The sequence below is a fragment of the Hakea prostrata genome, chromosome 1, assembly GCF_041222555.1.
Source record: "Hakea prostrata isolate BN-2017 chromosome 1, UWA_Hpros_2, whole genome shotgun sequence".
Taxonomy (NCBI): domain Eukaryota; kingdom Viridiplantae; phylum Streptophyta; class Magnoliopsida; order Proteales; family Proteaceae; genus Hakea; species Hakea prostrata.
The window spans coordinates 59702054-59774142 of record NC_142600.1 but is presented as its reverse complement, the minus strand read 5'-3'; the positions used below and the strand labels follow the sequence as shown (position 1 = coordinate 59774142).

At 37.0% G+C, this 72089-nt stretch overlaps 1 protein-coding gene, 4 non-coding genes and 1 pseudogene across 5 annotated transcripts; 1 reads left to right on the top strand and 5 right to left on the bottom strand.

Moving 5' to 3' along the window:
- The first annotated feature begins 1614 nt into the window (after window positions 1-1614).
- On the top strand, window positions 1615-2035 carry LOC149029235 (multiprotein-bridging factor 1c pseudogene; annotated as a pseudogene).
- Window positions 2036-2307: 272 nt separating this feature from the next.
- LOC149029234 (beta-glucosidase 18-like) lies at window positions 2308-7837 on the bottom strand. Its single transcript, XM_089150230.1, has 12 exons — window positions 7664-7837; window positions 5930-5996; window positions 5382-5440; window positions 4825-4900; window positions 4656-4730; window positions 4469-4556; window positions 4089-4338; window positions 3869-3984; window positions 3512-3761; window positions 3186-3288; window positions 2994-3102; window positions 2308-2897 (listed from the first exon to the last, which is right to left on the bottom strand). The coding sequence occupies exons 1-12, from the start codon at window positions 7784-7786 to the stop codon at window positions 2687-2689; spliced, it is 1527 nt and encodes a 508-aa protein (XP_089006356.1). The 5' UTR covers window positions 7787-7837; the 3' UTR covers window positions 2308-2686.
- Window positions 7838-40259: 32422 nt separating this feature from the next.
- On the bottom strand, window positions 40260-40359 carry LOC149029233 (small nucleolar RNA snoR31/Z110/Z27). The gene has a single exon (XR_016171357.1). It is a non-coding gene; the product is annotated as a small nucleolar RNA snoR31/Z110/Z27 (small nucleolar RNA).
- A 69-nt stretch (window positions 40360-40428) lies between these two features.
- LOC149029232 (small nucleolar RNA snoR31) lies at window positions 40429-40522 on the bottom strand. The gene has a single exon (XR_016171369.1). It is a non-coding gene; the product is annotated as a small nucleolar RNA snoR31 (small nucleolar RNA).
- A 70-nt stretch (window positions 40523-40592) lies between these two features.
- LOC149029231 (small nucleolar RNA R30/Z108) lies at window positions 40593-40692 on the bottom strand. The gene has a single exon (XR_016171365.1). It is a non-coding gene; the product is annotated as a small nucleolar RNA R30/Z108 (small nucleolar RNA).
- A 152-nt stretch (window positions 40693-40844) lies between these two features.
- Window positions 40845-40948, bottom strand: LOC149029230 (small nucleolar RNA Z107/R87). Its single transcript, XR_016171370.1, has one exon. It is a non-coding gene; the product is annotated as a small nucleolar RNA Z107/R87 (small nucleolar RNA).
- Window positions 40949-72089: the final 31141 nt, after the last annotated feature.

Here is a 72089-nt window from a genome sequence, read left to right as displayed (position 1 = left end):
ATTAAGGCTCTCTCTCTTTTTCTTTCTGGAAACGGTCTACATATACAATAAACCCTTTTATTTTGGCATGGCCTTTGTGAAGGTTTGCATGAAGCTGAATCTTTTTTTTTTTTTTCTTCCAATCTTTGATAATATTGTTGTTATTCTTCCTATAATTAGCCAGTTGGCTGTATGATGATAATGTTCCTGAATTTCATTACGTGAAGGGAAAGTAGGTTGCATACACTCGATGGTGTTCTATCTGTTCCTAGCTTTCTCGTCCTTAATTTCTACATTTTTGTGATTTTATTGATTTGAAATTAACTTTATTAATTGAATTGTGATTTTATTGATTTTATTGTGTTTAACTCATATAATACTGAGTTCTTTTGGTGTGGTAATTTTTTATTTTTTAGTTTTGGTGACAGATCATGAATTTAGGTTTCTTCTTGACTTCATAAATAATTGGCGAAGGACTACTTAATCGGACTTCACAAATCACAAATAGAAGAACTATTCTACTATTCCTTTTTTCAATCTTGTTTTTTGTGCCTTCATCGTTTCTATTGAATAAAGACACAATTATATTGTCTACTATCACCTAAATGTCATTTTGTCGATTATTTTAGCCCACCAATCAGAGACCATTTCTTTTACATTTCAAAATTTTATTTATGAGATCAATTTTGAAAAGAGTTTAATATTATCTTTATAAAAAATTATCACTTCAACTAATGATTTAAGCTCTACAAAGAATCAATTAAATGTCTAAAATAACAATAACAAGAACCATCAAAAGAAATTAAATGAGTTTTTAACATGTATAAAACTTGACAATGGTTGCAACCTCCTTTGTAGAGATAGAAAGTCCTAAAATGTCATCAGTTCAAACTTCTGCCCCTACCACATCTTTCCCTCCCCTCGAGAGAACCTATGGGCCCCCAGTCACTATAATTGGTTGATAATGACCCAAAAATAAAAGAATAAAAGTTGATAAGGACATAAATAAGAAAACAACTAAATTAAAAATTGCAGGAAATGAATATTTGTGTATAAAACCTTGATGCTAAAGGTATTCTAAATCAAAAGAAATTGGCATTCACTGCATAACATAGTTGATTGATGTGACCTGTAAATGGATTTCCACCATTTGATGTGATGCTGGGACACTTGTCACACATCTACAAGGAAATGGATGGTTCATTTCCTTGTAAGAAATGGACCTGATATTGGGGGAAAAAAGAACATAAAACTAATAAAAACAATATTTGAATTCCTATTTATGTGCAAAATTCAGATATATTTGCTTTAATAATAATCTTCTTTATCTCTTTTTGTTTTCAAGTTTTTGAATACTATTATCTGTACTTATTTTCCATGTACTTACTCTCCCTCTCAAAAGTTTCATTGATTATTCCCTCACCCCAAAACTTGATTGTTTATTTCAATTGTCTTCTTTCTTAATATAAAATTTTTCTTTCTATTTTTTGACTCGATATCTTTTCTCTCTCACATGGCCACGTGCATTTGCACGTGTCTTACTTTACTAGTATGTATATATACATTTTATACCTCAAAAGGATCTTCTTTCTTTTGGGTAGTTGATTTTTCTGCGTTTCTGATTCGCCATCAACAATGCCAAGCAGATTCCCAGGAACTATGTCACAGGACTGGGAACTAGTTGTTCTACACAAATCCAAGCCGAAGGCCCAGGCGCTGTGAGATCCAAAAGCCGTAAACCAGGCTCTCAGTGTGGGTGCTGAGTTTCAAACAATAAAGAAGTCCGACGGAGGTTCAAATAAGAAACCACCGGCAACAACTGTGAACGCAAGAAAACTCGACAAAGAAACGGAACCGGCGGCGTTAAACAGAGTTTGGGCCGAAATAAGGCAGGCAATACAGAAGGCACGTTTGGCTAAGAAGATGAGTCAAGCAGATCAACGAGAAGCTGCAACTGATTCAGGAGTACGAGAACGGGAAAGTTAATGTTCCTAATCAGGTTGTGTTAGCGAAGATGGAAAGAGTCCTGGAAGTCAAGCTCAGAGGGAACCGGTGATACCCAGCAAACTTTCGCACCTTGAGTAAGACTATATTGGTAGAGCATTATGGTCATTTACTCTCTGACATGATGACCATCGAACTATGAGCAAACATAATCTTTGCACTAATGAAGACCACACCCGATTTTAGTCCAAAAATAAGAGACTCAAATGTAAAATTTTCTTTCTTTCTTTTAGGAAAAAAAAGAGATCAATTTTATTAAAAGAGAGAAAAAGAGTTTACAAGGAACATAAGACACTCAAACCCACAATGATAGTTGCACCCATTACACCCAACGCTCACCAATTCCTTATCAAAAAGTAAACTTAGAGGAGAATTTCTTTCCCAACTAAGGTCCCTCTTTAAGAAATTTGATCTCACATGCATAAACATATTAATCACTGCAAAAGACTGCAGCAAAAAAACAGAAGAAAAAAACAGCACCAAGCTTAGAAAAGCTAAACCTTGGCCACTGCAAAACATCCCAACCCATTTCTTTTACTTTTTCTTAAATAAATAATGTACACTTTACATACGCAGAATTTGCTCCCCAACACTAATCTTAACTTTTTTTAAGAACACATTCATAACTTGGGAATTGGGATATAATTAAGCAATTATACATCAAACAATTAATGAAATATTTCTCCGTAGCTAGCTAGGATGATTAAGTAGAGTTCAATGGAACCTTCGCGTAGTTGAGGACATCGCTTCCATTCAGAAATTGTTTGTACCACGAAGCTGATAATTTGGGTGTTCTCTCTAGCGTTGACCAATCGACATAATAAAGTCCGAATCGCAAAGTATATCCAAACAGCCATTCAAAATTATCAATAAGAGACCATATGAAATAACCCCTCACATCAGCTCCACCATCCCTATAAAAAAAACACAAACAAAAATAAAAATAAATTTATGTAGGATAAAACAAATTATATTTTCAATCACTATTAATTAATATTATTAATACACACCTCATGGCTTTAGCGAGAAAGCTTAAATAGGCAGTCTGATATTGTATTCTATCCGTATCATTGAGCAACTCTTTAACAGAAGTACCTGGATGACTTGCTTGTCCAAACCCTGCAAACAAACCAAAGCATTCATGAAAAAACACTTATTTATAAAAATAAATATATTTGTATAATTGTATGTCTTGTATTTACCATTTTCAGTGATAAACATGGGAGTGTTATTGTATCTTTCTTTGAGATATAAGACAATCTTCTCAATACCATATGGAGCCATATAGAATCCTGGTAGTGCCATCTGAAAAATAAAAAAAGAAGCTCAAGCTATGACTATAAAAAAAATTCATGTGTGTATATTTTTCATTTTCTGACATATGAAAATTTAAGTATATTCATGAAATGGTGTTTCTAAAGAAAAATAATGGGTGATTTTGGTTCAAAATTCCTTGAACCTAGAGAACAAGAAGTGATGTATATAATATCTCTACTAAAAGGTACAGGATAGAGTCAATATTTCTTACTGGCTCTCCGATAAAGCCTCCATCTCTTTCTCCAGTGAAGTACACGAAAGAATCCCATATAGGATTACCCATATCACATGGAGAGAACAAGCAATCTTTTACATACGTTGTTGTGTAATGATTGATACCAATAAAATCTAGCCCGTTCTTCAACTTTTCCTTATCGTGTTTCGAAAATCTGGGTAACCTATCACCCAAAATCATTCGCATTTCAGGAGGGTAATCACCATAAATTATAGGATCCAAGAACCTGCAAAAATATTAAATAAAAAGAAAAAGATTAATCCTTAAAAAATAAAAACTATTTTTAATTAACAGTAATAACAGTAAGGGTATTAAGACAATTTATATAATTACCAAGCATTGTCAAAAGCAAGAGCCCTTCGAACAGCCAAATAATCTGCTGGAATGTTTCTGAATGGTTCATACCAAGCTGAATTTAATACAATCCCTATCATACCACCTTGCTTGGCCTTGTTGAGATATAAAACTAAACTGGTAAGTTTGTGATTAAAAGAATTAAAGTATCAAATAATATCATAAACATACAAAATAGATAAACCAACTAACTTTTTACCTGAAATTTCTTTCTATAGATATCCACAGCTGCAGCATGCGATAAGATTAAATTGTGTGCAGCAATATATGGTTCAATTGCTGAATCCCCAAAGCTGCAAAGGGAAGAGTGAGAGCAATGGTTTGGTGGAAAGTCTCCACTAAGATAACCTAATGTGACTGTCATGTTTGGCTCATTGAATGTGCTCCAGTATTTCACTCTATCACCATAAGCTTCGAAACATATTTCTGCAAAGTGTGCAAAATCTTGCCTGTACAAGCACAAGTGAAATATATTTTAAAATTATAATTAATGTATAAATTTGTTACTTGATCCAATATTTGCTACTTTGTATTTTAGTATGTCAAATAAAATAAAATAAAAAATGACTCTAGACTTACTGTATTTGTGAATTCAACCATGATCCGTATCGGTCCTCGAGTATTTGAGGAATGTCATAATGGTTCAATGTAACAAATGGTTGTATCCCTAAATCATTAATAGTAAAAGAGAAGCAAAATTAATAAAAAGTTCTCAAAAGATTGGATCTTTGTGTATTTTCATTGCACCATAAGTGTTGAATCTTACCTCTGAGCAAGAGGGCATCTATGAGGTTGGTGTAGAATTCGACTCCCATTGGATTAACTCCTCCAGATCTACCCCCTGATGTTGAGTCCTTATTATTAGTATCACATTTTAATGTAAATTTCTTGAGTTAAAGGTCAGAAAAAGTTATAAATTAGTTGCAGTTACTCACTTGGAAGGATTCTAGACCATGAGATTGAAAATCTGTAGGAATTAACTCCTAGAGAATGCATTAACTCCACATCTTCCTGTTTCATGATTAAGAGCCATTCAAGTTTGTCTTTGGTAAGAAAACCATTCAAGCTTCACCAAAGGCAATAAAGAACACCATACACCTTGTGTGAGTGATTCCATGGAAAAGAAGAGACTAAGAAAGAAAAAAATAAAGAAGAAAAAGAAAAATATAAAACCAACAAAGTTACTCAAAGAAGATTGTAACTCCAAATGAACTCTTGCAGTAGTAAATTGAACATTAAAATTCCATTGCATTTTATGAATTTATTGAAATGCCCTTTTAAGTGTTAAATGAAATTTAAAAAGAAAATAAAAATATATATATATACTAATTAAGAGGATTTTATTATTTTATTATTTTTTTATTTTTTTGGGGATAAAAGAAAGAAATTTACCATTCATTAAACATCCTGAAAGCACTTGCAGCTGTTAGATAGTGTTCTATTACAGTCATCCGTTAGATTAGATGCTATATAAACTAAGAGGATTACTTACCATGTAACGGTAATAGTGATCGGCTGCAACATCTCCATTGCCTCCACCGATAATTTTCCCTTACAAAAGTAAAATAATAAAATAAATGAACCTCCAATCAGCCAAAGTTAAAATATTCATCTTATAAGAAACATTAAGGGAAAGAGAACACCATTCAATATCCTTCTTACATGTCATTTATGTCTATACACATTAATAGCCTTATTTGTTTGAAAAATGATTATCTTAACATCATATAAAGGCAAATTTTCAAATAATCAAGGTAGTCTACATCTACATGTTTAGAAACTAAACAAGAATCACCGATTAAATCCTGTCCAAACCCATCCAAATTTCACCCACTCTCACATAAAAAAATAAAAAAAAAACTGAAGAGATGGTCTTGACCTTACCCAAAAGGTCGAGTCAGGATCAAGATTTTATTAGCTTCGTACATTTTCATCACGTATTTAAGAAGAAGACCCACCTTTAATTATTAAGAAGGTAGACCGAAGATAGACTTTCTTCCTAAATGTAGAATAAAAAACCTACTTTTAAAATAAAACTACCTGGTATATGAGTGAATACATCCCAATTGCTAAGGCCCTTATTGCCTGCCTTGTAGGCACCTTCAATCTGAAAAATAAGCATTTATTAGAAATGAATCAATAGTAAAAAGGATCCGAATGGAAGAATATTCAACAAATTTTCATAGGTTATCCTTATAGGGATATTGAGTTGGCAAAAGACAAATGCGTCAGTGTCCAGTCAAGAATTTGAATCCTCTAAAGACAAAGAACACACACTTTATATTTAAATTATATTTAATAAATGTTTCTAAAAGATATAGTCATGGTGTGTGTGAATTGACCTAGAAAAGCAAATCTTTTTGTATTATAAAACTAATGGTTATCATTTAATCAAATCACTTAATATTCATGCCTTTCGAATATAAAACTAATGGTTATCATTTAATAAAAGTAATTAATATTCATGCCTCTAAATTCTTCAAATTTGTATAAGATTGGGAATGGTCATACATACGCGACCTATTATTTTTGTCATAGCGAATCATATATACATACATATATACTAGCAAACTTCCATATGCAAATGCGCGTGTCACCATATATGAATTTTGAAAAGTAATTTAATTTTTATGAGAGAGAGATGCACGTGTCATCATATTTCAATTTAGAAAAGTAATTTAAATTGAAATTGAACATAAAATATTGAATGCAATATTGAAAAGAGAATGAAGCAAGGCTATATTTAGCTAATTTTCCTCAATTGTGGCTAATTCAATACTCTTTTATGTGACATGATAATTTTGTCCAATGAAAGATAAATAATGAAGTACTCTCCCAACTTTTCACACGAATTGCTCTCCAAAGCTCTTTTCACGAGTTTTATTATGTTACATCCTATTGGACTTTTTCTATTATGTTACCGACTCATGTTTTAAATTGAAAATTTTGGGGGATAGGTTAGTTTGTATTGTAGATGCACACGTAATTTACTCTTTCTATTACGTTCATGGTTCTATAACTACATTATCGAATGCCTTTGAAGACATGGTTGTTTAGCTAACTTAAGCTTTTATTGTACTTCATAAAAGTAAGAAATTTCATTAAAAATATATTGTATCCATTAGAAAATTACATAAAAGATAAGTACTTTATTTTGTTTTAGTCTTCATTTTTTATTTTGTCTACGCTAAATTTTGTTTGCAATTACTAGACAAAGTTATAGAGTTAACCAGCAATTTTCATCCTACCTATGGGAACAAATTTTCACTTGTTTATGCTTCTTCAAAAGATAAATATATATGATGTTTACAAAAGATATCATAGTCTGAAGAAATTCTCCATATCGTCAAAATTGATGTGAAAGGAAATTGCCAACGAAAAATATAAGATGTAGAGATCTTTTTCTTATACATGTTGAAGATTATGCTTCTTGACGCATTGATTAAGTTTTCAAGATCAAATTAAAGACAAGGTTATGTACATCTGAACATTCTTGTACTTTGCTAAACTACGAAACCTCATACAAATGACTCATGTATAAGGCGAAGAAAAAGATTGTTTGGTTCAAACCAAACCAAGTTATCTCAAACCCAGAGATAAAGAGTTTAGAGAGCACATAGAGAAGGTCTCTGGGGTTCGTTTAGGTGGGCTTAATTAATTTAATTTACTCTAGTATGAGAACTTACGACTCAGAAGTGGAAATTTTCTTCTACTCTTATATATATATAGAGAGTTTTTATTTTATTTTTAACGAAAGCTCTTATATACATTTACCTGATACGAAGATGTAGCAGTTCCAAAAAGAAAAGTTGCAGGAAACTGGCTCCTGTCCACCAAACAACTGATCAGAGGAATTAGTTGAAGATACCAAATGGATACCAACGCTTCTCTCTTCATCTTCTAATCACCGTCGTCTTAACTTCCTGTGTTTTTCTTTTTTCTAGTAAACCCTTCTAGCTTTCTGTTATTTTTGCTTGGGTGCGAGGGTATCTTATATAGAAAAAGATTCATGTCCCGGAAATCAGTATCATCTCCATGCACTCACCCCAAATAAAATACTTACTGACTCGTACGTGTCGATATACCATGCATGGCTGAAACTGTGGCAATTCAAATATATTAAATGATAGAGGATTTCACCTGAATCAGCTCTGACCCCTTTGTCATTAGTACCTGAAGTTGATGGCAATATTTGTAGAAACTCTGTGCTATGAGTGTTTTCTCTGGTCCTCTCGTTCTGGGTTTGAATCTTACGTGATGGTGATATTACTAACATCATTCAAGGTTGTAGATGATTTAAGTCCTTTTCTTTCATTGTTTAAGGAAATGATTTCATTGGGTGGTTTTGCTAGAAACAAAGCAAAAGTATGTATACAGGATAAAATTTTACGTGATTCGCCTGAAAGTTACGTTTATGGTCAAATGGAAATGGTGTTTTCATTATAAAGTAAAAAATGGAGTTACAACTTAGTTTATTTTTTCCTTTTTACTTATGTCAACCATTCTAAGAGATTATGAATAGTTACAAGGAAAAATGACTTTATATCCAAGACAACACAGACCTCTAAATAGTATAGAGCCCACAACTAGTCATCTTGAAGAACTCAAAATCTTGAACAAGATCCATCCCAACCTAGCAATTCCCAATGTCAACAAATGTCAATGTCGTTCGAATTAGTTCACTTTATCAATAAATTTATCTCTTACTTAGAAAAGATAAGAATGGTTGGTGCCAATAGATGCATGACATGAGTAGTCTATGGTGGGATCCTTTCATTCATCAGTGTGTTTTTTGTTTTTTTTTTGTGGTAAATTCATATTGGTTGTGAGGTCCACTAATTACATCACTAATATAATTAATAGTTTGATAATAATGTGGATACATCAGGAGGGTGTGCTTCATTCTATTTTTTGAGTACGATAAGAAAGTATGTATCTCCCATGGAGTTGGGATCATTAATTTACTCATTCACATCTCTTTACTATATATTAGAAGCAAGTCCATCTTTAAATTCTGACAAGATGAATCATAGGTGGAATCTTAGTGAATTCTTCTCCTAACACGTGGTGAAGAGGTGTGAGAAGAGCATAGACCTCTTTTGTCCATTGTGAGATTAATTTTTTATTTCTCATGTCTTGTAACTTAATTTAAAATTAGAATTCCATAAAAATACAAGAAAATCAATTCTAACGTATAATAAAAATAAAGATATCCAATCCAAATGCGAGGAGTGTACACAATGAAGACAACATGGGAGGCTGTTGGTACAAAGGAAGACAGAATGTGATTTGGTGCTCAAAATCACACCAACGCTTTTGCTTTGTTGCATGGTTAGCTGGACTTAGGAGGTTGCAAACCAAGGATAAATTATTAGCCACAAGTGGATTTTGTTGTAAACTGCATTGATTCACACGGCCACCTACTTTTTTCATGTCCATTTACATGGCTGATTAGGAAGAATATTTTACAAATGAATGGGTACAAACGAGTCCAATTACAAACTTGGACAAAGAAGTTCAAGTGGGTACCCATGTACTTCACTGGGAGAACAATAATGAACCTAGTTCGATGCTTGAGCTTTGCAGAGCAACATATCGGGTTTGGGAAGAACGAAACTATAGAAAACAAGACCCAATCCAAGGAACCGGTAATTAAACAAATCACCCAAATGAACAAAATAAACCAAGGATCTTGTGCAAATAAGTTGAAGACAATCACAAAGCAAATAAACAAAAAACCACCACAAGAATGAAAGAGAAATGCAAATAACACACAAGAATTTTACGTGGTTCAACAACAACAATAAGCCTTGTCCCAACTAAATGGGGTCGGCTACATGGATTCTTGCCCTCCAATCAGTTCTGTTTGAGGCCATGCTAGATACAAGGCCTAAGCTATACATATCATTTCTCACTACTTCTCCTAAGGTTATCTTAGGTCTACCCCTAGCTCTTCTAGTTCCTTCAATATGGATTATATCACTTCTCCGAACAGGAGCATTTATAGGTCTCTGTTGAACGTGGTCGTGCCACCTCAAACGACTTTCTCTAAGCTTATCACTTATGGGAGCAACTCCTAGACCAACTCTAATATAATCGTTTCTTATCTTATCCATCCTAGTTTTGCCACTCATCCATCTTAGCATCTTCATTTCTGCTACACTGAGTTTATCTATATGATTCTTTTTAACAGCCCAACACTCTGCACCGTACATCATAGCTGGTCGAACAACGGTCCTATAAAATTTTCCTTTAAGTTTTAATGGAATACGCCGATCACATAAGACCCCGGACGCACCTCTCCACTTCATCCACCCTATTTTAATTCTTTGAGAAACCTCATCTTCTAAATCACCTCTTTTACTTATGATTGAACCTAGGTACCTAAAATAATCACTCTGAGGAATCTCTTTATCGTCAAGTATCACCACCTCATCATCTGCATGTGGTTCACTAATCCGAAATAATCGAGATTAGCTACATCCACGGGGAGGGATTTCACTATTTTAATCTTCAAAATAGTACAAGATTTAAGAATAATACAATGTTACCTCAACCAGTCACACCACCTCTCAAACCTCCTTGAAAATACCTTTCCACCTCAAGCTCTTGAAGAAAACACTTCAATCCAAGCTCAAGCTTCAATAGAAATGCAATGGAGAAGAATACAATAGAGAAGAAACCCTTTTATTGCAAAACCACAAGAAGAAGAATACTCAAAAGCTAAATCCCATTTTTGCTCAAAACCCACTTTAGAACTTCCTAGAAACTCTCTTTTTCTCACCCCATTTACCTCTCCCAATGCCCTCCTAATGATACCAAACACCTAACCCATGTTTAACACTAAGTGGGACCCACCAAATTCAAATTTGAACTCAGACAAAATAAAGTGATTTTCATCACTAAACCCAATAATCTCCACCTTGATGGAAATCATTGACTTGTCAAATCATGTTTCTTGAAACCAAGAGAAGATAGACACCAATTCAACTTCTTTCCTTAGACAACCTCGGTAAGCATATCCGCCACATTCTCATTGGTTCCAACTTTTAACAATTGGATTCTTCTGTCTTCAATAACTTCTCGAATATAATGATATTGTACCAATATATGCTTTGTCCTCTTGTGATGTACTAGATTATTGGCCAAGTAAATTGCCCTCATATTATCACAAAATAAATGCATACATTTTGACTCAATGCCAATCTCACCTATCAAACCTTGAAGCCACATTGCTTCCTTACAAGCTTTGGTTGCCGCCATGTATTTCGCTTCGGTAGTTGATAATGCCACCGTTGTTTGAAGCTTAGACATCCAACTTATTGGACCATTGGCATACTTGAAAACATATCCCATTGTAGATCGTCCCTTATCACGATCATCACAATAACTAGCATCCACATAGCCTTGAATTTTCTCTCCACCTTTGCTAAATGTGATAGAGTAATCACTTGTGCCTCTCAAATATCGAAGCATCCATTTTGCCGCCTCTCAATACTTCTTTCCGAGATTTGCTATAAACCTACTCAACACGCCAACCGCATTAGCAATATCCGGCCTATAGTGCATGCCATTAGAAACATTAAGCTCCCAACTAGACTTGCATGAGGGCATCTTGACATCTTGTTCTTTTCATCTTCCGTATTTGGGCTATCATTGGAAGATAATTTGAAATGTAATCCTAATGGAGTTGAAACCGTCTTTTCTTACACTTGCCAAACTTCTCAAGAATTTTCTTCACAAAAGACTTTTGTGAAAGTGATAAAGTCTCATTCATCCCATCTCTTTAAATCTCAACTCCAAGAATTTGTTTGGCTTGACTAAGATCCTTCATTTCAAACCTCTTGCTCAAACAACCTTTAAGCTCTTCAATTTTAGTTTTATCCTTGGATACCAAGAGTATGTCATCCACATATAAAACTAAAATCACATATGAACTATTATCAAAAAACTTAATGTATAAACAATGATCATATTCACTTCTTTTGTAACCAAGATTTAAAATGAAGGAGTCAAAAGTTTTGTACCATTGTCTTGAAGCTTGTTTAAGTCCATATATGGACTTCCTTAACTTGCACACAAGCTTCCCTTTGCCTTTCTCAACAAATCCTTCTAGTTGCCTCATGTACACCTCTTCAAGAAGATCACCATGTAAAAAAGATGTTTTCACATCCATTTGTTCAAGCTTAAAGTCATGTATAGCAACAAGTCCCAGCACCAACCTAATAGTCACTAACTTCACAACCGGGGAAAAAACTTCAAAGAAATCTATACCTTCCTTTTGTGCAAAGCCTTGGGCAACAAGCCTTGCCCTATATCTTTCCACCTTACCATCCACCCCTCTCTTGAGTTTATACACCCATTTACAACCAATGACTTTTATTCCCTTTGGCAATTTCACCAAATCCCATCTCTTGTTCTTTTGAAGTGCTTGAAACTCTTCATTCATTGTATCATTCCAATGCTTTGCATCATCCGCATTGATGGCATCAAGAATGTACTTGGTTCTTCATTTAATGCCACCAAAGCTCTAAGAGTATTTGGATCAATACAAATCTTGTACCTTTCCGACAAATGAGTTTATCTTGTAGGCCTTCCTCCCAAAAGTACCACAATTTCTTCTTCAACACCAACCGGTGTTTCTTCTTGAATTTCTCCTTGTACATTTTGATTATCAAGATCCATAACATCTTCATCATCATGAACATCCTCATTTGAAAAACTTGTAGGTTGTATGTGAAGTTCATGGGTATCCTCAACAATTGATTTTTCTTCATCACATTTCTTTTCCACCTCCTTAATTAACATAGAGGATTCATCAAAATGCACATCACGACTTATAATGATCTTATGGGTACTTGGATCCCATAACCAATACCCCTTCACATTCTTACCATATCCTACAAAAATACACTTCTTGGATTTTGGATCAAGTTTGCTTCTTCGACAACTTGGAATCAAAGCATATGCATCACATCCAAAAATTTTCAAATCCGAATAATCACAAGGAGTTTCATGCCATACCTCATTTGGAGTCTTTCCACCCAAAGTCATTGAAGGAGACCTATTCATAAGATAGCATGCCATCAATACCGCTTCGGCCCACAATTCTTTCTCCAAGTTTGCATTGTTAAGTATAGCCCAAACCCTCTCCATCAATGTTCTATTCATGCGCTCCGCCACTCCATTTTGTTGTGGAGTATGTACAACTATATGATGCCATACAATTCCTACTTCCTTGCAAAAACTACCAAATTCATTCTTTGCATATTTCATTCCATTATCCGTCATTAGAACTTTGATGCCCTTACCGGTTGTTTTCTCCACCTCAACCTTGAAGTTCTTGAATGCCATTAACACGTCACTCTTTGACTTGAGAATTGTCACTCATACTTTTCTTGAAAAATCATCAATGAAAGTAACAAAGTATTGAGCACCACCATAAGACACATCCGGTGATGGACCCCAAACATTAGATTGAGTATAATCAACAATCCCCTTACTTGTGTGTATACCGGCTTTAAAAACCCTTCTATGATGCTTCTCATAGACACAATGCTCACAAAATTCATTTTCTAAAAAATTCAGATTTGGGATAAATTTTTTTTATTAATTATTAAAAACATTTATCCTAGCGTTTTATAAATGCTAGCATAAGTGACATATGATGGTGTTTATAAAAACCGCCGGCAAATAAAATGAATTCTTATGTCTACGGCAGCGTTTCAAAAATGCCACAAAAACACTATTAACAGTGGCGTTTTAAAAATGCCACAATAAAGCTTCTGTCTACAACGGTGTTTTGCAAAACACTAATAATGGCATTTCTAAAAACCGCCAGGAATATAATGGCACTTTCCAGGGCGTTTAACAAATGCAATCTTATGTCTACAGCGGCATTTTGTTTTTAAAACGTCGCAAAGTACTAATAACGGCATTTCCAAAAAACACTAGGAATACAATGGCACTTTCTACGGCCTTTAACAAATGCCACAAATATGATAAATGGCGGCATTTTGTATAAATGCTGGCAAATAGAACACTATAGCAGCGCTTCCTAAACGCCGGTAAATGTGTTGTCGTAAGTCACCATCATCGGCGTTTGCATTTAGTGCTGCTATAACAATATGGCAGTACTTTTGTCGACGCTTTTTGCGGCATTTTTGAAGTGCTAGGAAATGTTTACAACGGCATTTTTAGACTTATGGTGGCATTTCCAAAACACCACCGTAGGCCCGTTTTCTTGGTTGAAGTCTCAAAAGAAGAATTTGCAACAGTTGAAAATTTTAGTTCAAGATATGGCCATAGTTAAACTATTACAAATAGGACAATTTATTGTGTGTTGTGTAATCATATTTATAGTTGCTAGGCATGGTTAGTGATTTGTGCTCTAGAAATGGATGTATTTTGTTAATTTAACAACTATTTTCTTGTCATATATACTAAATTATTTTGTTTTTTCTTAATTATGTAGTATTATTTTCCTCATACATAATCAAATTAGGGTATGGATTTTGGTGGTAGCATTGCATCATAACTACACACACACATTTGTGTGTACTTTGTCACTCAATTATATTTGTACCAGATAGACCTTGGAAATGCGTCATAGTCATGAGACAAAGACATAACCTCATGGCCAATAGATATCTCTCTCTCACTCTATTGGAGTTGTTCTTAGAAATCTATAGCAGTGGTAGAGGTGGAGACAACGGACTGAAGAAAGAACATTGGATGGAGATTAGTAGAAGGAGACATGAAATGTATGGCAAACATTATGATTGTGAACAGTGCCACAATCATTTTCGTATCTAAAAAACTAGGCTCCGTGCACTTTCGGACTTACAGAAGCAAAGTGGTCTAGGATGGAATGGTAGTGAAATGAGATTCGATGCTGGCCCTCACTTCTAGAGTGAAATCAAGGTAACAGTTTATATTCATAAACTATCATTTTTCAATTCACAATACTTTATGCTAGCTTCTAAGTTGTAATTTTTAATTTAAAATTTTAGAAAAAAGAGCAAAAGTATTGGAAGGAGCATTTCGTGCGTCGCATTCACCTAGACGTTGTTGCAGCATTAGGCAACGAGATTGCAATTGGTCATGAGGTTGCAATTGCTGCAGATTTTATGAATGACTCATCATTCAATGTGCTTGAACCCAATGATCAGAACACCCCATTGAATGGGATTGGGATTGACAATTTGGATTTTGACCTTGATGCCAATGCAACTGAAATATCATACAACCAAACTACACAAGAGGGAGGTACAGTCGATCCCGAGGTAGACCACGGGATGATGATGGCTCTGGTCAGCCTAAGAAGAAGAAGAAAGGAGCTGAAAAAGTTGTGAGTCTGTTGAAAGAGATCTCAAGTGCTTTGAGAGACTTGGTCACACATGTGAGAAAGAAAAGAGAGGAAAAAAAGGATAAGGAAGAAATTATCTGTGAAACAATTAATGCAATAACAGAGCTTGACTTGGAGACCCTCCTGCTTGCAAAAGATGTCTTTGCAAAAAATAGCCAACTAGGGAATGCACTATTTGTTGGTGCTAATTCTGCTGATCGCCTTGAACCGTTACCTTCGCACCGAACTCCTCAGATCTGGATCGATCTGGTTCGCTCTTCGATCAATCAACCTTTCACTCCTGAAAAAGATAGAACACCAGTAAGAAACGGCGCCGATCAAGATGATCGGCGTCTTGTCTCCGACGATCAAGTTAGTATTGTGAAGACGATGCTTCCGAGCTCACTGGAGCTTCTAAAGTGTTCTAATGGAGTCCAATCAGAGTGAATTAGAGTTTGGTTGATTTCAGAGACTTACCTTTTTCGAGTCTTCCTTTCTCTTTTATATAAACTTTCCCGCTTATAACACTTTTTCAATCATGACCGTCGGATCATCGCTCCTCTTTGGACATCGCTAATCATCCCTTCTTTATTCTCTCAATCGAACCCATAAATTCTTTTATCTCATAAATCAAATCCGGCTAAGTCTGGTTAGACCGGTATAAACCGGAAATGGATATTTTAGTCACAACATAAGCCCCCAAGCCTACTGATCAGGTCGAACTTATATGAGACTCTGATCAGTAGGTTTAATCCTGCATGTCGAAATCATCCAGTATACCCTATTCAGCCATTACACCTTTTCCCTAGGTACTTTTTGATTTCCTCAGAACTTTGATGCCAAGTCATCATATCATCATTAACTTGAAAGTTGATTTATGGCTCTCTCCCTTATAAAATTATATCCTCTGTAATAGTTGAATATAATAGTTGAACGGCCTTGCGTGATTATTACATTGTTGTACCCAGCCCCCAAATCATCCTGAAACCGGCTAAAATCACTTCCTTGTCAGACTTTTCGTCAATTTTTTAAATATCGCTTTTCATCTTCCTTAATGTTACCACCGCTTGATCATAAATTTCGTCTCTTTCCCATGTACGATAATCACCACAACCAGAGGTTAGGGTAAGCCCTAATTTCACCCGAATCCGAACATAAATTACTGGCGAAAAAGGACTAGACAAAAACATACCACGGGCGAGGGCAGTCACAAATGCAAGGTCTCCTCTTCTGGCGAAATCGGTTGATGCTCTTCTTCAACCTCCAATACAAAGCAGGCAGACAAACTTGAGAGAGTCCAGCAACCCAGATACTTAAGCGAGACGAGACAGAGCCAAAGTGCCGTTGATGGAGGGGCAGAGAGACGAGAGAGAGCAGAGAGAGACGACAGAGTCGAGAGATGGACAGAGACACGAGAGAGACGAGAGAGAGATGAGAGGGCTTATCTAGGGCTACCAAAGTGCCGTTGAGAGATGACCGTTGAGAGACGACAACCAGAGTGCAGAGAGACGAGAGTGATGAGGAGCTTTGAGGAGCTTTTAGGGTTATCATGAAATTACATCGATAACCCTAATCAGCGTCACAGGCTTCACTTGTGCCCCGCAAAATGGTAGAAAATCACTTCTCTGCCAGAGAAGCTCCAATTTAGAGCTTCTCTGACACAAGGAAAAAGTGTGCCCATTGCCTGGTTCGGCACACATTTGTTGAACCCCCTTACTCTTCATACATCATCCTCATACTTTTCGACTGCAATTTCCCATATTCACCGATTGATCCCACGCGTCGGTTATGAAAAGTAATGACCATTGATTTTGGACCATTGTATGTTTCCCCCCATTTTTCAAGAAATTTTCCTTCGCCTCTTTTCACTCTTTATATATATCTGTCAACTGTCACCTGCTTTCCTCCATACTTTGTTCTCCTCCTTCAAGAATATCAAACATACCTATCCGCCATTTTTCCTATCACTTCTCTCCAGATTTTGTCCTTTGAGTTTTCTTCTTCTTTCTCTCTTGTTTTCTCTTATGGATACTGCATCTAACCCTTATATACCCAATACCTCCATACAACCCACTATTCCTCTCAGTACTGAACCACCAAAAGATATGTCTGGTGCTTCTTCTTCTCATCAAAGTTCTTCAGATTGGAAACCCACTCCGTATGCTCACGATGAAGCCATCGTTGTTTATACTCCTGTAGATATGTCCATAGAGAAAAATGGACCCAAAATACGCAGGCCCTGAGTGGTATCCCACCAAAATAAAGAAATCTCACCTAGCCTCCTATTTGGAAAATTAACATTTCCCTTCTGATGCCAGAATATGGGTCCCCAAATCCTATGACTGTCCCTATTCAGTTGATCCAGGAGTCATCACCATTTACCTTGATCATCTCAATTCAGGTTTTAGAATCCCTTTGATTCCCATAGTTCAATCTTTATTGGACTATTATCATGTTTGTCCCTCTCAACTCACTCCAAACAGTTGGAGACTGGTTTACTGTTTTTTGCTTTTATCCTCAAAATGAATCGCGTTCCCTTTGTTGAACTTTTCAGAAATTACTACACCCTGAAAGTATCCCACGAACGCGGATACCTTCACTTTGCCAGAAGAACCTGCATTGCAAATGAACTAGGTAAAGATTCCCAAATTTTCATCGATTCCTCCATTCCCCATGATAACAAGCAATGGCGAGAAAAGTATTTTTTCTGCACCTTTTCGAATCCAAACTTTCGGTCCCGATGGTGTTTACATTCCCTGAACTCCTTATCCCCTTTGAAAGTGCGTCCAGAACTCAATGAGTACGACCGAGAAACTTGGAGTTTGATTTCTACTGGAACTCCAATCGATGCGGCCAAGTTAAAAACGGATGCAGGCCTTATCAGTCATGGTCTCTGTTGGAAAATGCCATGTCAACATTTGCCACATCAGTCTCCAATCGGTTTTGATGATGACAAACACTCTACTAATGTTTCCATGTAGATATGTTTTTGTCCAGCTCATCACTGTAGAGAATCTCGATGTAAATAACCAGATCAAAGAAATTACCGGAGAGTCAAGCTTAAGATCAAACCATCTTAGACAAAGAACCAAAGTCAAGAGGAGTATCAAGACCGCTGATCAAGATCAAGTCAAAGACTAAGTCAAAGATCAAGACTTAGGCTAAATCAGGGCTTAGAACACCTTTGCATACACACACATGTAAATGCATCCATAATATGTAATTCATGTTACTAGAGTGACCTAGGACATGTTAGTAAGGTGTACAACGCTTAGGGTTGACAAAAAGATCCAAAAATCCAAGCCATTCCCAGCCCAAAACTGTTTAGCAAAATAGAGCTTAAACGGTCGTCCGTGTATTTTGATAACTCTGTTTCTTAGAAACAACAGAAGGCCAGACGAAATTTCTGTCTGGCAGACAGATGCCCGTCTGAGCCAGTCCAGGCCAGACGGATGACCTTCTGGGCAAACGGACGTCCGTCTGGCCCAAATTTGACTATAACGGCTAGTTTAAAGAGAAAATCCTCTACAGCTGTTTGCAACGGATACTTTTCAGACGGATGACCATCTGGGCAGATGGACGTCCGTCTGGAACAAAATCTCGCTAAGATTTTATATCCGTTGGGGAAATGGGGAGGGCAGTGAATTGAGGTCTATAAAAGCCCAACCACCCCCATTTGAGAATCATCCTTCTCCCCCCCATCAAGCGCATATTCACTCACAAGTGAAAAAGCAAATACTTGGTGTTTTTATCATTATTGCTGTCCTCCCAACTCCGGTTAACTTTGAGGGATATTCCAAAGTTGAAGTTTTTACTGAAGCAAAGCCTGTAGTTATTGAAAGCTACTGAAGTATATTGATGCGTGTTATTCTTGATTCATTCATTGCATCACTTGCACTCTAAGGGTAAAGTGTTACTTTTCTTTGATAGGTAATATCTAATACTTTTCGTATTTTGAATTGGTTATTTAATTCTAGTCTAGGTTGATTAGAATTTATTGTATTGGATACTCTTGTCCGTGAACGAAGATTGTAAAGGGTACTCTTGCCCCATAACGAAGATTGTAAGGGTTTGATTCTCTACCCATTGTATTGAAAGAGATTCGTTAGTGGAAACACTCTCTTGAGGCTAAGAGAGAGGAGTGGACGTAGACTCATAGAGTCGAACCACTATAAATTATATGTTTGTGATTGCTGTTTTCATTAGATTTCATTTTGAACTGTCAATTCATTTTGAAATTGCAACCAAACCGAGAAATTGTTATAAACCACTAGGTACAACCTAATCACCCCCCTCTAGGTTGCACCAACAGTCTCTTTCCATGTAAAGGTGATAACAATGATATACCCTTCTTTCCTTTACCATTACTTTTCCTTTAAATCTTTTTCTTCATTTTTTGCATCTACAGAAACAGTTGCTCGTCCAATCCCTAGCGTTGCTGATCTTCGAAGAATTGTCTTAGAAGAAAAGAAATCTGACCCCAAAGTTATCAAATCTTCCAAGAAAAGGAAACACACTGCCCTTCGCCCTTCAAAGAGAAAGCCCTCCTGAGAAGGAAACTTCCCTGGTCAAGAAAAAGTTGACCAGGTGCTAGAAGATTCCGCCAGAGAAAATATTGACGTTCAAATTGTGAAGACTGTTTTCAGCAAAACACCTGGTCCCAAGATGAGGACCTCCAGAACTTCCAACACCCTGAGATGTAGACTTAGGTCTACAGGTCCAGTTTCTGATCATGGTTTATCTGGCTCAAAGAAAAAGAAAAGAAAAGAATCCCATTCTGCTCCTACAGAAGTCCCCACTGAGGAAGACAATCCTCATGAAGAAATTCCTGCTGTTACCGAAGCTAATGTTGAAGAAAATAGAGAAAGCTCACTGCCACACATACCAGCTGATTTATCCCACGATACTTCTATCTTCCCAGAAAAGATGGTTGAGGATGAAGATCGAGGTAAGGACTTCTTTGACTATTCTCCTGATCATCTGAAGAGAATTGCTGAAGATATATTAATTCATGCTGCAGGTAATATTATTGAGGAAATTGCTGACCAATTGTGTGATATGAATGTTCATATGTCTGCCTCTCCCTTGGAAGTTGTTGCCAAGGATAATGTGAATGAACCCTCTGCTTCTGTCTTACCCTTATCAATCCCCATGTTAGATGTTGTTGTTTCAGTCATTAATGTTCCCCCTTTTGTTGAAGAAAATGATCAAGATGTTCCTCCCTTAGAAGAAAATAATCAGAATATTCCTCTCCCTGAAGAAATTCATGAAGTTGCCCCACCAGAAAATAATTTTGTCCCTCCTGAAGCTCCTATGGTAGTTGATCTCCAGATTGGTCATGGAGATCAAGAAAATATTGTTATGCATACTGGTTCAAATGATGCTGCCGTAAATGTAGATCCTGAGAATGTAATTGAGGTTGCTGATCTTCAGCCAGTCCCTGACCAACCTGATGATACCATGAGTGTTGCTGACTCTAGAAACCCTTTCAATCCTGAGTGGCTTTTAAAAGAAAATCATACAGCCAGCCGCAATTGGGAGGTTGCCAGAGAGTGGGGAACCAAAGGCCGGATCCCCCGTGACAAGAGAAAAACAACTCGAATGTCCGACTTTGAGCTTTACTCTCACGGATGGGGGTAAGAAACAAACCCCTATTCTTATTCTTTTATTAAAATTGATTTACTATTGATTTAGATATTTATTCTATTTAGTTTATATTGATTAATCTACAGATGTTTTGGAGCTGCTTTAAATGCATTTTCTAAAGTGTTGGAGAGGGAAAAAACTTTATCCCAGGAAAATGATAATCTGATCAAGAGGAATTTTGAGTTGGTCAATGAGGTACAAGAACTTCGAAGAAATTTGGACTCTTCAGAGAGAAAATTAACAACTGCTGAGTTCAGAGAAATTGATTTGATCGATGATCTTGATAGTTTGCACACTGATTATGAACTTTGCTCTGACCATTGTGCTAATTTGCAGGAAGAGATTTCCATGTTGAGAGATGCCATTTTGAATTATAAAGATGAGCTCCTTCAGCTCGAGATGTTAAAAAATAATGCCCTTGACAGGGCTAGGATTGCCACTGATTAGAGAGAAAATTTCAGAGAAAGATTAACCAGAGCTTTTGCCTGGTCAAGAGATGTTGAAAAGGAAAAGGATGAACTTTTGGAAAAGTTCAAAAAGATTGAAGAATTGAATACCAACTTGGAGTTGGCCCAGGAATATCATGTGAAAGCTTTCAATTCAATTTTACAGGAAAAGTCTGCTTTAGAGGATAAAAATGATGGTTTGGGATTGAGACTCTGCGAGGTGACAGCAGAGAAAGATAATCTTGAGGTTTCCCTAGGCTTGATTTCAAAGGAAAAGGAAAGCCTTCATGCTCTTTTGGATGAGACTCTAAAATTTAAAGCCTTAATGCATGAAGATTTAGAATTAAAGAGAAGACAATTTGAAGCAGAAAAGAAAAGAATACACAATGAAAATCAAATTGTCCTAAGTTCAGTCACCTCCTCTATGAAGGAAGTTGGAGATAATCCAGCTTTCCTCGGATTTTGCAGAAGCATGGTGAAAGACTGCTCTGATCAAATCTTCTCAGAAATCCTCAAGATTCACCCTAATATAGATTTCAAATTGTTACCTCCAGAATTTCTCCCATCCAGAACATTTTTCGATCTCAGGAGTTTGAAATACCCTGACTCTGATAGTCCATCAGAAGATGATTCTGATAATGATGAAAGTGAGTCTTCCAGCTCTGACCAGAATCATTCTACTAATGATGTAGGTGATAATGATGATGATGACTCAACTTTTCAAGGTGGTGAAGGACTTACTGTTGATAAACCTGCTGATAAAGCTACAGATGTTGATCCGTCTGATAATGTTGCAGATGTTGATCCGTCTGCAAAATCACAAATTTAGGAAAACCTTCCCTTTGTTTATGAATTTACCTTTTTCCTTCCTCTTGTTAACCTCTTCAGTATATGAGGTCTTTGATCTTGTCTATCTTTTATGTGAATGAAATTTTCTTTTTTCTTTTGCTCCTTCTGGCTTTGACAGAATAGTATCTTTTATAATATTGGCTATCATCTTCTGACCATTGCATATCTTAATAACTGGTTAGATATTCTCAGATAATGGTCTGCAGAAAATCTTTAAGCTTTCAATGAATAATCCTCCACATAATCTGCTTCATGAATTACTTAATTGATTAGCTTCTTCGTTCTTGATCAAAAGGCTGCCTTAGAGAAATGGCTAAAAGAGCCTAACTTCAGAAAGTCGGCATCATCCTCGGAAGGAATGATCCGTGATTAGCTTAGCATGACCTGGCTACCTGAGCCTGACTTACATAAAGTCGGGACCACCCTCGGAAGGAATGATCCGTGATCAGCTTCGGAAAGCATGACCAGGCCTCAGAAGGTTGGCTACTTGAGCCTGACTTACGAAAAGTCGGGACCACCCTCGGAAGGAATGATCTGTGATCAGCTTCGGAAAGCATGACCAGGCCTCGGAAGGATGGCTACTTGAGCCTGACTTACGAAAAGTCGGGACCATTCTCGAAAGGAATGATCCGGATCAGCTAGCATAATCAGGCCTCGGATGGCCGGCTACTTGAGCCTGACTTTGGAAAGTCGGGATCACCCTCGGAAGGAATGACCCTGGATCAGCGTTGAAAGGCATGATCAGACCTCGAAAGGCTGGCCACTTGAGCCTGACTTTGGAAAGTCGGGATCACCCTCGGAAGGAATGACCCTGGATCAGTGTTGAAAGGCATGATCAGACCTCGAAAGGCTGGCCACTTGAGCCTGACTTCGGAAAGTCGGGATCACCCTCGGAAGGAATGACCCTGGATCAGCGTTGAAAGGCATGATCAGATAACTAGTTCGCAAAAATATCTTTTGGATAAAATGAAGAAGAAACTTTTGATGACAACGATTAATAAGATGATTTCTTCAAGAATACCAGAAAATCCTGCCTCCTTTCTATTGATAATATTTCTTGAGGTGAATTGCATTCCACGATCATTTCAAACAACTCCCATGAGCATCTTTCAGCCAATATGTGTTTCCTCTCACAGTTTTTGTCACCACATATGGCCCCTCCCAGTTTGCAGAAAGCTTTCCACAGTTTCTTGGATTTGATGCTGACTTTTTTCTCAAAACCAAATCTCCCACTCTAAAAGATTTAGGTCTGACTCAAGCTTTGTAATACGCCGCTGTTCTCCTCTGATATTCTATGTTGCAGTATAAAGCTTTTTCTCTGACTTCATCTAAGAATTCAAGATTTGCCCTCAGCCCTTCTTCATTAGTTACTGGATCAAATCTTTTTGATCTGTTTGATCCCACCATAACCTCCATTGGAGCCAATGCCTCAGACCCATACGCTAGTCTGAAAGGTGTTTCTCCTGTTGGTGTCCTGACTGTAGTCCTATACGTCCACAATACATGAGGTAGTTCATCAATCCACAAGCTATTTGCTTCATCCAGTCTCATTTTTATTCCCTGCAGAGGTGTTCTGTTGGTTACCTCGATTTGACCATTGCATTGAGGATACGCCACAGATGAGTGCTTGCATTCAATATGATAATATGCACAAAACTCTTTGAATCTTTCATTGTCAAATTGTGGTCCATGATCAGTCAGTAAAATCTTTGGCAAACCATATCTGAATATGACATGATTTTTAAAGAACTTCTCAATTTGATTTGTGGTAGTCGTGGCTAAGGCTTCTGCTTCTACCCACTTCGTGAAATAATCAATTGCAGCTACCACGAACTTTTTCCCTCCGATTGTGACAGGAAACGGACCTAATAAATCCATACCCCACATAGCAAATGGAAGGGGATTAAGTATCAATGTCAATTGTTCTGCTAGCTGGCTTTGAATTGGTGCATGAATCTGACATTGATGACATCTCCTAACATACTCAATTGCTTCAGATTGCATACGGGGCCAATAAAATCCTTGTCTTAGAACCTTATAAGCCAAAGCCTTCCCACCTAAATGACTTCCACAGATTCCTTCATGGACCTCTGACAAAGCATATCATGCATCAGATGGTCCCAAACATTTCAAAAGTGGCCCAAAAACTGTTCTTTTATATAACAGTTCATTCTTTAGGATAAACCTAGCAGCTCTTCTTTTTACAGTCTTGGCCTTTTCTCTATCCTCAGGAAGAACGCCATCTTTAAGATATTGTATAATAGGATCCATCCAAGATACTTCTGCATCGATTTCCATTATCTCCGGCTCTGAATATGCTGGGATATCCAGCTCCTCAAAATATACAACCTGTGGTATAGAAGTAGATTTTGCAGATGCTAATTTTCGCCAGAGAATCTGCCTCACTGTTTTGATTTCGGGATATTTCATAATCGAGAATTGTGAAAACCATTCTTTACACTCCCATACCTTCTTAAGATAACTGACCATCCGATCATCCTTCGCATCATATGCTCCTGTAACTTGGCTGACCACCAGCTCGGAATCACTTTTTACTTCAATATTCTGTACACAGAGAGATTTGGCCAATCGCGAACCTGCAATAAGAGCTTCATATTCCGCTTCATTGTTTGAAGCATGAAAATTAAATCGAAGTTCATTCTGAATTACAAATCCGAACGGACTTTGTAAAATCACCCCTACTCCTAATCCCTGAGAATGACTTGACCCATCAACATGCAAAGTCCAACCAGAAGACATCTCACTAGAATCTTTTTCCTCCTCCGATAGCAAAATACTTTCAGCAATAAAATCAGCCAACACCTATGATTTTATCGCAGTTCTTGGTTTATAATCTATATCATGTTCTGTTAACTCTATTACGCATGATACCATTCTCCCAGCTAGATCAGGCTTATGCAATATTTTTTTTAAAGGCCAGTTAGTAAGAACAATAATTGGATGAGCCTGAAAATAAGGTCTAAGCTTCCTAGCTGCCATTATCAAAGCTAAAGCCTGTTTTTCAAATTCCGGATATCTAGATTCTGCATCTAACAATGTATGACTTACAAAGTAGATAGGATTTTGGACAGTACCTTCTTCCCAAATTAATACTGCGCTTACTGCCGCCTTTGAAGAAGATAAATATATCTGCAAGATCTCTCCTGGCTTTGGTCGAGATAGAATTGGTGGACTGGTCAACCTCCTCTTTAATTCTTCAAATGAATTTTGACAATCCTCTGTCCATTTGAATTTGTTGAGTGCATTTAGATTTTTCAACGCCTTGAAGAATGGTGCACATTTATCTCCTGATCTCGATATGAACCTGCTTAATGCCGCCACTCTTCCTGTTAGACTTTGGATCTCCTTCATACTGTTGGGTGCCACCATATTCAAAATAGCCCTGATTTTTCTGAATTCGCCTCAATACCCCTCTGCGTAACCATATAACCAAGAAATTTACCAGATGAAACCCCGAACGCACACTTTTTAGGATTGAGTCCCATTCCATTCCTCTTCAGCACATCAAAGCACTCCCCTAAATCAGTAAGATGATCAGATCTGAATTGACTTTTTACAAGAAGATCATCTCCATAAACCTCCATATTTCTTCCAATCTGATCAGCAAATAGCTTATTCATTGCCCTTTGATATGTTGCACCAGCATTTTTTAACCCAAAAGGCATAACCTTATAACAATAGCTTTCCCGATTCTTCATGAATGTCGTGTGGGGTTGATCTTCCTTTTTCATAAGAATTTGATTATAACCAGAATAAGCATCCATAAAACTCAACATCTGTTGACCTGATGTGACATCAATTAACTGATCAATTCGCAGCAGAGGATAGCAATCCTTAGGACATGCCTTGTTCAAATCAGTATAGTCTACACACATTCGCCACTTGCCATTATGTTTCTTCACCATTACCACGTTCGCCAGCCATTTAGGACATTCAATTTGCTCGATAAACTGAGATTCCCTAAGCTTTTGCACTTCAATCTTAATCGCATCATGCTTTTCTGATGAGAAATTCCTCCGCATTTGTTTTACTGGTTTGATAGAAGAATCTATCTACAGACAATGTTCTGCCACCTCTTTGCTTAAACCTGGCATATCTTGTGCTGACCAAGCAAAAACATCTGCATTTTGCTGAAGAAATTCTTTTAACCGGTCCTTGTCCTGATTGCTCTGATCAGCCCCAATCATGGTTCCTTTATCTGGATTTTCAAGGCCAAAACAAATTTTCTCTAGCTTTTCCACTGGTTCACCTCTTTGAATTTTTTTTCTTCATCCCTGTTGTCCATGACCTCCACAGTGAGAGCAAGAGCTTTACCTTGTGCCTTTGAATCCTTTAAAAAAGTTGTATAGCTTTGCCTTGAAGTTCTCTGATCAGACTTGCACTCTCCAATGCCTCCTTCAGTTGGGAATTTGACCTTTAAATGTCTTGTCGAAACTACAGCTCCAATAGCATTCAACGTTGGTCTTCCCAAAATTATATTGTATGCCGACAAACTCTTTATCAACAAGAATTTAGTAACCGTAGTTATTGTTTGTGGATGTGTTCCCAGTGTTATTGTTAACTCCACAGTTCCTTCTACCGAGGTAGATTCTCCAGAAAATCCAAATAGTCTTGTGCCGCAAGGCTTTATCTTGACTGTATCTAACTTCAATCGCTGAAAAGCTTCATAAGACATTATGTCTACAGAAGACCCGGTATCGATTAGAACTCTGTGAATATCCCTATTTGCCACCTCAATGACTACCACAATTGCATCATCATGTGGTTCTTGAATTCCTTCCATCTCCTCCTCTGTGAAGACTATCTCCTTCATCATTTTGATTCTTCTAGGAATAATATGAGATTCGACAGCACTTACATACCTGGCATGTGCCTTAGACTTTGAAATTGAATTCAAATCTAAACTTCCCAAGATGGTCATGACAGGAGACTGCTTCTGTTGAACTTGCTGGTTTTCCTGGTGCTTAGCATTTTTGTCTGGAGAATTATATTGAAAATATCCCTTCGGTTGATCTTCCCTTGCTAGGGACTGGTTATTCCATCTTCTTGGCTGATCAGCAAACTTCTCCGGTTACCTCCATTTCTCCTTTGAACAAAGTGATCTAGTCTTCCCTGACTAATTAATCGTTCAATCTCATTTTTTAAAATTCTACAATCATCAGTATCATGACCATGATCCTTGTGATATCTGCAAAATCTATTTGGATTCCTCTCATCTGCCTTTGCTATCATTGGTAATGGCCATTTCATAATTCCTTGATGTTGAATTCGCATCAGAATTTCTTACCTTCTAGTATTGAGAGCAGTATAATTTTCCTGGAATGGCCTCGGAATATCCCTTCTGAATTGACGATCAGGACCATTTCTTGGAAAATTTATGTTATTTCATCGATCCCTCTGATAAGATCTCATGACTCCATCCTCCTTCCTTTTGCTTCCACCGCCATCAGTTTCTTTTCTCGCCTGAAGGATGTCTTTCATATTAGCATATTGATTACAACGAGTCGTCAGCTCTGCAATATTTTCCGGCTTGTTCATGATCAGGAATTCCAATAAATGATCATCTGTCAGATCTCTGAACATAGCATCATATGCTACTGCTTCATTCAAATTTTTAATCTGAATTGATTCTTGATTGAATCTCTTCATATAACTTCGAACTGATTCTCCTGATTTTTGACCAATTGTAGCCAAATTATCAACAGTTTTGCTACTCTTCATACTATTTTGGAACCTTGACAAGAATATTTTCGTCAAATCTTTGAAATCTTTAATAGAATCTAGTAGTAAACTGAAGAACCAAGTTGTTGCAGAACCTTTCAATGAAGATGGAAAGGATCGACATTTTAAGACGTCAGAATTACCTGCCAACATCATAACAGAGTTGAACCGAGCCAGATGCTCCATCGGATCTGTGCTTCCATCATACATCGTGAATACCGGAAGTTTAAAATTGCGCGGCAATGGTGCTAACATAATCTCCTTAGCGAATGGATTTTGATTCATCACTTCCTCCACTTTTTCTCCAGAGTCTTTGTTCGCCAGTCGCTAAATTTGATCATCTAGGATACAAAATCTTTTACTGATTTCCGATCCGTGAACTTTAGATCTGCTACCTTCTGACCTTACTGTTTCTCTCTTATCTCTCCGATCTTCGACGCTTCTACTTTTTTTGCTTTGAATGTGACTCAATTGATCGTCTTTGGATGATCCTTGGTCTTCAGAGGAATATAGTTCGGATCTGCACTCTCTCCTGATCCTTCCTTCAGAATTGATCTTCTTTGGCCCTCTCTTGACCTTTGAATCTGACTCGGGACAGAAATTGCCTCGGCTCGGGAAAAAGTTCGAGATCTTCTAGCTGGTGAGGCCGGGACTCTTGGATAAGCATGCCTTTACCATTATTTATTTGATTTATTTCCCCATACATATTTAATTAAAGAGAGCTAATTGAGTATTTTTGTGTATTTTTCAGGAATAAGGTGATTTTGGATATTAGAGATAATATGAAGTAAAGTTGGCAAATATATTAGATATTGGTGGATTTTAAATCATGGCATTCAATCTTGCTGTTCAAGAAATCATGAAAAGTGAGATCTTAGCCAAATTGGAAATAGGTGGAGGTCTAAGGAACAAAATTGGTAATAAATCTAAAAATCGGGTAAACAGACCTACCTTCAGTATTTTGGGCATATCTCTCTCGTATGATCTTGGATTTCGATGATTCAAGATGCTATGGAACTATATTGAAAATATCTACAACTTTATAGTTTTTAGTTTTTCCAAAATCCGAACGAATAAAGGTCGAATCTACGGGTAAAGAGAAGGGATTCATTGTGTGCGGGAGACATAAATGAGAAGCCAGCCACAGAGAAGAGGAGAAGACGGCGAATGCAGCTCTCATCTCTCTCATTGCTGAAGAAGAAGACCACATCTCTCTCACTCTCTCCCTATGTTTCATCTTTATTTTTCTTATGAACTTTGTGATAATGAGTAGCTAGTTCCTTTTCTTTGGGATGTAGATGAACCATGCTTATTTCATTAAGTTGATTGTTCTATCTCTTCTAGTTGGTTGTGTTTGAGTTTGGCCAAAGATGTTCTATAGCTCAGCGAACTAAGCGTGCCAAACTTCCGCGAAGGACGATAGTCTTGCGAAGATAGGGCATACCTAGGAAGACCATCCCTAATTTACTTTGAAGTGTAGAGTTATATCGGTTAGGGAAAAGCATTGGGGATTCGAAATCCCAAAGATCTTCACATATTCATAGTTAACGTTTTACATTAGTTAGTAGATTTAGTTTAAATTTAGTTTTATTGAATTCAATCTTAGTGACTTAGCCTTTTAGTTCCCCATAGTTCGACCACGTACTTTCTGCTTGCTAGATTAGTATAGGATTTTATTTTTGATTGGTTAGCGACACGATCAAATTTTGGTTATTTGTGATGGGAGAATGAAAAGATTAGGCGGGGTGGTGGGAATCCGGATCATCACCTCTGTGCTCCCCGACGGGTTTTCCACCACAAAAAAGGTGGGGCCCACCACTGCAAATGTAAAAAAAAAAAAATAAAAAATAAAAAAAAAAATAAAAAACCCTCCCATCACCACCCTAGCCCCCCTATTTTTTGTGATTTTGCAGATCTGGACTCGGGTGGTGGATCCGAAAATAAAGTATTTGGCGACAGTTTCCAGTAAACCGTCGCCGAAAATGATATTCGGCGACACCTTCCAGTAAAGAGTCGCCGAAAATGTTATATCAAGCAACGGAGTGTTTACAGGCGTCGGCATTACAAGCATTTTCGGCGACGATTCCTAACAAAACCGTCGCGGAAAATAGGATTTCCTTACAATCGAGTTAGGCGTCGCCCTATCATTGTTTTCGGTGACGGTTTACAGAGAACCGTCGCCGAAAAGATGATTCAACTACGTTTTTAGATAAGGGTCGCCGTATCCTTACATTTGGCGACAGTTTCAGTGAATCGTCGGGGAAAAGTATTATTTGCCAACAGTTTACTATATACCGTCGGGGGAAATCTATATTTGGCGACGCTTTGAAAAAAAAAGCGTCGCCAAAAACGGGTTTTTTTTGTAGTGATATGACAGGAGTGATGGGATGGATCAAGTTCTGGTTGATTCCATGGTTAGGTTATCATTTTTGGGTATTACTTCTTGACCTCTTCAGTATCACGATTCTTCAAATGGTTTTAATTTTTTCAACATTTAAGTTAACCATCTGATGAAAGGAGTATGCCACCCAGCATATTTTTTAACCATCTTCTCCGGCTCATTCTTCCTAGCTGCTAGGGCCTATGAGTTATGGAGGGACCATATGGAGACCTATCGAATGGATGGAAGTAATGAAGTAATTGTATTGGTTTTGACTGGTCCTTGGAATATGTGTGATGTAGGTGAAGCCACCACTTAACAGATCCATTTCAAATGGGACGACAGGACTTTATCCTATAGTGTACTGAAGTCAAAATAATGTTAATTTACTTCTTTATTTGTAGATGAGTTCCATTACAATGGTTCATCATACAGCTCCTCACATACCTTTCAAATCTCCATAAGAGTGGAATGCTGCTCAATCCCAGCTTAACGGGATTGTTCATTGCAACTATCTTCTTTGGTAATTGATAAGGGAGAAATAAACTAGCTCGAACCAGTTTGGATAAACCCAGGTCGGACCAAGTCTGTTAAACCCAGGTCGAACCAGGTCGGTTAAACCCAGGTCGAACCAGGTCGGATACACCCAGTTCGAACAGACCAAGTCAAGGTCGATTATACAAGCGTAAAGGCAGGATAACAAAGTGAATCCTAGTAAATTGATAACCGAAGACAAAGTATTCGACTGGGACTCAATAACTCATATTTGAGTAAGACTCAATCACTAAAGTTCGTATTGCAGTCCAAGTAATGTTTTAGTTCGAGACGAATTCATACGTGAAAAACCTATAAAAAGGTAAGGGAGCACAAAAGAAAGGTACGTTGAATAGAACTATCACTATTCGTATCATTATTGTTCATTACTTTCTTGTCTTCCTTAGTCGGATTCCTAACTAGATCGTCGGAGGTGAAAACTTGACCTCCACGGTCGAGCTCATTCTTGTAGGTTCAACCGGCTAAAGGGACGAACAGGATTGTGCAGCAACAATTGGCGCCGTCTGTGGGAAACGCATCAAAAAGTCATGGTGATACAAACAAGATCAATGCTGGGGGAAGGCAAGGAGAACGGAGAGGAGGTCGACAAACAAAATCCTCCTCCAAAAACCACGGAAAACCCTCAACAGAAGGATCAGCTCGAGCAACCTGATGAGCAATTGGTCACCAAAAATCAGATCGATGAACTACAAAAATCGACTGAAAATCAAATTAATGGACTCCAAAAGCAGATCTCGTCTTTGGACGAATTGGTTAGGGTGACGATGCGTCATCTAACTACACCAGGAGCAAATAATCAGGAGAGCCCAGTCATTCGGGGGGAACCCAGAAAAGACCGACCACTAATGCCCGACCAAACTCCTCGACCATCAAAAGATGTGAACAAAGGCAAAGACAAAGTGGGAGATAAAATCCGAGCACCCGGAGAAGGAACGTCAAAAGACCCTATTCCGGAGTTCGAGCAGGAAGATCAACATAGCAGCACTAATCATGTGGATAAAGTTCGACCCGAAGAAGGAGAACAAAGAGCTCAAGCTGATAGTATGAAGAACGTCAACAAGCAAATTGACGAATTAAAGGAAGAGCTAAAGAAAATGAAAGATTTAGGATTCCGAAAAAAGCCTCGAGGAAACTCCAATTGAACCCCCTTGCTCGGAATCATGAGCATCGGCCAGTTCCCAGATTGAACTCCCTTGCTTATCAGCTCGGTCAGTTCCCAGATTGAACTCCCTTGCTCATCAGCTCGGCCAGTTCCCAAAATTGAACTCCCTTGCTGTTAAGCTCGGCCACTTCCCAGATTGAACTCCCTTGCTTATCAGCTCGGCCAGTTCCCATATTGAACTCCCTTGCTTATCAGCTCGGCCAATTCCCAAAATTGAACTCCCTTGCTCATCAGCTCGGCCAATTCCCAAAATTGAACTCCCTTGCTCATCAGCTCGGCCAGTTCCCAAAATTGAACTCCCTTGCTGTTAAGCTCGGCCAGTTCCCAAATTGAACTCCCTTGTTGTTAAGCTCGGCCAGTTCCCAAAATTGAAATCCCTTGCTTATCAGCTCGCAGGTTCTCAGATTGAACTCCCTTGCTTATCAGCTTGGCAAGTTCCCAGATTGAACTCCCTTGCTTATCAGCTCGGCCAGTTCCCAGATTGAACTCCCTTGCTTATCAGCTCGGCTAGTTCCCAGATTGAACTCCCTTGCTTATAAGCTCGGCCAGTTCCTAGATTGAACTCCCTTGCTCATAAGCTCGTCTGTTCCCAAAATTGAACCACCGTTGCTCAAACTATGAGCATGGGCTATTCCCAAAATTGAATATGTTAGTCGGAAGTTCAAGCATGTTCGGCCATCAAATCTCTAAAATCCGAACAGCACGGAGCTCGGACTTCAGAGACTGGGGGGCTTATGATAAGGGAGAAATAAACTAGCTCGAACCAGTTTGGATAAACCCAGGTCGGACCAAGTCGGTTAAACCCAGGTAGAACCAGGTCGGTTAAACCCAGGTCGAACCAGGTCGGTTAAACTCAGGTCGAACCAGGTCGGTTAAACCCAGGTCGGATACACCCAGTTCGAACAGACCAAGTCAAGGTCGGTTATACAAGTGTAAAGGCAGGATAACAAAGTGAATCCTAGTAAATTGATAACCGAAGACAAAGTATTCGACTGGGACTCAATAACTCATATTTGTGTAAGACTCAATCACTAAAGTTCGTATTGCAGTCCAAGTAATGTTTTAGTTCGAGACGAACTCATACGTGAAAAACCTATAAAAATGTAAGGGAGCACAAAAGAAAGGTACGCTGAATAGAACTATCACTATTCGTATCATTATTGTTCATTACTTTCTTGTCTTCCTTAGTCGGATTCCTAACTAGATCGTCGGAGGTGAAAACTCGACCTCCACGGTCGAGCTCATTCTTGCAGGTTCAACCGGCTAAAGGGACGAACAGGATTGTGCAGCAACAGTAATAAATCTGCGTTTTAAACTACTTCCTTCTGCAATCTATCTTTTGTTATTATTCTTATTTATTTTCACTGGATTTTGAAATAGGAGTCAAAATTCAATGTAGTAATCACGGCAAACAAACTGATGATGGGAGTGAGTTCCATTAAAGTACGGATTAGAGGAGATCAAGCATCTGATGCACATTAATGGTGGTTGTAACAGCTTCTATGTTCATGAAAACGAGACAAAAGCAGCCGGCTCCACCGTGTACTACTATTGAAAGTTAAAATTGACAGTGACTGTAATGTAAAATTAGGAGGAGAAAAAAGATCTGGATTGAATTCAAATGCCCAGGAGATATCCTTGAATTACTGTAACAGCTTCTATGTTGAATTCATTACCATTCAATTCAAGTCAAATCTAACCTTGCTACTGTTTCTCCTTTATTTTCCATAATATCTTCTTTTGTTATTTAATCTCTCTCTCAAATATATATATATATATATATATATATATATATATATATATATATATATATATATATATATATATATATACGTAAATTTGATATTCAGGCAATGCATGTGTCTCCAGCCAACGCCCATAATGGACAAATTAGTTCCTTACAAAAGCTCCATAGCAGTTAAGGACCCTCTAATTCCAAACGTATAACACATCTTCACAGTTCAACCTTTTTCCTATTGATTAATACCTATAACCAATTATTATTAAAATAATAAATAATAAATAAATAAATAACCCTTTGCAGTTGCTCTTCTTTATCTCACCCCAATCAAAAATAAAATAAAATAATGAAGACATAATACAAACTCACATGAGTTAAACACTACAAAATGATCGAGCGTTTGATCATTTTACCTGGACTTTGATCCCATTTAATTTAACTTCCTTCACTTCTTCTCTGCACACTTGATGCAATGCCCACAACAAAGCATGGATTGGATTTATAGCCAATGACAGGTTGGCTATAAATGGAAAGAGATCCAAGTGGTAGACATTAGCAAGGTGCATGAAAAGGATCCTAATTAAACTGAGTATTCGTCAGACCTCTTATCTTCAATTATAGGACCACGTGACATTGGACCTAGTATGTCAAGTTGTTGTTGTTGGTGGTTTGTTTAATTTGGTACTCTCATAGATGCAATATATAAATAGTCAATAGGAGCTGCCATATATCATGTATGTGTGAGCTAGAAGCTAATTTAGAGTTCTGGTCTTGCCAAGTTTAATATTACGTAGTTACACTTATATTAAATTAATTATTACCCTTAACAATTAAGGGGGGAAATAATCCTAATTAAAGAAAAAATCGTCTTCTCCTCTTAACCAACCCAAGAAAGGGGGAGCAAGAAAGTTCTTCCTCTTCATCTCAATAACCCTCAACCCAGTAATTGTGTATATAATATATAATAAATGGTTTTTCAAAATGATTCAAGTTGAATCCACTTACAAAATCAGGGTAACCAAACAGTTTTTCAAGTGATTCAGGATGAATTCACTTTCAGAATCACAGTAACCAAATGGTTTTTCAGACAAATTCACTTGTCAGAATTAGGAGAACCAAACAAATTTTTTTTTTAAAACGAATATGATCCTACAAAACCTAATTCCACAGAATCATGATTTTGTAGAAACATCATCCTGAAGTTTATTCCTGGGAATTGCGGAACCAAATACAGCCTAAGGAAACAGCAATCATACTTGAGTTGAGTGAGATTCTATGCTTCTCATGCATCATGGATTTATTTTATTCCCTTGGTCATGCATTTGTATCATATTGTGATGCTAGAAACATTGGTTACGACATGCATGGCATGGCATGGCATATTTCTATAATCGATTATTTTGCATTGAATGCTTACATTGCTTGATGAGATTGGTAGTGGTGGTGGTGGCACCAACGTGTACAGCACATTAATGTATGTGTGGCCTATGATTTTGATTTGGCCATTGAGATATGTATTGTTCCAAGGGCACTGTAGTTATGTGATTATGTTATGAAAGTACTGAGAGCATTATGATATGTGTGATGTGATGACTCCATTGTCCAAGAGTCCTGAGTGATGCTTATGCATAATATTAACTCTATTTCCATCTTGCTCTAATTACGTTATTGCATCCATAGCCTCCAGTATAAATGTGAGTATACTCCAAATCATGCATGTCATCTTAGAATACATGGCTAGGGCATTCCTGATGTTGGACCCTTGCCAATTGGGGGATAGGTCTTGGTCAGTCAGCATGGGCCCTGTAATGAATTTTGTGATAATTTTATTCGTGACATGATGTGACTGGCGATGTAGTTGTCCTAGGGGAAATGTGAATACCCCAAGGTAGATCGATGCAACTTAACCCTCGTGAGACCTAAGCATTCTCTTTGCTATGGAAGCACATTAATTTTCTCCTCGCTAGCTTTGTCAGAGTTCACTGTTTATTATTATGTTTTAGATTTCATGCTTCTGATGAGAGATGGAGATTCTTGGTGAAGGATCTCATTGTTACACTCAATGTAGAAGGACCAATCTAAAAAAGAAAATTTGAAAAAATAATCTTTTTGTAGTTTCAGTGAACTTTTCTTTTAGTTTTCTCTCTTTCTTCCTTGAATCTTTTCTGGTTTATATCATTGAGCTTCTCTTGTTTGGTCTGATTTCTGGGTTTTGTTGAGGAACAACAATAGAGATACTTCTAGACTGGAAATTCAACGGGTTCTCTTCTAGCAACCTTTGTCTTAATCCGAACTCCAATTCGTAACTCACTTCTCCATAACCTACCAAGCTGTAAATCACCTCTTTTCCAAGGCGTTCTCATCACTTAGAACCTTAATGCTCTATAATCATAGAGGAATACAGCAATTCCTATGCCAACGAGTTTTACAATTCCATACAGCTCTATCTCAGTTCCAACTACTTCGCTGCTGCTCAAGTTTGCAAGATCTCCAAGCGAACTCAAAGAACCTGACTTTCACCATGGATGCAAACAAAAAGTTGGAAGAGGCCTTTGAAGGGATGCAAACGGTAACTGAAGATTAGGTTTCATCCATCGATTTTCTTTTCCAAATCTCCAACTAGGGTTTGGAAGGATTCAGAATTAGGTAGAGCCAAAGGATCTCTTTAAATTTAAAGTAAAACTCATCACAAATGTACCACACAATTTTTCTTCCGACTATTAGAATTATCTTTGCACGCATGGCAAAATTATAATAGCTTGATTGAAGAAAAAAAATTCTCATCTTTATTAGATAACTATTCGTGGAAAACTTCGAGACTCTTGCACCACATTTTGTTGATAAGATCACTGATGCCTCACCTCACAATACTAGTGTGACTCATGGTGGCTCTCTCCATCACAATCTAAAACTAGGTAAGACGTGGCTTCGTTATATTCCCAATCCGATTTAGGTAGATGTGAGAAAAAATGGTTGAGAAATTTAACTCCCTTACACAAGATATTCCTTTGTAGACTGTTTCATAATGATCAACAAGTGTCCTCTACAATGACACGATGGAACCGATAAGCAATAAGCAATGTTGCTTTTGCAACAATCATAGGAATCCGTTAAACCTTTTTTTATTATTGTAATTATAATAAATTCCAATGAATTTTTTTAGTCTATAACATTTACAAATAACTCTCATCACTAATTGGACATTCACTAGAAAATATCTTCCAAAACCAGGATCCAAGCATCTACTGTTTGTTTGTTGAAATAAAGGTGAGGTGAAAAAAAAACAAAGGTGAAATTTTTTTAAAAAATAAACAAATTTTTTTTATTTTTTTTAAATGTATATATTGTTTCATTGTTTGAGAAATTAAGAATCAAGGAAACTTGCCTGATGACGTGACAGTCTGATTAGCATGCATTTACCATTTTTTATTTGATTTAATTCTGCATACTTATTTAATTAAAGAAAGCTAATTGAGTATTTTTGTGTATTTTTCAAGAATAAGGTGATTTTGGATATTAGAGATAATATGGAATAAAGTTGGCAAATATATTAGATATTGGTGGATTTTAAATCATGGCATTCAATCTTGCTGTCCAAGAAATCATGAAAAATGAGATCTTAGTCAAATTGGAAATATGTGGAGGTCGGGTAAACAGACCTACCTTCAATATTTTGGGCATATCTCTCTCGTATGAACTTGGATTTCGATGATTCAAGATGCTATTGAACAATATTGAAAATATCTACAACTTTCGAGTTTTCTCAAAATTCGAAAGAAGGTCAAATCGACGGGTAAATTGGAAAATGAGATCTTAGTCAAATTGGAAATATGTGGAGGTCGGGTAAACAGACCTACCTTCAATATTTTGGGCATATCTCTCTCGTATGAACTTGGATTTCGATGATTCAAGATGCTATTGAACAATATTGAAAATATCTACAACTTTCGAGTTTTTCAAAATTCGAAAGAAGGTCAAATCGACGGGTAAAGAGAAGGGATTCATGGTGTGCAGGGGACATAAAAGAGAAGCCAACCACAGAGAAAAGAGGAAAGTTGGCTCTCCTCTCTCATTGCTGAAGAAGAAAACCACATCTCTCTCTCTCCTTATGTTTCATCTTTATTTTCCTTATAAACTTTGTGATAATGAATAGCTAGTTCCTTTTCTTTGGAATATAGATGAATCATGTTTATTTCATTAATTTGATTGTTTTATCTCTTCTAGTTGATTGTGTTTGAATTTGGCCAAAGATGTTCTATAGCTCAGCGAACTAAGCGTGCCAAGCTTCCGCGAAGGACGATAGTCTTGCAAAAATAGGGCATATCTAGGAAGTTCATCCCTAATTTACTTTGAAGTATAGAATTATATCAGTTAGGAAAAAACATTGGGGATTCAAAATCCCAAAGATCTTTACATATTCATAATTTAGATTTTTGCATTGATTAATAGATTTATTTCAAATTTAATTTTGTTGAATTTAATCTTAGTAACTTAACCTTTTAGTTCCCCATAATTTGACCCATAGTTTGACCCAATATTTACTTTTAGTTCCCCATAGTTTGATCACAGTCTAACTTTCCTATTCCAAGACTTTTTAAAACCCTACAAATTTAATGCAATTTTATAGTAAAATTTGGAAAGAAAAAAAAATGGTACCCACCACTATCACTTTTCCACGAAATCCTCTCCTTTCTTTCTCCCTTACCCCACTATACATAGAACCCACATTTTTTTTCTTCCACCCCACCTTTGCAAACAAATGTGAACCCCATATGTAGTGTAATGAGGGGGGAAAAAATGAAAGAATTTTGTAAGAAATGATAGGGGTGGATCTCATTCTTTACTTTTCCAAATTTTACAACAAAATTCGACAAAATTTGTGGAAGTTTAAAAAACCTTGAGGTGAGAAAGTGAAAGTTAAACTGCCACCTCACTTGACAAATTTCCTTCAAAAAACATATCTCTCACTTTGGCACCCCAAACAATATACACTTTTTAAAAAATTAAAAAAAAACGTTTGATTTTTTCAAAAATTTTCCCACCCCACCTTTGTTCCAAGATCACACAACCTTAGTTGAAGAAGAAAAAATTTGATTCATAATTGCTGATTAAAAAACAAAAATCCATCTAACCAACCCCATTTAATTGAAACAAGACAATGATTTTGTAAATAACTAATACAAAAGGCATCTCCAAAACAATAAAAAAAATCAGCTATTTTTTGCCAAATGGATTAAATGTCAGCAAAAATTATGTTGCCAATGGGTTCCTCAAATCACCATTTCATCTTCTACTCCTGTGACAGCTTCCATGGCACTAAAGCTATAAGCAGAAAAAGAAAACCAAATGCCCAACCAAGAAAAAGTGAATTCTTTCAAAACCCTATGATGGATTTTTTATCTTCCAATTCATTGACTGAAAAAATATCTGACCACAGACTGATTATTGGAATTTTCTTCAACAAGCTTCTTCCTCTCTACATTATTGGGGAGTGGCAGAGAATAAAGAAAAAAGAGAAAGAACAGGGAAAATAGAAGAAACAAACATTTTTTTATTACTAACTCAATAATTTCGAGTTGTTGTAATTAAGAAGATGAGCACAGAGAAACAAGTAAGAGACAAAGATTTCGGAAAGCGAACCAAAAAACACAAATGAAGGTGAAACCCTGCCCACCAAATATAAAAAAAATGGGTAACAGATCTGAACCATCTAAAGCTCGGTTGACCAAAAGTTCCAAAAAAATGCCCCATATACTGGCAAAATGTCACTGCTATAGTGGTGCTATACCACAGCCAACAAAACCCCTAACCGGCCAATATTTGGAATCTTGATCCCAGCACCCCTGCTCTTTTACTACATTTTTAATAAGTGACAACTAATTTAACGGTGAGACTCCCAATGAAACCCACATTATGCTCCTCAACACAAAATATACAATAAATAAGAGAGGTGATCCACACTCCCACAGTTGAGCGGGTAACTACAATACCTAAACCAAATCAAACCATGAGCTCTTCACTTCGATCCTATTCTTCGATCCTATTCTCCTTAAATTTCAAGATTCTTGACTGCTCTATAGTACGAACACCCTCCCGCAAGGAGAAGGTATTGTAAAATTGTTTACTCTATAGAATTAGCATGAAGGTTATAATCTTTAAAAAAAAATGGCTTTTAATGAAATCGTGCATTAGGTTCTATTTAATTAATTAGACACAAAAAGATCCAAACTCAAAGAATGGAATAGAACGAATCAGTTTACCGAAAAAGATTATGAAAGAAAAAAAGAAAAAACGAAAAGAACGAATCACAAGTGTTCATGAGGAATTGGGAATGATAACATGAGTATGTGGAACTTAGGAAGTCTGGGTTCTGGAACGAAACAATGAAACTACAGATCACGAGGATTTTTGTTGAAACGAATTCTGGGTCACATTTTCACAACTCGATGGAAACGCAAGTATCCTTGGTACTTTGCCCATGAAAATCTCGAGGCAGGATGGATTCATCATCAGAATAGAAATGTCTTTCTCATCCACAACTCATTGAAGAGCCGTGTAGGAAGGTGTCCTAAGATTAATTTCTGATTTCATCACTTGATGAACACAACCTCTCTCCTCTTCTTATCAAATTTAAAACTTACCGAGAAAAGAACAAAAAACACACGCAAAAGATAGATTCAGAAGCAAATACTTACATTCACTTGGAAACAGATTCCTCAGATCAAGTGTTGGATTATAATATTAAAATTGCTTCATCCTCATCCATCAGACCAACGAAACCAAACACAAAGATTAAAAAATTCAAATTAGATATGCAAGGGGGAAATCAAGTTGGTTACTCAGTAGTGGCGATTAAGAATTAGGTTCGATTCTGCCAGCATTTGACCTCAACTTGATTTCAGAAGAGGGAGCTTGTTATCCTCATTGCAACCTTCGATTTCCCCCTACTAAAATCTCAAATCAACCCTAAAATGAACACCACAAGAAAAGAAAAAAAGGAAAAACAGATCTCACCTGTCAAGATGAAGAAAGTTGCTTAGAACGAAAGAAAAGCACAAAACAGAGAAAATGAAGAATCAAGAGAAAGGATCGCTCAGTTCAGCGGGATACTCGACACGCAAACACCTCAAAAGAGAGGAAACCTGCAATCCGGTCTGTTGAGCTTGAATTTCGTGAGTCATCACCGCGATCTTCTATCTCTTTATCCTTCGAAAGAACCGATCGAAGAGATAAATTCATTAAAAAATAAAATCAACATAAACAACAAACAACAGAAAGAAATCCTTAACAACAAACGCCATCTAAACCTTACTACGAAGGAGAAAACGCCTACCAAGGCTTGTTTCATATCTAGCCAGACAGCGGAGATTGCCCATTTATAATGATTCAATTAGGGTTTTTACCGGAAAAAAATTAGGGTTTTAGCGTTCTCAGCAGGCCACAGAGTGGGCTGCCGCTGGACTGGGCTCGATTTGGATTTTCAAAACCCTAGTCCACATTATTTATACTAAGCCAATCTTACCGTTAGGGTTAGGGTTGGAGCTTGGATATTTCAATATTAGGTAATTTTCATCTAGAGCCCGAGGTTTGGTCCAAGTCACTTTTAGTCCGGTTTAATTTTTCTTTTGTATATGACTTTCCCTAGTTTTAAAAAATTATTAAATAAAGACAAGTTTAACAAAAACCGTTAGTTTAATATTTTTGTGACAAAAATACCCTTTTTCGATTTATTTGTTTTAATTTTTTTCTGGGCAACTTCCTTTCTGCCCTAGCTGATTGTTTATAGCTTTATAATATCCAACCCTTCTATTCGACGGTTCTGTGTCTCTTCTGTGATTTCAGCCATGCTTCCGCTGCTAATCCTTGGAGGAAGAGCATTCAACTTCTCTGGCCATTTAGGCAGTTGCTCCAGCGACTTCGTTACTCTCAGAAACTTCTGGCAATGGGGTTATGTAAATTTCCAATTTCGTGTACCTGTATCAAAATTGTAGCTTTATAAGTAACCATTCAAGCATCAAGCATGATTGGTAAGATGGGTTAGATTTGCATCAACAGCAGAATACATACCAAGCCTTGTCGGGGTTTTGTGACGATTTGCAGAATTGGGGTTTCCCGGCGACCTTGCGATTGTTATTGCAATGGATATGGCTAATGGGTTTTCTGCAGATAGCAATGTCGCCCTTCTGGGTTAATTTTTTTTCCAACAAAAGCTCTTAGCTACAGCTTCAATCTGAGATTGCTCAGCTCGAAGATCATCTTGTGTTCTCTGCCAACCTTTCCAGTGCCTTTCCTAGTTGATCGGTGGCCTTGACAGAATCCAGTAACCACCACGGTGAAGAACTCGATCCACTTCAATCAAGTAGAGCCCATCTGCAAGTTTGAATCAAAACCCAAATTTAGTGAAAGACAAATGAAAAATCAATGAAGAACAAGCATCTGATATGTAAAATGGAAAACAGAGACAGAGATGACTACCATATTGACCCCATGGGATGAGACAGCGTGACCAATGAGCCATGTTGAAGGACCTGGACGGGTAAGGCAATCTAATGGAAGCCATTACTATATAAAAAGAAAAAAATAATAAATAAAACGAATAAATCGAAAAGGGTATTTTTGTCACAAAAAATCTTAAACTAATGGTTTCTATTAACCTTGTCTTTATTTAATCATTTCTTAAAACTACAAGGAACCATATGCAAAATAAAACTTAAACTGGACTAAAAGTGACTGGGCCAAACCTCCAGAGGGTAACATTTGGGAATTTTCACCTCCACCTCCTAAGTTTTCCTCTAAAATTAATGTCAAACCCCTATTTCTAACACCATTAATTCTAATAGTTTTTATTTATTTGTTTTTCTATCATTACCCCAACATCCTAATGGATGATGGGGGTGAGGAAAACAAGAAAATATTTGTAGGAGAATAGAAAACCTGTAGAAATACAAAGAAGAGAAGAAGAAGAGTGTTGCAGACAATCGACGAAGTCGAAGATGGGCTGTGTAGGGTTTTTTGTTCAAGGGTATTCTTGTTTTTTTGAAAAAACTAAATTGCTTACATCAAGATTTAACTGTGATTTCCCTGCCCAGGAATGTTATTAATATATATTTTTTTTCTGGGTAATTTTCATCTGGACCCCCTGAGGTTTGGTCTATGTCATTTTTAGTCCAAAAAAACTGAAACGTTGCATCTGCCTCCCCTGTACTATAGAAAAAGTCAATTTAAGGACAAATTATCACTTCTATGACAAATTTGCCCTTATTCTTTTTTTTTTTTAATTTAAACAAAACATGGAAAATAAAAATGAAAAAAAAAATTCAAATTCAAATTCAAATCTTTGAACCAGAGAAATACGATTGTTAGCATTCGAAATCAAAAGAGTTGTTTAAGATCAAAACATCATGCCATTCGAAATCAAAAGAGTTGTTTAAGATCGAAACATCATGCCATTCGAAATCAGAAGAGTTGTTTAAGATCGAAACATCATGCCCTTGAACCTCGCGTCAAAGCTCTGCCACTTGAAGTTTTCTTAACCCTTCGAGCCATGGAATCACATCTTTCTTGTCGTCGGAAGAAGTTTCAGATTTGTCTTCAACACAGTCTTATCTTCAAGCCATGGAATCACATCTTTCTTATCGTCGAACATTTCAAATTTGTCTCCTTATTGTTTTTCGCCATGAACCAGTGTTTAAGGTCATGATACTGCTGTTTACAGTTCTGGGGCGTCAGAAGACGAAGAGAAGTGTTTCGGTTCTGTATTTCCATAGCCACAGAGTCCTTGGTTCCACGACGGTTAATGCACATGCCAACAACTTCTCCCAAATCCCCAATGATTGCTTCACAACATCTTCGACTTTAGCCATGGTTTCTCATATCTGACGCTCCATCAACCTTTCTGCAATTCGTAGATAAATTTTTTTTTTCAAAACTAGGGTTTTTTCCCTTTTTATCTCTTCGGATTTCTCGTCATTTAATGAAAATTTACCTTTTTCAAATCCTTGAATCTTGTTTCCACTTACCTGAGTTTTGCAAAGTAGCCCCGTGAAGCAATAGAGCTTTAAGCTAGGGATTCAAAGTTAAATGAGTTGAATGAAGAAACATTCAAGTGTTTGATGTTCTTAGACGGTTGCTTTGTGGTGTTTCGGAAGAACTGGATTTCGAGAATCACAAATGAATATTAACTTAAAATTTTTTTTTTTCATTTTTATTTCTTATGTTTTTGTTTAAATTAAAAAAAAAGGCTAAATTTGTCATAAAAGTGATAATTTATCCTTAAATTGACTTTTTCTATAGTACATGGGAGGCAGATGCAAAGTTTCAGTTTTTTTGGACTAAAAATAACATAGGCCAAACCTCAGGGGGTCCAGATGAAAATTACCCTTTTTTTCTTATAGGGTATCTAGTTGATAAATTTGGTAATAAGGGGTCGCATTAAATTTAGATGCTAACTTTAGAGGTGGCACAAATTTTCCTTACGTTTTAAAATAGTGGAGGCTCATCATAAGAAAGTGAAACAGACTATTGCACTTCCACTGGGGAGACAAGAAGGACAAGTCTCAAATTTCACCGGATAGGATGTGCAAACCTAATGATAGATGTAGCTTACGCTATACGGATTCATCAGTACAAAATAAAGCAATTGTGAAGATATTTTTCTTTTCTTTTTTTTTTCTTTTTTTGTGGGAGGGGGGAAGGAGGTGGTAGAAAGGAGTTCGGATCAGCGACGCGTACGGGGAGCACTTTGTGCTCCCCCACACTTCTTGACCACAAACATCAGTGGGGCCCACGGTGAAAAACACTTTTTAGAAAAAAAAAAAAAAATTTTTTTTTTTTTACCAGTGGGACCCACTGATGTTTGTGGTTAGAAAGCCATGGGGGAGCACTTCCGACGGGAAGAAGATCCGGATTCGGTAGAAAGCAATTGTGAAGATTTTTTTTTTTTTTTTTGGTAAATGCAATTGTGAAGATTAGCTTAGAGGTTTCTGCAAGAGCCAAATTTTTATTGGTCTAAGCTCTTTAAGAATCTATGTTTCCCTCATTGGAGGCTCCTATAGTGTCATCTCCATTGTGGGCTTGAAGAGGTGTTATTGAAGGTAGGAAGGTCTTAAAGGTGGTTTATTGTGTATAATAAGGCTCAAGAAAGAAGATTAATTTCTAGGATGGGAAACATTAGAACTAAAAAGGTATTGCGGGAAATGAGGTTTCATTAAGATGTAAAAAACAACTACAAGATATAAGCAACATGTACAAGAGGTCTACAATACATGAATGATAATAACTATCTATAAGACACTAGACTCAAGTCTTCTCCTTTACACACCCTATAAGGGAAGTGTGTCCAACACAACAAGCTTGCCCCAAAGCAAAGTACAACAAGAACGTGGAAGCACTTTAGTCAAGGTATCAAAAAATCAATGGAGGAACATATTTGACATGAAGACGCACATGGAGACCAACTGACGCACATAAAAGCAAATCTAGCTTAGGGTGCTTCACTCATGAATGGAACACTGGATTCACAATCAAGTACATTGTGAAATCCTTCGAATTTTTACCCCTTTAACTCGTGGCTTCAAGATAGAGAAAATCGGGCCTCAAGTTGACGACAAATGTGGGCCATTCAAGTGGAGCCCGGAGGGTTGGAAATGGAACCAATGTTGGTGGATGACCCTTGTGATTACTCATCAACTCTCCTAGAGTTTAAGAGAAGAGGGAAGATTAATCATGATGGTGTATAACGGGTGATTTTGGAATGTCTGTAGATCAAAGATGGAGAATCTGATTGACGCGAATAATGTATCAAATCGAAGATCGTCGAAAGACCTTTCCAACAAGCTAAAAATCACCAAAATCGAAGTCCATTTGAGGGGTCAACACTGGGCCGGTTGAACAGCTGGTCGATCGCCCCAACCCCCCACCCATTTTCCAGCTTCGGGGCATAATCGGGTTTTTCATGTTTAAAACCCTATTTTGAGTTTCTAACTTCTCATACTCGCATTTTAGAAGGCTAGTACGAGGCTGAGGCTAAAGGAGGAGGAGGAGGAGAAACCAAGGGAGAGGAAGATTTCTAACCATTTGGAGGCATGTCGGCACCCGAATCATTGTGGAATAGTTAGAAAAGGTAAGAATCCTCAAACCCTCTTCTTTACGCTTGGTTTCATGGGGAGTTCTTCGCAATAAATGATGGATTTGGGTAGTTGTTGCATGTTAGGTCTATTAAATGCTTGCAAATAGTCTTATTTATGTTTCTCTTTAGTTTGTGAGTTGTTTGTGAGGATCGTTGCAAACGATTTCACATTTTGACTCTCAAAGACGCTCCTGGGCGACTCTCGAGAGCCAAATTTGGGGCTTTTTGATCCATAATGAATTGGATCAAATTGAAGGTACCCTTATGACCCTATTGCTGCCAATTAGACATTCCTACAGTTTCCTTTCGATTCGATTCCGAATCGATGGTGAAATATTGATTTTCGCCGAAACTAGGTTGAAAATGGTGGGTTCGAACTTAGTTGGCAAATTAGGCTTTTGTTGGGTGATTTTGGGAACTCTATTAAAACCCAATTGACTTCTAATTTATGTCTATTTATATTTTTACATGATTAGGTTTATTTTGATTATAATCACCAACTCGTAAGTGTGACTTTGTGGAACGTTGGAGAGCTTATGCTAACTAGAAAGGTGAAGAATATACTTAACTTTATCTTGCATGTTTAATCATGTTAATTATATTTCATTATTGATATCTTGCCTTGCTTTAGTATTTACTTTCTTGTGTTCATGTGTGGGACTTTGCACGAATGAAAGGTAAGAAAGGTAGGGTTGCATATAATAGATAAGGGCTCCTGGGCTTTCAAGACCGGTGAAATGATTCGTGAGAGGACATGGAGAGCATCCTGTCCATTATATGTGGATGACCACTAGGTTAAGGAATGGGATCCAACAGATACCTTCCGTTGAGGATTCCATTCATAGGTGAGAATGTATCAAACCAAAATGGCACTAGGCATGAGGAGAGATATCCAGACCATATGTAGTACGAGACCGTATGACTTTGCATTGGGCTAGGATTATCCTTGACAAGCGCCAAATCTCATACCAAACGATGATGTGAGAGAGCAGTGACCTATACCCCAACCATAGCTTGACAGGACTTTACCCAACAATCGCGAAGAACCCAATAGACGTCTCTTGTTGAGGGAGAGTGACTGAGACCGCCCAAAGGAGATTGGTGTATAAACTTAATGCATATCTACCATAGAGACTTCATGATAGAGTTAGAAGCATAATATCATAATTATTTATATATCAATATCATTATCATTAATTACATTATCGATACTCATGCTATATGTGTGGTGTGTGATTTTGTGTACGAAATGCATGATATGATGTGGAATCTTGCGAACGAGTGCATAATATGATGTTGAGTTGACTTCACTGAGTTCTGTTGAACTCATTCCTTTTTATATGTCTGTTTCTATTAGAATATTCTACAGGTTATGAAGACTCTTTCTAAGTGGAGGATTCTTTGCCGACAGACTTTCTTGAAGGAGTGACTGAAGAAGATGTAGATTCGTATGGAGCTTCATGCCCGTGCAAGTACTGTTCTTATGAGGTTGGATTCCATTAGGGAATCAGTTTAGTCTAAATTCCGATGCGATAAACTATTCTTCCTTCAAACTCTGGTGTCCATTTTGATTAACTTTAGATAATGGATGATTGTAACCTTTTGATAATTCAGATTTGATAATTGTATAATTGAACTTGATTTAGTCTTGTCCTTTTTATTATGCTATATCACATGTTGTATGGAGTTGTCACTGAACTTAGGTCTTGCGGTTTATCACCCCCATGGGTATCCGGGTATGATCGGATCTGACTGAGTGGGGTGTGACATACATAGCACCCACATTATCATGCAAAAAATGGGGATCATCCAAAAAAAAACACCAAGCTCACCCACAGGACAAAGCAAAGCAAGCTCAGTAGAGACATCTCCCATAGCCCTATACTTAGCCTCGGTGGAAGATCTAGAAACCATGTGTTGTTTATGTGATGGCCAAGAGACCAAACAAGAGCCAAAAGAGACACAATAACCAGTTGTCATTGGTCGATCGTCGGGGCAATTGGCCCAGTCAACATTGAAGAAGGGCATAAGGGAAGTAGTAGATTTGCATGGAAGATAAAGCTCATAAATAGATGAGCCGCATAAGTATCTAAGGAACCTCTTAATCACTATCCAATGGGGCCTCGATTGGAACATGCACGTACTAGGCCACTCTGCTAACAGTAAATCCAATATTAGGCCTTATGAAAGCAAGATACTGTAATGATCCAAGTATCCAACAACCTTTCTATATTGGGTACCATCGGATAAGGGTGTACCAGCAGCCGACAATGGGCTATCAGAAGCAAGAGGAGTGGAGACAGGCTTAGCCTTAGTCATATTAGTCTAAGCTAGGAGATCCATGATATATTTGTGTTGCACCATAGAAAAACCATCACTTGTACGGTGAAATTCAAGGCCCAAAAAATAGGGAAGAGGTCCAAGATTCGAGGCAAAAGCTTCTATAAGGACTAAATAAACAAAATCATAATCATTAAGTTGTTGCCAATAAGAAAAAGGTCATCTACGTTAATTAAAAAAAAAAACATAATAAGCCATTCATGTTTTAGATAAAGAGTGACATATCAGATTTAGAAGACCAAAATCACTGAGCTTAGAATACCAGGCTCTAGAGGCCCGATGAAGCCAATGTAAAGAATTCCTTGAATGCCACACAAAATCAGGCTGAGTCGCGTCTTGAAAACATGGGGGTTGCTCATGAAAACTAATTCAATAAGGTTTCCGTGCAAAATGCATTGGATATGTCATGTTGTCTAATAGGCCAATCTTGAATGATCGCTAAAGAAAGAACATGCACGATGGGAGGCTTGACCATGGGACTAAATGTCTCTCTAAAATCCAATCCGGGTCGCTAAAGGAACCAACAAAAACCAACTGTATCAATAAATGGTACAAACAGGTTTCAGTTTAATGGGAAAACCCATTTACAACCAATGAGATTTTGGGTCGAATAACAAGGCACCAAAACCCAAGTGCCATTTCTTGTCACATCCACCCAGCCGGTACCCTATCTGGCATACCCAAGTGTGTGATCCACAGCCCCGAAGAACAAGTATCAAGGAAATCATCCTCCCACATATGCAATAACATAATCATGAGCAAATTATAATCAATGTATAATGATATAACAAGAGATCCAAATAAGGAAAGAGATGACAATGTAATCAGAGTGCGGAAAATGATACCAGATGTATATATAATCAAAAAGAAGTAGAGTGAGGCGGAATCTCACTCCACAGTTACAGGGGAATGTAGCTCATATGTCTAAAAAGAAATACAATTGTTCTCAAAGGAAAGTAAGGAAATGATAATCAAACTAATCTAAGAGTCTTCTACTTTATAAAGAATGTCTTCATAGATGTAGACTTCATCAATCAAACTCGGATGTTCCCACTCCACGGTAGGGCTAATCATGGTACGTAACATGATCACATAAGGAATTATCAACGTGATATTTATAGTTGCTAGCACCTTGCGTGTAGTATGCTTCTTCAGCTTGCGCTTCCTCATATTGGCTTTCATAATATTTAGTACCTGCAGAGTAATCTAACAAAAGAGATTGCACAAAAAGGAGTGAGTTCAAAAGAACTCAGCAAGGCAAGTTAATCCACAACAACATAAATAATATGATTGCAGAACATAGCATGATGCAATATGATATGAAACAGACAATGAATGTATGAATCTAACTCTACGTATGCTGGTCTCTATAGGCAGACATGCTTTAAGTCATAACACCATACTTCTTTGGGTAGGTCTCCATTCACACATCCTCGGTTGGTAGTGGGTCCGGCATCCCTCAGGACAATCCATGGCTGAGGTATAAGTCATCGCTCTCTCACATCACCATTGGTCTAAGTACTGGTGCATGTCAAGGTAAAACCTAGCCAAATGCAAGTCTTCTACTTAGTCATATCAACTCAGATCCAGATACGTCCATTCCTCACCCCTGGCGATCATTTCCGGTATCCTTCACACTAGAGTCAGCATAGTCCCTGACTACGGACTCATCAACCCTACTGGTCATCCACAAATAATAGACGGGAAGCTCTCATGTCCCCTCATGGATTGGTTACCGGTCTTGAATGTCCATGAGCCCAAGTCTACTATTTGCAACCCTACCAATAAATGGCCCCCACAATGTGATTCATGTCCCCTCATAGATTGGTTACCGGTCTTGAGCGCCCACGAATCTCCATTGCTACCACGGGTCTTTTGGTCTCAATACCCTTTCGAATCGGGTTTGATATAATGGAGGTATTTCTAGCCAAACTGCTAGACCAATCCTAGGTATGAAAATCAATAATTCGGGAAAGTGTCAAAGGGCACCATCGGAAATATCCCATACTATTCCCACTAATGTTCAAGGACAAAAATGTCGAAAGGACACTTCCCAATCCCAAATCATACCTAATCAATCACATTCTCAAATCAATTATAACATACACAACCAATATCTCATCATATAGAAAGATTCACATAAACATGATCAATCGCATATGTAACTGATAAGAATAAATATTCATAATCAAAAGAATACATGAACATGATACTACTGTAGTCAAAGTACTTGCATCAGTAATAGAATAATAAAAAAATACATTTATGGTAGTGAATCTAATAGAATCCCAAAATAGAAACTAAGATTCACGCAATCTATGTAATTATGGAAATAACTGTCCTAACCTTAAATAGCTTTGATGAATATCCAAAGATCAAAGAGAGAGGTTTCAAACTTAGAAAATAAACCCTAAACAATCATAGATACAACATTAGGAAAGAGGCCTAAAAGATTGAAGATCAAACAAATCAAATCGAACGAAAAACAGACCTACTGTCTTGCTTGGTGGATTGGGTGGTAGCTTGGTTCCAGTCGACCAAGCAATCGACCACCTGAAACAGTATGAGGCAAAAATGTGATTTTTTATCCGAAACTCAATCTACAAGATTCAAAACACTACGAAACTTGGAGGAAACCTCTAGAACAGTAATCTAACACTAAAGTAGTATAGATTAGCCACTAACAATGATCAAAAACACTACTTACAAATTTGGAAACATGGCTTTCTAATTTAGTAACATTCATAGTTTTTGATGAAAACATGCTATGAATTCATAGGAAAGACTAGAGATGATCAGATCTCATTCTAGTAGATGATAAGCAAGAGATCATACATGAAAACTTCATGCAAATCAGATCTAATATGCTTATGAAATCAAATCAAAAGAATGATCATGGTTTCATGAAGAATTCACAAAGATCATGGCGAAGATCAATATGAACATCATAAAACCTTAAGAATGAAAAGAGATTGTAGAAGAGATGGTTGAGAGGATGCAGCATTTTCTTCATAGTCTCAATCATAAGAATAAAACATAGCGAGAGTAGATCAATACAACACAAGAGCGATTACTAACCTTTGATTGAAGAATCATAAATGAGAAGCTTGAAGTCTTGCAAAGTTCTTCACAAACACCAAGGAGAGGCTTTGAGAGAGTCTTCCCACGTTCTCTGAGGGTTTTAGAAACAAAAGAAGCTAAAACACTCGTACTTCTATTATATAGAACACCAATAGACCTAAACAGAAGATTCTGCCAGATTCTAACCCTGTTGGTCGTTTGGTTGGTCGATTGGCCCAATCGACCACCTAGTCGACCAAGCCAGTCAGCAAGGCCAAAATAGGGAAATGAAGGCCCAACTCAAGTCCAAACCTAATGAGCTTCTCCCAACACAACATATGACTTATCTAGTATAGAGAAATGCCTTTGAATCATGTCTAACTATACATCAAGTCCATCAACTAGACTCATCTTCAACAATGTGCAGTTTCCTTTCTAGCTCTGAACAAGCTTCCAAGTATGGAACACCATCATCAACTTCCATGGGTTTTGGGTCAAACACCATGTCTTCCACTGAGATGGCCCATAGTTGGCTTCTTCCTTTACTTCGGGTCTTCGGACCTACAAACAACAGGGTTTCCGGGTCAAGGTTAGGGTTAGGATACGGCTGGATTTCACATTTGTAACCAAGGCATTAAATTTGTCACAAAGTAGCACTCCAGTGTGGGCATTTGTCAGCTTGAAAAAAACATGTAAGAACAACATTGTCTACATCAGAACTAGAAACAACTAAATTAAGTCACTCAGTGGGCTTCAAAGAGTCAGTGTCCGAATGGGTCACCATATGGTGAGTAGCGTTCATAGAGGACCCACGAACAAGGGTATCTTCATACATCACACTGATGGTAGAATCAACATTCATGCTAGACCTATTACAATCATTAACATTGGCATCAAATAAACAAACAAGAGGCCCAAAATTACTATCACTAGTAGTAAGCCCAGAGGATTAGAAGACCCAACATCAAGTTCACCATCAAGAGGCCTACTTGTAGAGGATTCATTAACTAGCCCAACATCAAAAGGCCAATTGAAACAACTTATGGCCTAGAAACATGTGGAATTCTGCTTTGGCATCAAATTGAAGAGACTTAATAGGGGTTTGGAATAATTTTCTACAAAAGACTTAAAATGAAGCAGACACTACAAACATCACATTTATTTTTAAGAGGGTATAGCTAGCAATATCAGCTATAGTTATAAGAGAACATAATAGTGGAATAAATCAAATGAAAGAACAAGGGCAGGGCTCCAAACATCGGTGTGTGTCAGCTCTAATAGAGCCATAGTGACAAAAGTAGAAATCCCAAATGGTAAGCAATGGGCATTAGCACAATTACAAGCATTACAATAAGTACTTTTAGTATCTATATAAGGACTAGATACTAAAGAAAGAATCTATCGCACTTGACAGAAGGAAGAATGCACCAAGCATCTATGCCAGTCAGTAAGAGACAAACCCAAAGTGGAGGTTGCTAAGAAAGCAAAGGAAGTAGGGAGGTTTAAACGGATGACAAAAAGGCCATGGTCACTCTAGCCTTGACAAAGTGTCTAATGTGTTTAGATATCCTTTACAAAAAAACATAGAATTAGTGAAATGAATATAAAATTGACTACTAGAATATAATTTGGAAACTGAGAGAAGATAACAGTGAATAGTAGGTACACACAAGGCATTATGAAGAACGAAGGAATGACTGGAAGGATATTAATAGAAACAAAATCATAGTGAGAGATATAAAGACCTTGGCCATTTCCAATAATTATAGAATCAAATCCACTATAGGGATCAAAACTGGCTAAGTTCAAAAGATCTACAATTTGTGATTGTTGGAGATTGTATCAAGCAACCAAAGTGAAGAGTCAAATGTAGAAGAAGAGGGGGAAACAAAAGTTGCAAGTATATCGAGATAAAAAGGGTAGAACTGTAGGGGGACATTAAGTAGCAAAACAACCAAGTTGATGACAAATCTAGCAAGAAGTATGAGAAACAATCACCATTTTTCAAGTCTGCTATGCGAGACTAGGAAGAGGGAGCAAACACTTTAGCAAGAGTTTATCAAGCATTGTAGCTACTCTTCACACCAACAACATGCAAATTGTCTCCCCAGTAAGAGATGCAATGAACCATCCCAAAATGATCCAGTCTTGTCAATCCCAAATAAGTATTGCAGCAACATCTTGAGAATTAGAGTCAATAAAGAAATCCACATCAATAGAGCCAGATCTGGTAGGACAAGGATAAGTACCACCAATACAACCTAGCAGGCTATAACCATGAAGAAATGACACAAATTGTGCCTTCCACAACAAGTATTTCATGGAGGTTAGCTTTAGAGAAAGGGATGATGGTGAGGTGCTAAAGGAAACAAGTCAAGACATGGTGGAGATTATGAGATCAGAGATCAAGAATGCAATGGAGAATTAATGGCAAAGCACAAGAAGCTTTCAAATCCACCAAGAACTCAAGTTCTAGAATTGCTTAGAAGCTCACAGAAGGGCATGATGATATCATGTAGGAATTGAGATTTCATTAAGATGTAAATACAGAGTACAAGGTACATATAGGTAACCTGTACAAGAGGTCTACAATACATGGACAATGATAATTATAAGACAGTAGACCAAATCAACATACCATCTCTTCCATAAGCTAAAAGAGTAATGTAGAATGAGAATCGATACCCTAGAACCAATCTATAGGAGGTATAGAAAACCACATAAGGTTAGGAGTTGTCTATGTAGCACTTGCTCCAAAGGAATGGCAATAGATGCAAAACAAAGGAAGATGTAGATCTCAATGAATTCCTTATGTCATAATTCATGTTGGAATTAAGTATGCCCATAAATTTTCTTTTTGGTGAATGAATATTTATTGAATGAAAAAATCAATATAATCATTGGAATCTGTCATACATGCTGCATGATCCAAGGAGTGGTTATGGGCCAAAAATTTTTGGTGATTCATCCGAAATGGCCAACCTTGCCAAGGATTCTACCACTATAAATTGACAAACTTTGGAATACAATTAATAGAACATATTGTGAAAGAGTTATGGAGTTGAATAATATCTAAAAAGATGTTATCCATATAAATATTGCTACACTTTCCATTGTCAAGTTGCCAAATAAAATTTCTGCAATCAGACTCATAGTAATCCAGTTGAAACCATGTTTGGTAACTTGAATCAAACCTTTCCTAAGAGAAATGACTTCCCCAATGAGTGTTGAGTCGCATCGAATACCCCTCAAATATGCTAAAATAAGATCACCATTTGAATTATGAAAAGTAATATCAATATCCCCTTTCTTTGACGTGGTGCACTGGCCATAATCACAATTAATTTTAGAAAAGTCCAATTGAGGAGGAGACTAGCAACATTGGTGTAACCAATGTTATCATTAGCCTTGGCAGAAACTTGCAAAGAAACCATATTTGAATGATGATTAGGGTTTAGTGTTTGCTGAAATAAATTCTTGAGAAGCATGTGTAGCAACATTTGGTTGGAAGCAAGTTTTTTTCATAAAAATTAAATCATTCCGAGCCTTCTAGATGTATGAAAAAAATGAAGGATGCTTGAGAGAAACACTCCTTTGCAAGTCTCTTATCATCTGAAAATTGGATCCCAACACTTGAACCAAAAACTCATACTCCTTTGATCCATTGGAGAAGTAATTTATGTTAAAGAAGAACTAAATCAAATTGCTTATAAAAATGGACATGAAAAGAAAATATGTACTACTGTCTCAACCTCATTTCTACATATAAAGCAAGATGGATTGATAGGGAGATTCAAAGCAGAGAGACCTTCACCTGAAGCAATACCGCATGAATGACCTTTCCATAAAAGGGACTTAATTTTTGATAAAGTGTTTGCATTCCGAATTCCCTTCCAATATATGTCATCCATATCAATATGAGAGGAAGAATGAATCAAATATGTTGTATGATTTCTAGAGAGAAAATTTCTCCTATAATTGAGGAGGTAGTACATAGACTTAATGGAGGGATTGCCTATTTAACAACTCCCAATACCAGTCTATCTTCTTGGGGATAGATGTTCAATTGAATTTTTTAATATTCTCCTTATCCCTAGGGAAAGAATAAATGATCTAAAAGACCAACTTTGCAAGTTCTATTATTATGATCAATCATCAACTATGAGACTTTTTCTAATCTACAAGATTTAGGTTTGATTGATCGAACCTTTAAATTGGGAGGAAATGGCAGCCAATTACTATTTCATATTGAGATATTATCACTTGAACCTCTAATCAAAATCATTCCTTTCATCATGGCATCTGGGGGTATCAATGTTAGACTTAGCTTGATAGAAACGACCAAGCCTGACAGATTTAAACTCGGACTGACTTGGCCCATTTACTAAATGTGTCAGGCTTTGGCCCTGCCTGGTTATTAAATAAATAGTCCCAGTCCACACTTTAGGCCCGTTGGGCACCCGATCGGCCCTACTAAAGTGCAACCCGATTGAGACCCATTTGTTAGCCCTGATAAGGGCCTACCTGATTTGTTATTTTTACATATGATCAAGGGCTGTAGTCCATAGGTTTGGATAGTAAAATCTCCCTTCTACTTGTCTTTGTAAAGTGTAAAAGGAAAGAGAGAAAAAAATTGCTTTTTTTGTCCAGTTTGCTATCCAAAATAAGTGAAGAAAAACTACATACATAGAGGGTCATAATGTCCATGCTATTCGTCCATACCCAATGCACACCATCCAAGCGCTTTGATCTCTTTAGCATGTGTGTGAAGTAAATCTTACTTGAGATTAATAAACCCTCATCACATTGTTCCCCCTCCACCCCCTCCACCCCCCCCCAAAATAATAATAATAATAATAATAATAAGGGAATTACTATTGTCCCCCTGTACTATAGCTTAATTACTAATTTATCCCCTGTACTTTTTGAAATTACTAATTCAACCTTCAACTTTGCTTGTAATTACTATTGTCCCCTTACTGTTAAAATCCATTAATTAAATGATGATATGGCATATTTTATTTATTTAAAAATCCCAAATTAACCCTATAGTCTTATATTATTTATTTACACTTTATATTAAATTACATTACTATCCTGAGTAATTAGGAAAAACTTAAACCTAATTAAACAATTTTCTTTTCTAGTCAAAAGAAAGTGAGAAAATCAAGGGATACTCATTTTCAAATTTCAATATGTACTTTTCAATTTGGTAATAAAAAATAAAAAAAAAATTCTGAATTTTTTGTGTTATTTTTAATTTTGTTATTTACTTTCTAGTTTAATGTTATCATTTTAAGAAGTTTCTACTTCCAATAGATTATTATTTATTGTCTAATTTGACATTAGCTATTTCTAAGAAGTCCTACTACCAATACGGTGCTTTTTTTTTTAAAAAAAAATTCAAAATGATAAAAATACACATGTAAAATTATTTCATATAATTTTTTTCTAAATGAGAATAATATTTTATTTGGCATTCTTAATTATAAAATGGCAAAATAGACATTAAACATTCAACCTTAACGGTAGCTTAACACTGTTAGAATTAAAGGAGGCAACAGTAATTTCATAAAGAGTAGGGTTCTTTTAGTAATAAAGCTATAATATAGGGAGGCAACAGTAATTATCCCTAATAATAATAATAATATTGAATCTTCATTTGGTCATGTTCTTTCATGAGCATCCAATAATGAGTTCATGTAGCATTTGATGTTGCAAATCCAAATGAACATATTATGGATTTCTTTATTTTGAATGCACCATAAATTAATTTTGTTTTGTAGTACAGGATAAGGAAAGAGAATGATCATTAAGATAAAAATTGAAGACTAAAATGCATAAACATTTAAAGGTTCTAAGAAGGAGATTGTAAATATAATTTGTGCATATGCACCTCAAGTAAGATTGAATGAGAGTCCAAAGTTAGAATTTTGGAAAAATATGGACGGATTAATGCAAGGAATTCATCAAGGAGAAAAGATTATCATATGAGCTTATCTAAATGGACATATTAGAAAAGAACAAAGAGACTATGAGAATGTTCATGGAGGATATGGTTTTTTAGAGAGGAATAAGGAAGGGATTTCAATTTTAAATTTTTTTGTTGCTTTTGATCTAATTATTATAAATATTTACTTCAAAAAGAGAGGATCGAGCATTTAATTAACTCCAAAAATGGACATCATAGAAGCTAAATAAATTTCTTCCTAACTAGAAGGATTGATATATTCTTGTGCAAGGATTGCAAGGTGATACCAGCAAAAAGCTTAACTGCACAACATAGACTTGTGGTCTTGGATATGTGCTTAACCCCAAAAACTTATAAAAGGTACAAGGTTAACTATCTCAGGATAAGATGGTAGAATCTGAAAGAAAGTGCTTGAAATCCTTCGCTAATGAAGTAGCCAAACAAGGAAAGTGGGATTTGAGGGGGATACTAATATGATGTGAAATGAGATGGCTGTGTATCAAGAAGGTGGCTAAAGATGTCCTATGTGAATCAAAAGAAAAACTTCATTCTTATGCTGAACATGAAGCTTCATGCAAGTGTATGGAGTGCTCTTACAACACTCATTGATGGGAAGAGAGTTCAAGTTGTCCGCCGCATGGATAGGGCGATGAAGGAGGGTCTTATGACTCCCTTCACAGAGAAACTTGAAGAAGAATACCCTAAATTGTTGAAAGACAATAACAAAACTTGAAGAGACACATTTCTGATAATTTTGCTTCGCCAATACATTCTTATTTGATTCATTCAATATTTTGTACTTGGATTTTGAAACTTTATTTCTTTAATTAAATATTGAATTTTTCTCTTTGCTCTTGATTATGAGCTTGTGTGTCTTATTTATTACTGATAGTGTGACTGGGATCTTGTGGCTGTGGATCACACCTTTGGGGAGGGTCCGATATCGTCGAATGGGGAGTGACAACGAAGGCTATTTATCCAATTAGAAGACTTATAAAAAAGTATAGAGAAAGTGTAGGAAAGACTTTCATATAGTATTTATTGACCTAGAAAAAGCTTATGACAGAGTTCCTAGAGCATTTATTTGGCAAGTACTATAGAAAATTAGTGTTGTAAGTAAACATGTAGACATAGTTAAGGATATGTATAATGGTTCAACGACAAGTGTAAGAATGGGGGGGGGGGGGGGGGAAGCAATGAATCCCCAATTACAGTTGGGCTACATCAAGGATCAACTTTAAGTCCGTATCTATTTGCACTTGTAATGGATGAATTAACAATGACATTCAAGACAAGGTCCCTTGGTGTATGCTTTTTGTTGATGATATTGTATTGATAGATGAAACTCAAGTGGGGATTAACACCAAGTTAGAATCATGGACAACTTTGAAATAAAAAACTTTAAATTAAGTAGAACGAAGATATAATATCTAGTTTGTAATTTAGTCATGATTGAATAGACAATGATGTGGTGAAACTTGACGATAAGGAGATTCCTCAGAATGATTGTTATAGATACTTAGGTTCAATCATAAATAAAAGAGGTGATATAGAGGATGATGTTTCTCAAAGAATTAAAATAGGGTTGATGAAGTGGAGAGGTGTGTCTAGGGTCTTGTGTGATCGACGTATTCCATTAAAGTTTAAAGGAAAATTCTATAAGACCGCCGTTTGACTAGCTATGATATACGACATAGATTGTTGTGCTGTTAAAACGAATCATATAGATAAACTCAGTGTAACAAAAATGAAGATGCTAAGATGTTTAAGTGGCAAAACTAGGAAGGATAAGTTAAGGAATGATCATATTAAAGGTGGTCTAGGAGTTGCTCCCATAAGTGATAAGCTTCGGAAAAGTAGTTTGAGATGATACGACCATGTTCAACAAAGACCTATAAATGCCCCTATACGGAGAAGTAATACAATCTAGATTGAAGAAACTAGGAGAGCTAGGGGTAGACCTAAGATAACCTTAAGAATAGTGGTAAGAAAAGATATGCATAGTTTAGACCTTGTATCTAGCATGGTCTCAAACAGAACTGATTGAAAGCCAAGAATTGTTGTAACCGACCCCATTTATTTGGGACAAAGCTTATTGTTGTTGTTGTTGTTGTAAGAAAAATTAATAATACTTTTTAGAGTGGTGTGTAGGGGATTCATCTTCTCAAGGCTCCAACGGAGAATGGAGAAAAGAGAAAAAGGGAAAGATGATCGAAGACTTTGAGAAGTTCATAGAAGTCCCATTTTTATTTCTCATTCAATTTAACATTATAAGAATCCAATGGAGTCTACAACCCGATTAAGCCTTGTTAAGCTTGATTGTAATGATCCGATTATGGACCGAAAACCGACATGACGTACCGATATGGTCCAAGACCAAACCGGACTGAATACTTAATAGGCCCTACTAAGTCCAACTTTTTTGGACTGATAGCCCAAGTAGGCCCAACCGAGACTGGCCCGGCCCAATCAATTTGACAACCCCTTGGCATCCCTTCCTTCAAGGAGACTCCTCCATCCCCATGAAGGAAGGTTCCCCAATTTAGCATGCAAAAAACCACACTTAGGAAAGTAAATATCCTTCATCATTCTGGCCCAAGTGGAATTAGGATAAGACCACAATCGGTCTTGAGCGCCCACGAATCTCCATTGCTACCACGGGTCGTTCGATCTCAATACCCTTTCGAATCGGGTCTGATATAACGGGGGTATTCCTAGCCAAACACTGCTAGACCAATCTTAGGTATGAAAATCAATAATTCGGGAAAGTGTCAAAGGGCCCCATTGGAAATATCCCATACTATTCCCACTAATATCCAAGAACAGAAATGTCGAAAGGACACTTCCCAATCCCAAATCATACCTAATCAATCACATTCTCAAATCAATCATAACATACACAACCAATGTCTCATCATATAGAAAGATTCACATAAACATGATCAATCGCGTATGTAACTGATAAGAATAAGTATTCACAATCAAAATAATACATGAACATGAGACTACTATAGTCAAAGTACTTGCATCAGTAATAGAATAATAAGAAAATACATTTATGGTAGTGAATCTAATAGAATCCAAAAATAGAAGCTAAGATTCACGCAATCTATGTAATTATGGAAATAACTGTCCTTACCTTAAATAGCTTTGATGAATATCCAAAGATCAAAGAGAGAGGTTCCAAACTTAGCAAATAAACCCTAAACAATCATAGATACAACATTAGGAAAGAGACCTAAAAGATTGAATATCAAATGAATCAAATCTAGCGAAAAATAGAGCTACTGTCTTGCTTGGTGGATTGGGTGGTAGCTTGGTTCCTGTCAACCAAGCAATCAACCACTTAAAACAGTACGAGGCAAAAATGTGATTTTTTATCCGAAACTCAATCTACAAGATTCGAAACACTACGAAACTTGGAGGAAACCTCTAGAACAGTAATCTAACACTAAAGTAGTATAGATTAGCCACTAACAATGATCAAAAACACTACTTCCAAATTTGGAAACATGACTTTCTAATTTAGTAACATTCATAGTTTTTGATGAAAACATGCTATGAATTCATAGGAAAGACTAGAGATGATTAAATCTCATTCTAGTATATGATAAGCAAGAGATCATACATGAAAACATCATGCAAATTAGATTTAATATGCTAATGAAATCAAATCTAGAGAATGATCATGGTTTCATGAAGAATTCACAAATATCATGGCGAAGATCAATATGAACATCATAAAACCTTAAGAATGAAAAGAGATTGTAGAGGAGATGGTTGAGAGGATGCAGCATTTTCTTCATAGTCTCAATCATAAGAATAAAACATAGCGAGAGTAGATCAATACAACACAAGAGCTATTACTAACCTTTGATTGAAGAATCAAAGATGAGAAGCTTGAAGTCTTGCAAAGTTCTTCACAAACACCAAGGAGAGGCTTTGAGAGAGTCTTCCCACGTTCTCTGAGGGTTTTAGAAACAAAAGAGGCTAAAACACTCGTACTTCTATTATATAGAACACCAACAGACCTAAACAAAAGATTCTGCAAGATTCTAACCCTGTTGGTCATTTGGTTGATCGATTGGCTCAATCGACCACCTAGTCGACCAAGCCAGTCAGCAAGGCCAAAATAGGGAAATGAAGGCCCAACTCAAGTCCAGACCTAATGAGCTTCTCCTAACACAACATATGACTTATCTAGTATAGAGAAATGCCTTCGAATCATGTCTAACTATACATCAAGTCCATCAACTAGACTCATCTTCAACAATGTGCAGTTTCCTTTCTAGTTCTGAACAAGCTTCCAAGTATGGAACACCATCATCAACTTCCATGGGTTCTAGGTCAAACACCATGTCTTCTACTGAGATGGCCCATAGTTGGCTTCTTCCTTTACTTCGGGTCTTCGGACCTACAAACAACAGGGTTTCCGGGTCAAGGTTAGGGTAGGGATAGGGCTGGATTTCACATTTGTAACCAAGGCATTAAATTTGTCATGCAAAGTAGCACTCCAGTGTGGGCATTTGTTAGCTTGAAAAAAACATGTAAGAACAACATTGTCTACATCAGGACTAGAAACAACTAAATTAAGTCACTGAGTGGGCTTCAAAGAGTCAGTGTCCGAATGGGTCACCATATGGTGAGTAGCATTCATAGAGGACCCACGAACAAGGGTGTCTTCATAAATCACACCGACGGTAGAATCAACATTCATGCTAGACCTATTACAATCATTAACATTGGCATCAAATAAACAAACAAGAGGCCCAAAATTACTATCACTAGTAGTAAGCCCAGAGGATTAGAAGACCCAACATCAAGTTCACCATCAAGAGGCCTACCTGCAGAGGATTCATTAACTGGCCCAACATCAGAAGGCCAATTGAAACAACTTATGGCCTAGAAACATGGTTTTGCAACGAACTAGGGGAAGGAGGGACTGATGTAGACTCTCGTGGACTTTCAAGGGAGGGACCAAGCAATACACCAAGAGACACTAATTCAAAAGATGTAACTTGAGAGGAATAGTGCAAAATAACAGGAGGGGAGAGAATCAAGAAGCATACGAAAAAGAAGGTAGAGAGGATGAGGAAGTAAGGGATTATAGGGGAAGGTATTCTCATGAAACAAAACATGGGGAGACACATACAAGTGACCCTTAGAAGGACAAAGAGAACCTCAATGAGAATTTGAAAATAATCTACAAAGACACATTAAACTCACCAAGGGGCTATCTTGTTAGGAGCGTAAGGCCGCCATGGCCCACAAAAACAACCAAAGACATGAAGAAAGGAGTCATCAAGAGCTTTGAAAAGAAACTCATAGGGAGAGATATTATGTAAGTGGCCAAGGGAAGACATTAATAACATATACTACAACTTGAAATGCATAAGACCAAAAATGATCAAAGCATCCTTGACTAAAGAATCAATGCAAGCCCCAACTCAACATCATGACAATGCTTGCATTCAGCATGTCGCTTTGTTGATGAGTATGGGGACAAGAGAATCTGGAATAGACACCAATAGAAGATGCAAACAGAGTGAGCATGCATGTGGAATTCTGCTTTGGCATCAAATTGAAGAGACTTAATAGGAGTTTGAAATAATTTTCTACAAGAGACTTAAAATGAAGCAGACACTATAAACATCAAATTTATTTTTAAGAGGGTATAGCTAGCAATATCGGCTATAGTTATAAGAGAACATAGTAGTGGAATAAATCAAATGAAAGAACAAGGGCAGGGCTCCAAACATCGGTGTGTGTCGCTCTAATAGAGCCATAGTTACAAAAGTAGAAATCCCAAATGGTAAGCAATGGGCATTAGCACAATTACAAGCATTACAATAAGTACTTTTAGTATCTATATAAGGACTAGATACTAAAGAAAGAATCTATCGCACTTAACTGAAGGAAGAATGCACCAAGCATCTATGCCAGTCAGTAAGAGACAAACCCAAAGTGGAGGTTGCTAAGAAAGCAAAGGAAGTAGGGAGGTTTAAACGGATGACAAAAAGGCCATGGTCACTCTAGCCTTGACAAAGTGTCTAATGTGTTTAGATATCCTTTACAAAAAAACATAGAATTAGTGAAATGAATATAAAATTGACTACTAGAATATAATTTGGAAACTGAGAGAAGATAACAGTGAATAGTAGGTACACACAAGGCATTATGAAGAACGAAGGAATGACCAGAAGGATTAATAGAAACAAAATCATAGTGAGAGATATAAAGACCTTGGCCATTTCCAATAATGATAGAATGAAAGCCACTATAGGGATCAAAATTGGCTAAGTTCAAAAGATCTACAATTTGTGATTGTTGGAGATTGTATCAAGCAACCAAAGTGAAGAGTCAAATGTAGAAGAAGAGGGGGAAACAAAAGTTGCAAGTATATCGAGATAAGAAGGGTAAAAGTGTTGGGGGACATTGAGTAGCAAGACAACCAAGTTGATGACAAATCTAGCAAGGAGTGTGAGAAACAATCACCATTTTTCAAGTCTGCTATGTGAGACTAGGAAGAGGGCGCAAACACTTTAGCAAGAGTTTATCAAGCATTGTAGCTACTCTTCGCACCAACAACATGCAAATTGTCTCCCCAGTAAGAGATGCAATGAACCATCCCAAAATGATCCAGTCTTGTCAATCCCAAATAAGTATTGCAGCAACATCTTGAGAATTAGAGTCAATAGGGAAATCCACATCAACAGAGCCAAATCTGGTAGGACAAGGATAAGTACCACCAATACAACCTAGCAGGCCATAACCACAAAGAAATGACACAAATTGTGCCTTCCACAACAATTATTTCATGGAGGTTAGCTTTAGAGAAAGGGATGATGGTGAAGTGCTAAAGGAAACAAGTCTAGACATGGTGGAGATTATGAGATCAGAGATCAAGAATGCAATGGAGAATTAATGGCAAAGCACAAGAAGCTTTCAGATCCACCAAGAACTCAAGTTCTAGAATTGCTTAGAAGCTCACAAGAGCAGAAGGGCATGATGATATCATGTAGGAATTGAGATTTCATTAAGATGTAAATACAGAGTACAAGGTACATATAGGTAACTTGTACAAGAGGTCTACAATATGATAATTATAAGACAGTAGACTAAATCAACATACCATCTCTTCCATAAGCTAAAAGAGTAATGTAGAATGAGAAGCGATACCCTAGAACCAATCTATATGAGGTATAGAAAACCACATAAGGTTAGGAGTTGCCTATGTAGCACTTGCTACAAAGGAATGGCAATAGATGCAAAACAAAGGAAGATGTAGATCTCAATGAATTCCTTATGTCATAATTCATGTTGGAGTTAAGTATGCCCATAATTATTCTTTTTTGGTAAATGAATATTTATTGAATGAAGAAATCAATATAATAATTGGAATCTGTCATACGTAGCTGCATGATCCAATGAGTGGTTATGGGCCAAAAATTTTTGGTGATTCATCTGAAATGGCCAACCTTGCCAAGGAATCTACCATTGTAAATTGACAAACTTTGGAATACAATTAATAGAACATATTGTGAAAGAGTTATGGAGTTGAATAATATCTAAAAAGATGTTATCCATATAAATATTGCTGCACTTTCCATTGTCAAGTTGCCAAATAAAATTTCTGCAATCAGACTCATAGTAATCCAATTGAAACCATGTTTGGTAACTTGAATCAAACTTTTCCTAAGAGAAATGACTTCCCCAATGAGTGTTGAGTCACATCGAATACCCCTCAAATATGCTAAAATAAGATCACCATTTGAATTATGAAAAGTAATATCAATATCCCCTTTCTTTGACGTGGTGCACTGGCCATAATCACAATTAATTTTTTAAAAGTCCAATTGAGGAGGAGCCTAGCAACATTGGTGTAACCAATGTTATCATTAGCTTTGGCAGAAACTTGCAAAGAAACCATATTTGAATGATGATTATGGTTTAGTGTTTGCTGAAATAAATTCTTGAGAAGCATTTGTAGCAACATTTGATTGGAAGCAAGTTTTTTTCATAAAAATTAAATCATTCCGAGCCTTCTAGATGTACGAAAAAAATGAAGGATGCTTGAGAGAAACACTACTTTGCAAGTCTCTTTCATCTGAAAATTGGATCCAACACTTGAACCAAACACTCATACTCCTTTGATCCATTGGAGAAGTAATTTATGTTAAAGAAGAACTAAATCAAATTGCTTATAAAAATGGACATGAAAAGAAAATATATGCGACTGTCTCAACCTCATTTCCACATCTAAAGCAAGATGGATTGATAGGGAGATTCAAAGCAGAGAGACCTTCACCTGAAGCAATACCGCATGGACGACCTTTCCATAAAAGGGACTTAATTTTTGATAAAGTGTATGCATTCCGAATTCCCTTCCAATATATCTCATCCATATCAATATGAGAGGAAGAATGAACCAAATATGTTGTATGATTTCTAGAGAGAAAATTTCTCCTATAATTGAGGAGGTAGTATATAGACTTAATGGAGGAATTGCCTATTTAACAACTTCCCATACCAGTCTATTTTCTTGGGGATAGATGTTCAGTTGAATTTTTTAATATTCTCCTTATCCCTAGGGAAAGAATAAATGATCCAAAAGACCAACTTTTCAAGCTCTATTATTATGATCAATCATCAACTATGAGACTTTTTCCAACCTACAAGATTTAGGTTTGATTGATCTAACCTTTAAATTGGGAGGAAATGGCAGCCAATTACTATTTCATATTGAGATATTATCACTTGAACTTATAATCAAAATCATTCCTTTCATCATGGCATCTGGGGGTATCAATGTTAGACCTAGCTTGATAGAAACGACCAAGCCCGACAGATTTAAACTCGGACTGACTTGGCCCATTTACTAAATGTGTCAAGCTTTGGCCCTGCCTGGTTATTAAATAAACAGTCCCAGTCCACACTTTAGGCCCGTTGGGCACCCAATCGGCCCTACTAAATTGCAACCCGATTGAGACCCACTTGTTAGCCCTGATAAGGGCCTACCTGATTTGTTATTTTTACATATGATCAAGGGCTATACGTCCATAGGTTTGGATAACAAAATCTCCCTTCTACTTGTCTTTGTAAAGGGTAAAAGGAAGGAGAGAAAAAATTGCATTTTTGTCCAGTTTGCTATCAAAAATAAGTAAAGAAAAGCTACATATATAGAGGGTCATAATGTCCATGCTATTCCTCCATACCCAATGCACACCATCCCAGCCCTTTGATCTCTTTAGCATGTGTGTGAAGTAAATCTTACTTGAGATTAATAAACCCTCATCACATTGTTCCCCCCCCACCCAAAAAAAAAAAAAGAATAATAATAATAATAGTAATATTGAATCTTCATTTGGTCATGTTCTTTCATGAACATCCAATAATGAGCTCATGTAGCATTTGCAAATCCAAATAAACATATTATGGATTTCTTTATTTTGAATGCACCATAGATTAATTTTGTTTTGTAGTAAAGGATAAGGAAAGAGAATGATCATTAAGATAAAAAATAAAGACTAAAATGCATAAACATTTAAAGGTTCTAAGAAAGAGATTGTAAATATAATTTGTGCATATGCACCTCAAGTAAGATTGAATGAGAGTCCAAAGTTAGAATTTTGGAAAAATATGGAGGGATTAATGCAAGGAATTCATCAAGGAGAAAAGATTATCATATGAGCTGATCTAAATGGAAATATTAGAAAAGAACAAAGAGGCTATGAGAATGTACATGGAGGATATGGTTTTGGAGAGAGGAATGAGGAAGGGATTTCAATATTAAATTTTGTTGTTGCTTTTGATCTAGTTATTATAAATATTTACTTCAAAAAGAGAGTGGATCGAGCATTTAATTAACTTCAAAAATGGACATCATAGAAGCTAAATAAATTTCTTCCTAACTAGAAGGATTGATATATTCTTGTGCAAGGATTGCAAGGTGATACCAACAGAAAGCTTAATTGCACAACATAGACTTGTGGTCTTGGATATGTACCTAACCCCAAAAATTTATAAAAGGTGCAAGGTTAACTATCTCAGGATAAGATGGTAGAACCTGAAAGAAAGTGCTTGAAATCCTTCGCTAATGAAGTAGCCAAACAAGGAAAGTGGGATTTGAGGGGGATATGGGATTTGAGGGGGATACTAATGTGATGTGAAATGAGATGGCTGTGTATCAAGAAGGTGGCTAAAGATGTCCTATGTGAATAAAAAGAAAAGCTTCATTCTTATGCTGAACATGATGTCACATCCACCCAGCCGGTATCCTATTTGGCATACCCGGGATGTGATCCACAGCCCGAAGATCCAGATCGAGCGACCATGCCTCCCACATACATGATAACATAATCATGAACAAAATAATCAATGTATACAAAAACAATAGATGGATCAAAAGAATAAGACAAGATAGATAATCAGAGTGTGGAAACATTTAAATATCAACTTCAAAGTGATAACATCTCAAAGAGAAGGAGTGATCAGAAGTCACTCCTTCACAAATAGCGGAAGCAGTAGTAAATCAAGTTTAGTTATAGACAGTATCATAAATAAATCCATAAAAACTGGAGAGAGAAGATCCCAATGATTACAGTCATCAAGGGAAATGGGGCCTACACATAGGTTTCTTCTATCCTAATGAAGACTTCCTCGTAGGTATGAATGAAGTGAACCCAACGTGGCCGCTCCCTCACAAGAGTGGGGCTAACCCTGGAACGAACTATAATCCTCCTTGGCACCGCAATCCTGACTCTCATAGTAGCCATCACCCGCAGGGTAGTATGCAGGATCATAGCTCTGGTTGTAGGACGCGCCATCAAGATCGTCAGTACCTACAGGAAAATCTAACAAATTGCACAAAAAGGAATGAGTTCAAAAGAACTCAGCAAGGCAAGTCGTTTCATAATACACAATCCATTCGATATAATTCACATACGATGAAATATGATATGAGGCAAAATGAAATATGATTCTATATTAAGTATGCTGGTCTCTAAGGTAGACATGCTTTAAGTCGTAGCACCATACTCTCCTTTGGGTCGTCAATCACTCCCCCTCAATCATAAGATATCTTGGGTCTGCCCGGGGAAGTTCGGTAAGGTCATCTCATAAACCATGGTTGGGGAATCAGTCACCACTCTCTCACATCACCATTTGGTATAAGTACAGGCGCATGTCACGGTAAAGCCTAGCCCAATGCAAGTCATCTACTCAGTCATATCATGTCAGATCCAGATACGTCCATTCCTCGCCCCCGGCGATCCTTTCCGGTATCCTTCACACTAGAGTCACGGATATTACTCACCGGACTCACCAACCCTATTGGTCATCCATTTATAGTAAACGGGAAGCTCTCACGTCCTCTCACGGATTGGTTACCGGTCTTGAGCGCCCGTGAGCCCAGGTCTATCCATATGCAACCCTACCAATAAATGGCCCCTTTCGGATATTCGCAATATAGTTCAAGCCCTCTCACGGAGTGGATACCGGTCTTAAGTAGTCTTGCTCATATTCTACCATGGGTCGTTCGGTCTCAATACCCTTCCGATTCGGGTCTGATATGACAAGGAAAATATCCTAACCATACACCTAGACAACCCTATATATGTCACCCAATGACCCGGGAAAGTGTCGATAGGCACCATTGGAGAACATCCCATACTATTCCCTCCGATGCCCAAGGACAGAAATGTCAAAAGAACACCTCCCAATCCCAAGTCATACGTAATCAATCACAAGCTCAATCTCATCATATCATACTCGAATCAATAATTCATCATATAAACAATGTATATCATAACATGATTGATCATATTTAAATTCATAAAGCATAATTGAACATGATGTTCTAAATAATATATGACATTGTATTACTGATAAGAAACATTTAACAGTCATGTATGGTAAAGGAAATACTCGTATTAACATAATCATTAACTTCCTATAATGTAAGCATGTTGATGTAATTAACATACTTAAGTTAACGACTATCCTTACCTTAATCAAGTTGTAATTAAATTCAAGGATCACCAAGAATGGTTCCAAAGTCAGTGTTGACACCCTAGATAACATACAAGCAACATCAGAGAAGAAAACATTCAAATTGGGGTTCAAACGGATCAATTCGGCAGAAAACAGGCTTTAACAACTCTTGGTTGATGGCTTGGTCGATCGTCAATCGACCAAGACTTGTTAACTTCTGGGCAGCAAGGGAAATGTGATCAGAAGATGCCCTTCCACTGTTCTGATTGACATGAAATTTGGAGGGCATGTTTATAACAGTAAGAGGATATTGCACACCAATTTTCATGAAGATCCAACAGTTCAATCGAAAATTCTCAATTCGAAATATTAGGTTCTATATGGTAATCCTCAAGAATCAAAATGGAATTTATAGATATTGTAAAGGATGGTAGGAATCAATCAAATAAAGGATAAGAATTGAGTTAGAGTCTTAATTTCAATATAGTCTAAGCTTATCATGCAATTACATATCAGATTTGAATCAATTAGGCTAGATTGAATAGAATCAAAGTGATGAAGTGAAATTAATCTTAATTGAATCATAGCATATCATGGGTGAAGATGTTTAAGGAATTGGAGAGGGGAAACTCATGGTTGAGTGTTTGCAAGATTGCAGCACTTCAGCCATGGTCTCAAGATTATCAATGACAGGGAAATGAATAGATTAGAAGAGGATAGAAAGAATCATACCTTGGATTGATGATTAACACATACACTAATGATTAGAGTCAAGATCTTCCCAAACTTCAAAGAATAGCCCAAGAGAGTGTCCAACCTCGAGCTCTGGAGTGCCAGTGATTAGGTTAGGTCCTCATTCACGAGTTCCAAGAAGGTAGGGGCAAAATGGGAAGAGACTTCATGAATATTTGGATTTCATGACTCTTGGTCGACTGTCTGGTCGACTGTCAGTCGACCAGGCACTCGACCAAGCTATGATAGCAACTTCAGGAGTGGATTTGGAAGGCTATACAGGGTCAAATCGAGTGGGGTTTTCTCCTACAAGTCAATCAACAAGTCTAGTTTCAGAAAATACCTTCGGATTGATCATGGGATTTTGGGAAGGTCTTCAACTAATTCAATCTTCGTCGATGCGCAGATTCTCACTCAACACCGACAATGTGCTCAAGTAAGGGGCATCATCGTCAATGTCCATAGGCTCCGCTTCTAGCATCAAATCATCAACTAAGAGGGCCCACAGGTCTCTTCTACCACCACTTTGGGTCTTCGGACCTGCAACAGTATAAAATCCGGGCCAGGTCAGGGTTAGGATAAGGCCGGATTTTACACATGAAGCTTCATGCAAGTGTATGGAGTGCTCTTACAACACTCATTGATGGGAAGAGAGTTCAAGTTGTCCGCTGCATGGATAGGGCGATGAAGGAGGGTCTTATGACTCCCTTCACAGAGAAACTTACAGAAAAATACCCTAAATTGTTGAAAGACAATAACAAAACTTGAAGAGACACATTTCTGATAATTTTGCTTCTACCAATACATTCTTATTTGATTCATTCAATATTTGTACTTGGATTTTGAAACTTTATTTCTTTAATTAAATATTGAATTTTTCTCTTTGCTCTTGATTATGGGTTTGTGTGTCTTATTTATTACTGATAGTGTGACTGGGGTCTTGTGGCTGTGGATCACACCTTTGGGGAGGGTCCGATACCGTCGAATGGGGTATGACAAAGAAGGCTATTTATCTAATTAGAAGACTTATAAAAAAGTATAGAGAGAGTGTAGGAAAGACTTTCATATAATATTTATTGACCTAGAAAAAGCTTATGATAGAGTTCCTAGAGCATTTATTTGGCAAGTACTACAAAAAATTAGTGTTGTAAGTAAACATGTAGACATAGTTAAAGATATGTATAATGGTTCAACGACAAGTGTAAGAATGGGGGGGGGGAAGCAATGAATTCCCAATTACAGTTGGGCTACATCAAGGATCAACTTTAAGTCCGTATCTATTTGCACTTGTAATGGATGAATTAACAATGACATTCAAGACAAGGTCCCTTGGTGTATGCTTTTTGTTGATGATATTGTATTGATAGATGAAACTCAAGTGAGGATTAACACCAAGTTAGAATCATGGACAACTTTGAAATAAAAAACTTTAAATTAAGTAGAACGAAGACATAATATCTAGTTTGTAATTTAGTCATGATTGGGTAGACAATGATGTGGTGAAACTTGACGATAAGGAGATTCCTCAGAATGATTGTTATAGATACTTAGGTTCAATCATAAATAAAAGAGGTGATATAGAGGATGATGTTTCTCAAAGAATTAAAATAGGGTTGATGAAGTGGAGAGGTGTGTCTAAGGTCTTGTGTGATCGACGTATTCCATTAAAGTTTAAAGGAAAATTCTATAAGACCGTCGTTTGACCAGCTATGATATACGACATAGATTGTTGTGCTGTTAAAAAGAATCATATAGATAAACTCAGTGTAACAAAAATAAAGTGCTAAGATGTATGAGTGGCAAAACTAGGAAGGATAAGTTAAGGAATGATCATATTAAAGGTGGTATAGGAGTTGCTCCCATAAGTGATAAGCTTCGGAAAAGTAGTTTGAGATGGCACGACCATGTTCAATAGAGACCTATAAATTCCCCTATATGGAGAAGTGATACAATCCAGATTGAAGGAACTAGAAGAGCTAGGGGTAGACCTAAGATAACCTTAAGAAAAGTGGTAAGAAAAGATATGCATAGCTTAGGACTTGTATCTAGCATGGCTTCAAACAGAACTGATTGAAAGCCTAGAATTCTTGTAACCGACTCGGCCCATTTAT

Bases quoted from the DNA above. Each gene is read 5' to 3' on its own strand.
- LOC149029234 (XM_089150230.1), bottom strand. From the start codon at position 7,786: ATGAAGAGAGAAGCGTTGGTATCCATTTGGTATCTTCAACTAATTCCT. The intron at 4,339-4,468 runs GTAAGTCTAGAG...GTGCTTGTACAG, and splicing joins TGGTTGAATTCACAAATACA to GCAAGATTTTGCACACTTTG. The intron at 3,985-4,088 runs GTAAAAAGTTAG...TATCTCAACAAG, and splicing joins TCTATAGAAAGAAATTTCAG to GCCAAGCAAGGTGGTATGAT.